General features: G+C 34.6%; 1 protein-coding gene across 4 annotated transcripts; it reads left to right on the top strand.

The window, feature by feature from the left end:
• Window positions 1-10481: 10481 nt before the first annotated feature.
• On the top strand, window positions 10482-63933 carry LOC129000867 (probable G-protein coupled receptor 158). Of its 4 annotated transcripts, none has more exons than XM_054427919.1 (15): window positions 10482-10644; window positions 42429-42670; window positions 44000-44208; window positions 46941-47052; window positions 47932-48056; window positions 49993-50137; window positions 50621-50689; window positions 51791-51900; window positions 54006-54241; window positions 55204-55282; window positions 56616-56781; window positions 57529-57678; window positions 58703-58828; window positions 60623-60643; window positions 63097-63933. In XM_054427919.1, the coding sequence occupies exons 2-15, from the start codon at window positions 42443-42445 to the stop codon at window positions 63298-63300; spliced, it is 1980 nt and encodes a 659-aa protein (XP_054283894.1). In that variant the 5' UTR covers window positions 10482-10644; window positions 42429-42442; the 3' UTR covers window positions 63301-63933. The 4 variants fall into 4 exon arrangements, with proteins under 4 accessions (XP_054283894.1, XP_054283897.1, XP_054283896.1 ...); XM_054427922.1 differs by lacking the exon at window positions 60623-60643 and adding an exon at window positions 60488-60558 and having other exon boundaries at window positions 63097-63197; XM_054427920.1 differs by lacking the exon at window positions 10482-10644 and adding an exon at window positions 22293-22471.
• Window positions 63934-71140: the final 7207 nt, after the last annotated feature.

Below are 71140 nucleotides of genomic sequence, written 5' to 3'. Positions count from 1 at the left end.
GTCATGAAACGTTAATCTCAGAGGATGAACATAATGTTTCTGAAATCGCGAGAGGTTGGGGGATCCTTTTTACACTTGGGGGAGAGATGACTTAAATTATCAGGTCCTGTATTGAGAAGAAACATTTACTACTTATTTGTTGAAAATCCAGTAGCTGCAAATAACTACATCTGTGTCATTTATATATTTTTAGGAGTGGGCCATAAGTAGAATCTTGATATTCCAGTGAAACTTCATGATTCCAAAACAAAGTTTGAAATAAGAAAAGTCATAATGAAAAGTCAGCGAAACTCAAATGAAAGTTACTTGGACTGTATTAAAATTGTAATAAAGCCTGAGTCAAGGTCAGCCAATTTTAGTTCCAATATTTAGTCAGTCACAATCTATAACAAAATAATTGTTTCCTATTTCGATTAGTTTGATCCGTCCTTACTCCTTACTGTTAAAATCAACATTATTCAGTTGGGAAATCTGAGTAATGTTGTTGGAACAGTAGTAGTCCCTCCTCTACCAATAGTTTTCTCATGTAACACTCTGTTAAAGGAGATATTTGCAAACAGTGTAAATGAAATCCATAGGACAAATGTAGTTTTCCCAAAGAGAATTTGTAAGCAGGGAATTTCAAATGAATCAAACAATTTTTTTCATTACTTGCCCTATATTCATCATTTTATAAACTGAATGGATTCATTCACAAGAGAAGACAGTGTAGACCTATTTTTGTACGGAATCGGAATCAATGCTTGCATTGTCTTTCTAAATCAATATCATCTTAGCAACACTTTTTCTCTAAGAATCAATATTTCTACCTAAAAAAAAAATTTTTGAGATCTTTATACTAATTGTACGTTTCTATAACTTCTCTACCTTCAAGACATTTATGCTAACTATGATTAAATCTTAGGTTGAGCTTACTGTTAAAAGAAAAGCAATATATTACCGGTACTATAAGTACGCGACAAAATAAAAAAAGATTACGTCTATGTTTTATTTTCTTAAAAGCAATCACATTACACATGCTGTACATTTGAGGACAATAACAATAAAAGAACATTTAGTAATGGCGGTGACCCACAGCGGCAAAGCCCATTTTGAAGATTAAAACCTCTTCTTGAATTTGTTGTTCCAAGAATATTCCAGTGGTGTCACGTGGTGTTCATTAATCCTGAATTATCAACAATAGCAAAAATAACTCTGTTAATTTGTATTAAATATTTTGAAATGTTCAATATAAGTTGTTCCAGGAATAGAAAGTAAACCGATAGTGAAAAAACTAAAATGGGAAATTAGCTGGAGAAACTAAGAATGAGGAAATAAATAAAAAAATACTTTTATTTACTGTAAAGAGATTAAGTTCACAACTGCTTTAAAAATTTACTTGTAAAATGGTTTTAAAAATAAAGAACATAAGTCACTATCTTGGACATAATATGTATTGTAATTTTTCTACTTGCATTAGCAATTAAAAAAAATGTTTCAATAAAATATTTTACCCTAAATATTTGTTTATTTCAGTTTATTAAATTCTACTGAACACTTTTTTCACCATATAATAATTTGAATCCAGTCTTCTGAAAACAAACATAATATCATGGTCTTACATCAACAGTTAATATATAAATAAATTAATAAGCAAGCATGTTTCTTTAAAACCTTTGTTCTTAGCTCGTGTGCTTCGCAAGGAAAATCTAAGCATACTGTTAAAAATATATTTTCCTATAGGTGTGCAGAATCCCTTTATAAATAAAAAATAGGTTTAAAAATAAGCCCAATAAATGAATTCTGAAAACTTCAAAACATTAACAGGCCTTATATGGGTTGCCCACGATGGTGACAAAATAAAAACTAAATTTAAACACAAAATCAAAACAAATTCCAATCATATGTTTTATTTACATCATGGGATGAAAATTGAGGAGTCTGTACATTGAAATATATTTTGGGCGAGTTTTCGACCACTGGACAATGATAAAGCTTCATAAATTATATTTTTTTATTGGTACTGAACACATTTATTCTGTCTTAAATCAGATGATGTAATATTTATTATTATTATTGTTTGTTGTGTTTATGTTAGTTTTGGAGTTTTCATGGTGAGTTCTATTAAAAACCAGTGTTCAGTACCAATAAATAAAATATAATTTATGAAGCTTTATCATTGGTGGCAGCGGTAAAGGTAATATACAAACTTAAATAGAATAATGGACCTTTTAAAACCTCCGTCAGCTATTGATTTAAATAGCAACACATTAAATGAATGGACTAAGTTCAAGCAAAAATTTCTGTTGTACCTGGAAGCAACTGAAAAATCTAAAAAGTCGGGGAAAATCAAAGTTGCTTTACTGCTATGTTTAATGGGGGATGGTTGCCTAGACATTTTCAACACCTTTGAATTGGATGATGGGGAAAAAGACAATTTAGACACTGTAATTAAATGTTTTGACGAATACTTTGAGTCTAAAGTAAACACTGTTATTAATAGGTATACTTTCTTTAACCTCAGGCAAAAGTCCGACGAATCAGTTCAGTCATTTGTAACTAGTCTAAAAAATCAGGCAAATAATGTCACATGGACAACCTCTAGTAGCTATAAATAAATCATCAATAGTGTAGAACAATTAATGATTTTTTTTAAAATTGTTATTTGAGGGTTTGCTATAGTTACATAGCAACGACAACAATGAGTATAGTTCAATTACCTCTGATCTTTGTTTAAAATCTTTTAATGTGACAATAATTTCATGAACACCTTGACTTTCACCAGTGTTCAGGGTTGTGGTTTAAAAGAGATAAAACTGAACTGATCAACAAAATACGGATTCTCAATTAATTATACTTTATTGACCGTTTGGCAACAGGAAAAATACCACATAGGAATATCATTGTTCTTTGAAACTTCAAAGATTTGTTCTTGTTGAAACTCGTGAAGGTGTTTTCTAAAATTATTTTTGTAACACATCTCCTACTGGTTCTGCACGTGTAGTACGTCTCATGGACTCATTTGTAATCGTCTGGTGATCCTTGATTATATCATCGACAAACAAAGCATCATAGTTCCAGCTATTTCCGGTGATCCTTGGTCGTTGACTTTTAATCGTCTTTGGCGAGCTACCAGCATTGAACGTCTTTGTTTATTGCTTGTACGTCTGTGGAGGTGTCCGAATCTGACAGTTTGACTGACGCACGCGTGTACTTTAACCTTGTCTCACTCGTGGGTTATTTTTACATTTAGCCACGGAGAAACGCACGAATGCGCTGAAGTGCCGCTAATTAACATTTTGTTTTATTTACTTTCTAGAAAACAAATAAGAATTCCGAGGTTAAGGGCAGAATAGCTATGATGATACGTTTTCATCGAAAGCAGCACAATTTTGATGTCTTGGTGTCGGATTATGTCTGATAGGACTTGACTGATGAAAATTTATAGCTAAAATCTTTTTTATATTTACTGTATTGTACAAACGTATTGTTTAGGCCTACACGCATTTTACTTTGTCCGTATGGTAAAAATAACCGGGAAACCAAATACTTTAATTAGCCTACTGCCGAGTTTGGAGCTCTAGAAAAGTAACTAATCTAAGCATGTTGTTAGCTTCCCCAACCATTTTTCTAATTCAGAGTCAACAATCATACAAATCATGTTAAAAATACAACGTGAAAACAAAATCGATCGTTTTCATCCAACGGTAAGTGCCAACTATAAATATACAATGTTTATAAAACTGCTAGTTCACTACTAGACAGTGTTACGAAGAACAAACTTAGTCTAAACACATCAAGTCAGGCTTTCAGTCTTGTATACAACGAACAGTTTAAAGCCTATACTCTTGGCTGCTCACTTACACTTGGTTTCGATCCGAAATCGGGAGGCAAAAGACAGGTTTGTGAGCATGAATTTAACAGAGATTTGAGATAAATATCTGTTTGAATAAAAATAAAATTGACTAAATTAAAAATAGGCTTAGTGTGCAGAATTGCTGAAGAGGGAAATTATTGCAGTTTCTTTATATCATTTCCCAGCGATTACTAAGTTGCCTGTTTGAGCGTACTATGTAAAGAATTTTTTTTACATTTCACATTTATAATTAACAATACAATAGCCATATTCAAGAAAAATGCAAATGAAAATAAAAATACAGATGATAAGCTACATAAAAATAAGCTATATAAAAACAAGCTACATACCCTACTAATGTTGTCTATATAGCCTCACTTCAGGGCGGGCGTATCTCGAATAGGTAGTCGACATTTTTATAAACTTATTCTGATGGAAAACAGTACAGTTAGTTCTATAGCCCAATCAACAACTTCAAATGTTTATAAACATCATCAACCAAATACTGGCTTATTGAAAATTAATTAGTAGAATGTCAAATGAACAAAAAATGTACTGTAACACACCCAAAATAGTTACTGGAGATAGTAAACTCTTATCAATTTTCTATAGCTCGTTTACTGTTGCTTTTTTTCAACATTGCTTCAAATTCCTTCAATGATCGTTGGTCACGTTACCAACCTGACACGGTAACAGCAATAGAAAAAATTACAGCAAAAACAACTAACAATGAAAAACTACGGCTATTCAAAGATAGGAAAATTTATCACCCATTTAGCTTAACCAACTGTATCTTATTTTTGCACCCTCTACATTTTTCATGTAGCAGGAATAAAGTTAAATTTTATCTATGCTCTTTAAACCGTCCCTTTCACATAAATAACATAATTCACGTGACTATTTTTGAATCGAGTCGTTTCCGAGCTTAATCAGTTTTACGACATTACAGAAGGTTACGATGTTTTGACTTCTTTACGAAGCGAAATTCCAAACAAACACGTTCCTGGGACGCAGCCAGGACCCGGAAATATCTTGATAGACGACAACCCCTGGCAAGGACATTGAACCTCTTGCAAGTTCATCCAGTAACAGTTGCAGACCATTCATCATGATGACTATTCTTGCACTCCGCACTCTCTGGTCAAACTGACTGAAACTGTGAGTGAAATAGTTCGACCAACATGGCATACACTCAAGAACAGTCAATAACAAATAAAATCCAATACGACACTGTATCACCATTGAGGCACGGAAGTCAATATTTCCTCGTAGTTTTGTCGTAGAGATGCTTCTATCAATTGCTGGTTTCTGTCACACAAATAAAGACTTCCATTTTTCTTTATGCGTGTAAACTAGCAGTTATTCAGTTTTAATCGACTAGTATTTAGAAAAACAATTCTATTAACATTAAATGTGACATCGTAAAAAAACACATCATAATTCGGAGGGATAAACAAATATTAGATAGATTGTGGACAAATATGTACTAAAACCCATCTGGTAGGTAGGCATAGATTTTAGAACAGATATGAGCGTAAAATTCTAATTTTTGATTTATTTAAAATAGCCACACCCACACTCACAGTTGGCTTAACGTTGTACAACTGTTGTATAGATGGATCCCTGTCGACCTCTGTCTCTGCTAGCTCAACTACTAATAGTTAATTAATTAAACAAACGAGAAGTTTCCGCCTTTTGTAAACAAAAACACGTCATCTCGAGAAATGTCACAATTTATGATCTAAATCATGAAAACACGCTGCAGCTGTAAACACGTTTATCGAAGTAAGTTACGAGTAATACAGATTTAAGTGATGAAACTTTTAAAAAGTGTGTGCTTTAAAATGTTTAGGGATAACCCACAATGCTCATCTTGCTGTGAAAAGATTTTCCGATTAATCCAGAAGGTCAGGGCTTTTTGATGGCTCAAAACTCGACCCAGTTGGCTTCTTAAATAAATGGTGGACGTTTTGAAGAAACCACGTTATCATTGGAGCTTACTACTCGATAGGGTGAAAATCCTATTTTTTAAATACTCGAAAAAAATGAATATGTAACTTTTAAAATGATCTCTGTAAGCCCATCCAATGCAACTGGAAATACGAAATTGGTATTAATTGTTAATTTATATTTTATTCCTGAAATCAAACTCACATGAAATTAATATTTACGTGATGTAAAAACTAAACCTGGTCCGACCAAACTTGCATTCGAGTTTATATGTAGAGTCTACCAATAGGATTTAGGGTAGTTTTTAAAGCCTGGAGTTATTTTGTTAAATTTAGTTTTGAGATATTACCAGACAGCCAGATATAGGCCTACCTTTAAAACGTGTAATTGCTATTTTATACATTTTTAATCATGTGCTTTAAGAAATACTCTTGCCGCAGCAAACCTGCAGACTAAGCGAATTTCCATTTGCCTTATTACATTTTCAATCAAATCTATTTAAATAGTATTTGTTTGTACAAAATTACTTAGCTTTGCTGCTTCAGAGAGGACAATAAAGTGTGTTTTAGTGTGTTGCTTGGTATAAAATAAATTAATTTTCCAAGTTTGATGAAAATATATTCATAAACAAGCAAACTACAACACTTCATAAGAATAACATTGGAATTTTTAATGCACATTTTTTTAAGTTTTCTCCATAACCGTAGACATACAACAACGCTTCAATGTACTAAACTAAATTATCTACCTTCAAGCCATATTTCATAAAAATCGGACAAAAATTGCTCAAAATATCGTATTCACGGACGTGTTTGTATAAATACGTGAAATAATAAAAGCCCAAGTGTCGAAATAAGTTTAAGTTAAATAAATAATCAATTTCATGGTACTTCGGTGTTTATGATTTTACGTATTTATTGAAAAAGTACCCCTAAAAAGTGAACAGATATTTAAATATAGATATACATATATACACATTTGAACGAATGGTGTTTTGGTCTCTAGGGACAGAAAAATGAAATAGTAAATCTTGCTAAAGAACTGATTTTAGATTTTTTTTGTATCTTTAGTTAGCCTACGTTATCTTTATTATATAAGCCTAAACATGAGCACATACTGGATTTGACGTATACAGTCATTGCGTATCAATGTTTACGTACCCAATTACTCAGTCGAATTGGAAAACACGTAATTATTTCTGAGCGATATTGGCAGATGCTCTGAGGGATGACAACCCTGATGTTATCATTGTCGGATGGAGGGGTGGTAGGGAGGTAGTGATAGACGTGGTATTGTTTCGCCGTCAGTAATACATTTTAGGAAATAACTGGCGAACGTTTTCCTGCGTTTGTGGGAGCGAATGGTTGGGGGGGTGGTTGGGTGGGGGGTAGGAAATGCTGCGAGAGGATGGGCTGGCGACTTGTACACCTGGGGTGCTATTATTGCTGAAATCCGAGAGATTATTCAATTGATTTAATTTAGATCGTAACGTTTGCAATGCTATTTATCTTGTGACTAGAACAAATATATCTCAAGAAATAAAATAATTAAAATATATTAATACATAATAATCTTTGAAATCCGGAGGCAAGGGGTGAGAAAAAAATTTATTCAGATGTAAGATGTATAAAGCTTAATTTGTTCAGTATAATCCTGTTAATGTATTGATAGTTACTGTTTAGTCATATGTCACGTGATAGCCTATAAAAGAAATATGAACTTAATATAACTAGCCCAGTTATTAACGTAAATTTGCTCTAATAAAAAGAGTTAAACAAAGTTTGCCACCAGCTTAATCAAATGGGGTTTCATTACGACTACCTTTGACTATAAATACAACCAGACATTCCAAACCATGTTAAATTTGAAGCCAGATTTTTTTTTTCGATCAAGATCGTCGTATTTGGTGTGAGCCACCTACAGATTGCGCTGATCTAAATTACTAAATTATGCCGAATACATAATCGTTTTAACCAAGTCAAGTACGACGCTGTCAGTAGTTTCCCTGTGAACGTGTACACAAGTACGACGCTGTCATTAGTTTCCCTGTGAACGTGTACACAAGTACGACGCTGTCAGTAGTTTCCCTGTGAACGTGTACACAAGTACGGCGCTGTCAGTAGTTTCCCTGTGAACGTGTACACAAGTACGACGCTGTCAGTAGTTTCCCTGTGAACGTGTACACAAGTACGGCGCTGTCAGTAGTTTCCCTGTGAACGTGTACACAAGTACGACGCTGTCATTAGTTTCCCTGTGAACGTGTACACAAGTACGACGCTGTCATTAGTTTCCCTGTGAACGTGTACACAAGTACGACGCTGTCATTAGTTTCCCTGTGAACGTGTACACAAGTACGACGCTGTCAGTAGTTTCCCTGTGAACGTGTATAGAAGTACGGCGCTGTCAGTAGTTTCCCTGTGAACGTGTACACAAGTACGACGCTGTCAGTAGTTTCCCTGTGAACGTGTACACAAGTACGACGCTGTCATTAGTTTCCCTGTGAACGTGTACACAAGTACGACGCTGTCAGTAGTTTCCCTGTGAACGTGTACACAAGTACGGCGCTGTCAGTAGTTTCCCTGTGAACGTGTACACAAGTACGGCGCTGTCAGTAGTTTCCCTGTGAACGTGTACACAAGTACGGCGCTGTCAGTAGTTTCCCTGTGAACGTGTACACAAGTAAAGCGCTGTCAGTAGTTTCCCTGTGAAAGTGTATAGAAGTAAAGCGCTGTCAGTAGTTTCCCTGTGAACGTGTACACAAGTACGGCGCTGTCATTAGTTTCCCTGTGAACGTGTACACAAGTAAAGCGCTGTCAGTAGTCTCCCTGTGAAAGTGTATAGAAGTAAAGCGCTGTCAGTAGTTTCCCTGTGAAAGTGTATAGAAGTAAAGCGCTGTCAGTAGTTTCCCTGTGAAAGTGTATAGAAGCAAAGCGCTGTCAGTAGTCTCCCTGTGAAAGTGTATAGAAGTAAAGCGCTGTCAGTAGTTTCCCTGTGAAAGTGTATAGAAGTAAAGCGCTGTCAGTAGTTTCCCTGTGAAAGTGTATAGAAGTAAAACGCTGTTAGTAGTTTCCCTGTGAACGTGTATAGAAGTAAAGCGCTGTCAGTAGTTTCCCTGTGAAAGTGTATAGAAGCAAAGCGCTGTCAGTAGTCTCCCTGTGAAAGTGTATAGAAGTAAAGCGCTGTCAGTAGTTTCCCTGTGAAAGTGTATAGAAGCAAAGCGCTGTCAGTAGTCTCCCTGTGAAAGTGTATAGAAGTAAAACGCTGTTAGTAGTTTCCCTGTGAACGTGTATAGAAGTAAAGCGCTGTCAGTAGTTTCCCTGTGAAAGTGTATAGAAGTAAAACGCTGTTAGTAGTTTCCCTGTGAACGTGAACACAAGTAAAGTGCTGTCAGTAGTTTCCCTGTGAAAGTGTATAGAAGTAAAACGCTGTTAGTAGTTTCCCTGTGAACGTGAACACAAGTAAGGCGCTATCAGTAGTTTCCCTGTGAACGTGTACACAAGTACGACGCTGTCATTAGTTTCCCTGTGAACGTGTATAGAAGTAAAGCGCTGTCAGTAGTTTCCCTGTGAACGTTTACAAGTACGGCGCTGTCAGTAGTTTCCCTGTGTACGTGAACACAAGTAAGGCGCTATCAGTAGTTTCCCTGTGAACGTGTACACAAGTACGGCGCTGTCAGTAGTTTCCCTGTGAACGTTTACAAGTACGGCGCTGTCAGTAGTTTCCCTGTGAACGTGAACACAAGTAAAGCGCTGTCAGTAGTTTCCATGTGAACGTGTACACAAGTAAAGCGCTGTCAGTAGTTTCCCTGTGAACGTGTACACAAGTAAAGCGCTGTCAGTAGTTTCCCTGTGAACGTGAATACAAGTACGGCGCTGTCAGTAGTTTCCCTGTGAACGTGTACAAAAGTAAAGCACTGTCAGTAGTTTCCCTGTGAACGTGTACACAAGTAAAGCGCTGTCAGTAGTTTCCCTGTGAACGTGTACAAGTACGGCGCTGTCAGTAGTTTCCCTGTGAACGTGTATAGAAGTAAAGCGCTGTCAGTAGTTTCCCTGTGAACGTGTACAAGTACGGCGCTGTCAGTAGTTTCCCTGTGAACGTGTACACAAGTAAAGCGCTGTCAGTAGTTTCCCTGTGAACGTGTACAAGTACGGCGCTGTCAGTAGTTTCCCTGTGAACGTGTATAGAAGTAAAGCGCTGTCAGTAGTTTCCCTGTGAAAGTGTATAGAAGTAAAGCGCTGTCAGTAGTTTCCCTGTGAAAGTGTATAGAAGTAAAGCGCTGTCAGTAGTTTCCCTGTGAAAGAGTATAGAAGTAAAGCGCTGTCAGTAGTTTCCCTGTGAAAGTGTATAGAAGTAAAGCGCTGTCAGTAGTTTCCCTGTGAACGTGTACACAAGTACGGCGCTGTCAGTAGTTTCCCTGTGAACGTGTACACAAGTACGGCGCTGTCAGTAGTTTCCCTGTGAAAGTGTATAGAAGTAAAGCGCTGTCAGTAGTTTCCCTGTGAACGTGTACACAAGCAAAGCGCTGTCAGTAGTTTCCCTGACGTAATGTATGTCACAGTACTAGTAGTGATAGCAGACAGCCAACTCAGGTCGGCCCGGGTGTTGTAGGCTGGGACGTTGCTAGGCGACCAGGCAGTTCGGCAAACTTCGCCAATCCTCGTTCCTCCTCGGTTTCCATACCCGAGGAGACCGCGAATAGATTTCAGTGATATCAGTTTCTCTTCTTCAATTCTCGTGTAGTGTCTACCGATTTCACTATGTGTGTTACCGGTTTCTTTGTGTCATGTAGTTCCACGCCCCCTCTGCGCTCTGTTCAACGAGATGTCTAACTCTCTGTGCTTTGGATTTTCCTTTATCAGGTAACTTCTAGGTACGGTCTCCTTGCATGTTCTCCAGGAACCACCCTCCATCTGGTTGCTTGGTCGTGGACCTGGTGACGAGGGTGTCCATGGTCTCATTGATCCACGAGGAGGGAGGGAGGAGCGTCCACCCCCCACCCCGGGTGGTTCAGTCCAAGAGTGGTCGTTTACGTAAATATTCATAGTCAGTGTAACGAGAATTCCGCATCAGGATTACAGTCTTAAATCTTAACGACATTTAAAGACCGGAATGCGTTTAAGATTAATCTACAGTTTAATACGACCCTAGCGATCTCGCTATCCATCTATTGTTCCCGTCGAGATTGTAACATTTTCTCCAAGGAAATCGTTGTAATGATCACTAATGTTCTAAAAGACGGTGGTTCACTAAAATCCGTGTTAAAATGTTACATCAAGCAAATCTGTTCATTGTGTTTGTTACAGCAAAATTTTATCAGCATAACAATTTTTAAAAGATTTATAAACACAGAAAACTTGTAGGCCTACTACAGTACTTTACTATTAATTCGAAAAATAATACTACGGTATTTTAAGTTTTATGTTAAAATTTTTACAATGCAATTGCATAATATCATTATAATATGGAACACACACAATATCAATTAAAGTAAGGTGTAAGGCAATAACTAAATAATTACCTATGTGTTTTGATAATAATTTCGCCACACCGGTCAGTTATTTTGAATATAAAATTGTCTCTGTGTTTGTTGAAACTATATATTTCAACCTATATATTTTTGAGAAAATATTATTGTGTTTGTTCACAATAATATTTTGACAAGTACGGATAGACTCAATAAAGACTTAATTTACTTAGATGTAATATTTTACCATTCTTATGAATTTTAACAATGTGTGTGTGTGGCTTTACTCAGCCTGAGTAAGTTTTTTTAATTGTTGTGCTGGCATTACCAAGTTTTTTTTTAAATACAGTACAGTAGAATAATAGTATACTAATGATGAAATCAGAAAACAATTAAAGCCATAATATGATTACCGGTACTAGTGGTATATACTCTGACACAAAAAAGTTGATTGAAATGAATACCTTCATAGATTAAACATACTTATACTTCCTTATTGATTTGTAATCCCTATGGATCAGCTGATGGCAATTTTAAGAATTACAGCAGTTCTCTAGAACAATGTAGCGATGCACATAGAATTTTGATAAATATTTCTTGGTGATAACCGACTTTAAAATCAATAGTAACAACGTTAAAAAAAAATCTAATCAAGAAGTTACCAAGCAAATTATTTCATCCAAATAAAACGATACATATACACTGTAGCTTATCCGTAAAATCTAAACAAAATATTACAGCGTTTACAGTAACACTTTTCCTAAAATAAGGGAACTATTTACAAGTACAGAATAAACAAATTATCAGCTTACTGTAATGAGACCAATCATGAAACATAAAAAAGTTTAAGATTTTACAATATGAAGAGAAATCTACATTCAGAATCCAAAGTCAATAGCAGTATTAATTTAATCACTGAAAATAAAACTCATTGTACGTTTGTTGACCTGATTAAAAAAAATAACATTCATTCAAGGGCATAAATTTTCTTTTACTTTCTCCCCCAATACTAGTATATGGAGGAAGTACTGTTTTCGTCAACATATTCGAGTTAGAGTTTTGAGTGGATATTTACGTTTTAGGTCTCCCTGGACTTAAAAAAGTGGTTTTCGAAGTGATGTATGTCTTTGTGTGTCTGGATGTGTACCTAGAGCTAGGGACAACACCTGTGGTCCGATTTCGATGAAATTTGGTGTGTAGGTTTTAATACATAAAATAACAAAAATAGGATTTTAGGAAAAAACCGGTTTTGATTTTACCTAGTATGTTCTGGTCCTCATAATTTTGAACGTTTTTTTCATTTTTTTGAAATTTTTATTTTTAATGGGGATTCCCCATAAAACCTCATAAAATAAAGGAAAAATCGGATTTTCTCAAAATTGGCTTGAAAGATTTTGAAAAAAAAATTGTATGTTAAAATCCTTTAAATTCTGAATAAAATAGTACAAATCCCATTTCTTTAAAAAGTACGGTTCAAAAATTATTGTAACTTATGTTATTTTCACATAAAAAAACACAAAATAACACAAAAATCGGAAAAGCTGGCTTTGATAAAAATTAATACGTTATGGTCTATAATTCTAAAAAAATAGTACACCCCATTGCTGTAAAAATTACGGTTCAAAAGTTATTGCAGCTTGTGAATTTTAACAATAAAATATCCTATTTACTCTCACCACTTACCATGAGGTTGTTGACAAAATTATGGGAGAAATTACGTGTCAGAATGCTGATACCGTTTATTTTTATTTGGAATGTGTGATTTGTATTTCCTGATAATTTTCTTTTCCGGTTGCCCACTCAGATGAGTCAACGTTTAGTAGTGGGAGACACTCGCGTTTTACACTCAAGTTAAGTGCTTCTCTTCAAGTCCTTCACGTTGGGAAGTTTCTTAACATTTTTGCATTGTTTAAACCTACACAAAATGGTGTAAGTAAAAGAGTGGAGTTTGATCAAACAAATCAGCTGTTTATAACCTTCTGTTCCTAGCTGTTGTTATCTAATCCTTCAATGAGTGCAATGTACGTACGTATTATTTGTCTATCCCGGGGGTGGGGGGTGGTGGTTCTGGAAACTCAAAATTGATTCTTGGCTACTTGTTGTAGAAATTTGAACTAGAAACAAAATCGGCCACAGTATCAGAACTACAACACCTTGCCTGGAGAAAGATTGATAAAAAAATTCAATCACACTCCTTAATCAACTGATTATAAAGAAAACATTTCTTCGTTATTGTTCCAACAAAACCGCATTTTGGTAAATCTTTCTTTCTTTTTTAATTTATTAAACATTTCCAGCATTTGCTTTTGGCAATATCATATTTTATGTTAATAATAACTACCATATAATCCCATTCTAATCAAAATAATTCTAGGCCTAGTAGTTGTTACAAACGTTAACCAGTGAATCACTTTTTGTATTATACAGGGTGACAAAAAAGTCTGGAAACGGTTTAATATCTTTTTAACTAAATCCGTTAGAAAATTCAAACCTTTCACATCAACTTACAATTATGAAAACTACTTTTTCCAAGGATTACCATTTTTTGACCTCTACCAGGGGACGACCCATAAGGAGTAGGTACATAATCTTTAACGTAAGCCTAGGTTGATATGCACATCATTTTAAAGGTCTGGTCAAGTGAAGTTCATTGCCGGAAACCGCGTCAAAAAAAGTTCATCCGTTACAAAATGGCGGCTGTCCAAAGTTTTTGCGGAATATACCTGCACAGGCCTTAGTATTGGCAAATACTCGTATTAAACGTTAGCTTGAGAGCTGAAACTGTATTTTAGTGTCAATTAGCTCATAGACTAATATTATTCAATCTTCAAAACAGATTTAAACGGGTTTCAGATTTTCCGGCTAATGTTGAATATGAGTATTTACCAATACTTAGGCCTGTGCAGGTATATTCCTCAAGAACTTTGGACAGCCGCCATTTTGTAACGGATGAACTTTTTTTGACGCGGTTTCCGGCAATGAACTTCACTTGACCAGATCTTTAAAATGATGTACATATCAACCTAGGCTTACATTAAAGATTATGTACCTACTCCTCATGGGTCGTCCCCTGGTAGAGGTCAAAAAATGGTAATGCTTGGAAAAAGTAGTTTTCATACATGTAAGTTGACGTGAAAGGTTTGAATTTTCTAACGGATTTAGTTAAAAAGATATTAAACCGTTTCCAGACTTTTTTGTCACCCTGTATAAGATTACACATAGATAAATAAACAGCATCTTATTGCTTGGCAAAGCTCGGTCCTCAGATATCTACTTTGCCAATTTAAGATATACTGTAGTATGGATAGATGTACAAAACGGTTTTTATGATCAACTAGCAGCTCTACTCATGCTTTGCTACGGGAGGGACGTGGAACAGATAAATTCGTTTCTTTAAATCTACCGTATGAAATAGTTACACATCCGTTATCGTTTTTAGATACAAAATTCAATTCCATAGTTTTTTTTTAAAGTCAAATTTTTTCAGGAAAGTAATGAAAATTCGTTAGGAGCGTCCATACTCATATCACAGACAAGATTATTATTTAATTCTTTTGTCTATACACGTATGAAACCACATATGATTCAATTTTGAAAGTTATGCTTTGTTAAAAGTGTATTCACTTGAAAAGCCTACCTAAATATACCATCAGCTGTTTCAATTACATAAGTTGATTCTATGATATTAAATAACATTAAAAAGTTATAAGGTTTACCAACAGGGTGCAGCACTATAAATCTTTTGCATTTATGAAACCAGCTAATTTGAAGCAACTATCAAAAAAATATTGCATAAATATCAAATAACATATCAACAAACAGCGTATTCCTACTAACAGCTGTCTTAATATAATTTTACCTTTACCATAGTTCGTGGAATTTACGTTTATACACTTACCATTAATCATAGGCATACATACCCCCGCCGCAGCAAACCTGCCGTCCAAACGAATTTGCATAAATTTATTTTCAATTATTAGTCTATTTAAATAACACTAGGTTTAACGTGTACCTAGGTGTTCAGCTAATTGATAGACACACATAATTGTTAAATATAATATTTTTATACATTAAACGCTAACATCTACCGCGACGTGTGTTAATATAAACATGATGGGATTAGCTTTTAGATCACCGGTTTAATCGATACTGGTTTATATTAGCCGATCTCATGAGGGATACGTGTTCAGCAGTGCCGTCTACTCTCGAATACATATCTTACTACTATATACTACATTGTCAAGAGTAGCACACTACAATAGTTTCAGATTTTCAGAAGCCCATCTTTTTATGTACCAGTGGCACCTAAAGTCTGGAACTATAATAATAAAAATATTTCACGAAATTTTTTATATAGCATTTTGGTTTTTCCATCATACGACTTCAAGTAAAAAAATATCAAATGTAATAAAGCTTGAATATTACGATCTTTAGATAAAAATAAGGCAAAATGGGGTGCAGTCTGACTAACTTAGCCTTATTCTACCCAATTTTACAAAAAAGGATAATATTATTTCAATTGTTTATAGGCTACTTTATCTAAATTTGGTGTCTTTTGATAGGAAATTAAAAAAAGTTAAAAATATTCACGACATATACATTAGATAAAAAACAATACGAACATTGATTGTGCAAGTATTGAAACCATGGTTTAGACAGTTATCGTAAAAAGTTAACAAAAAACTTAGAAATGACACAAGGGTTTAAACACTAAAAAGTGAAGAAATGTTTGAGAGTTTTCACAGTTAGGGGGAACGAGAAGTCGCAACAGAACCAATCCCTTACACCGCAGAATGGTTGGTTGGCGCTTTGGTTTGCGTTCGACATCCATTTTTCATGACCCTGTAATCCATTCATTCCCCCTCACCTGTTGAAACCTGATCAGCTGATAATTGATACGGGGATAAGAAAACTATCAATCAAACTGTGATTTAGCTCCTTTGCGTCAAGGCATAAAGAACGACTTTCATTATCCTTTTCATAAAAGGCTCCAATAGGAGGTGTGAGTAATAAACCTAGGCTGTTTAATATATAGGGCGTTCCTTCAGTTGTGGGATTGTTGAAATAAAATACATTATTTACTACTTTCAAGCCAGAGATGCACCACGAATATTATAACAGAAAGCGGTATGGATAATAAACAAACAAAAGACGTCACCGGACCGAATCCTATAGTAATAGCGTTAACATATGGTTTAAACAGTTCCATTTAAGCAATGTCAAATGATATTTAATTTTGGGTCAGTAACAATGGTAACATCATGTGTTTAGGTTTACGATCCATACCGTGTCTGTTCAAGTATTCGTGAGATGCACGCTTTCTTTCGTACGAATGAAATATGAACAACGCTAAAAATAATTGGAATCAACCATTTTATAAAGCAGGCTTGGATTAGGGTAGTTCTGGAACAGAACATTAATGGAAATAAAGTTGTTTTAGTAAAATAAAATTTTAGCCAATCTATAGTACTGGTTGATGATTTTCTACAAAAAGATCCACACAGAAACAAAGGGGAATAAGTGGTTCCCATAACTCAATTTTCATTTTTGGGGGATAAGACTTTTTTAACTGTTTTTATCTACGAATAAACTGAAAGCGCATTAACCTGGCTAAAGGAAAATAATAAAAGTAACGTAAGCAATAACTTAATTACTTGGGTGCAAACGATTGAAAAGTACCATAATACGAATTGTTAGTTTTACTTTTAACTTAGGTAAATTATTTTTCTTTGGAACTCGAAGATGTGTCAGTTCCTGTTTGTGCATAATTTTGCAACAACACATTTTAAATACATTATATGAAACTAATTAGTTGGATATTGGACCAGTGATTGAAGAAAATGGTTCCTTATATGAGTTAAAAATATATATATCAACTTGGTATTTGGGAACAAAACAACTAACAAACTTAAACCGGTTAGAGATATTAAATACAACAACTGTAGATGTTTTGCCATCTATCTGGGCCTGGACTTAGTCACGAACACTTCAACTGAAGGGGAGACTTGTGACATAATGATTTATGAAATCAGCCAAAACAAGAGGGGGGAAAAGGGGGGTCTGAAACACAGAACAGCTGATCGATCTTGTACAGGATTTGGCAAACCAAATGTCAAAACAGCTTAGCTTCTCAACTGTCCTGCTATACGAGTAGTCTTACACAATCATAGATTTAAAAATAAACAATCCTTATGGTTTTGTTTTCATGCAGGATCAGAGATGAAAATTTTAGCAGGTTGGTTCAGTTCACTTTAATAGACGTATTTTGTATAGCATTTTTTAAATAAAAAATTTATATAATTCATATGCATTGTTGATTACTGTATCCAGATTCAAAGTTTATCTTATGTTTTAGTTGATTATTTAGGCACTCACATACATTGTAATAAAATCAAATGTTTTAGGGTACTTTGATACTTTAATTTACTTATTAATATAAATAAACAAATGAATAAATAAAAAAATAAACAAAGAAATACAAAATAAATAAATAAATAATAAATAATAAATAAACAATAAATAAACAATAAATAAATAATAAATAAATAATAAATAAATAAATAAAATAATTATATGATTTTGTACGGATGGTGTAGATGTAAATTGGCCCCGTGTATAGGTCTTACCATGAGTAACGGTAATAGCTTATTACCTTTGATAGATTTATGATGTCTGCTTTACTTTTTGGCTACAGTTAACAACGGACAAGCCATAGTTCCAAATTCCTCCAGAGACAAGTTTTAACATTAACTACAAGTCTACAAAATAGACAGGATAGCCGAGGGATTTAGCACTCGCCTTTAATTTGAAGATTGCTGGTTCAATCTCGATCAAAATCCATTCTATACCCAGATGGCATTAGTAATTGGGCTTCCTATTGATAATGGAAATAGTTCGACAATAGGTCGAAGTTAGATGGTAACTATATCACTGTATGGACCATTCCCTTAAAACACACGTATATAATGCTATCGGCGTATACAGCACACACAGAAGTAGTAAGCAAATGTGAACTTGTACTACAAATCTCATTTATATTCATACCAACAAACATGATGTTGTCAACTAGTAAAGGTTTCGCATATGTTTTGTGATGATTCACCCAGCTAGAGCGTCTGTCACTTTGACAGTTGCAGTCAGCTGTTGGCTGTCTCAGTTTCTTGTGTCAGCTGTTTTACATTGTGACATCATCAGGCTGCCCTTCACTTTGAAAATACAAGTGTTATAGCCTAACTATTATCATTGTTCATTTATGAGTGAATGATGAGTGTGGGATGGAGTGAGTATCTTGTATAGCTTTGTTATTGACTTAAGACCAGCTGTTTCAAATACCAATGATAAGGTACTGTTGGGTCCAGTTTCGAACAATCAAAAAGCTACTCACCTTTCTCAGGATAAAACTAGCGGTCTTTTAATTACCAGCCGATTACTGTAATCACTCATCTACCCAATTCAAACGCCTCGCAACTTAAGAAATCAACCAGCTCGTTAACTTTTATTTCCTAATAAAATTTTATTTGTCTGTTCATACACAAATTTAAGAAGAGTTGAATGTACAATTGTTGATGTTTGGCCTGAGTTATAGTCCAATTTGTACGATAGTGTTTCGACTCACTCCCAGATGTCTGATTTGTTAAAGTTTCTACGACTTATCGTATTATTGTACCTACTTCTAATACCCTATTTCATTGAGGAGGTGGTCCCATATTTCTCAAAAATTGTATTGGAGACGCAAGTTATATACTATATTTCGTAATTCCTTGTAACTGTTCAACAAAGAATCTCCTCGTATAAGGTGAACAATGAACCTAGTCGTATAGAGGAAGCTACAGTTACCAAAGATAGGTATACAACATCAGTCGCAATCTAGAGCATAGAGTCGATATTGATGAGCATTCTTGTGGAAATTCCCAATTAAGTTTGGCATGCAGAACGGAGGACGTGATCGCAACTTGAATAACGTCAAATGAAGGGAACAATTAGTAAAATAAATGGTCTAGAAGTCACCGGGGGATTAAATTGTTGATAAAACGAATAGGGTTACCTACAAACTGGTTTTATCTTCCATCTGGCCACTTGCAGTCTTGCTCTATTCCAATTCAATACTACCCAAAGCAACATTACACCCTTATCTTTTGTAAAATTATTTTCCACTTACCAATTAACCTCGACATAGAATTATACCCTCAATACACTGTGATTACATAGCTCAAAACAAATAAAACAGGTCTTAATAGAGGAAGACTACGAAAATGTAATTTCCCCAGTGAGGAAATTGCCTAAAATGATTGTGCAAAGTGACATTTTTGTCTGAGAAAAGCGATGTACGGCTCTCGGCCGCGTTTTGAGTTATAACAATTTCCACGGTGGGAAATGGCTTCTCTTTCCCGGTAATAGCTCTAGGATCGCAGTTTGTCTTTCGTCCCTTTAAACATCGGCGTGGTCACATTTATGATAAAAATATAGACCGAGTAGAGTAAAAATATAAATACTCACTGAAAAAATATATATTACATACTCACGTAGTATAAATACCTTGCAAGTAACTTTGAAAGAAATTAATTTAATCTAATCTCAATTGCTAAAGGTGTATGCTTATAAGAATGTGATATGAAAAGGATAAGATCTAAATTCATGTTTTCGGCCCCTGGACTATATTAGCTTTGACAATTTTGTCTTCGCAACAAAACATGTAAGCTGTTGTGCAATTTATTGGACTATTTGACTGAGGTATGTAAAAACCCTATTATTGTATTAAAAGGACAAGCCTACAGTGACAGCACGTTTTCTATTACAAAATCGTCTTGCTGTACAAATGCATCGCAACGGGGTTAGGCGGGCCACAGGAACGGGGTTTTACGGGGAGTGTTATGGGGTAAAAATTGAATTTTCTAATTGTTGACCCTCAAAACACAAAATTCTCCAATTTCTCTCTATACCATTTTAAAGAGCTAAATAACAACAAATAGCTTAGTACATCAAATTGTTATTGTACGGTTATTGGTCACGGAAAAAAATCAAAAAGCTGTAAATTTAAAATTCCAATGTTATTCTTTCGGAGAATATTGTAAAATGTTGTAGTTTGGTTGTTAGTGGATATATTTTGATCAAACTTGGCAAATTTATATATTTTATACGAAGCTAATGATATTTAAAAACAACACTTTATTAGTCTCCCTGTAGCAGCATACCTAGGCACTTGTTAAACCTTATGTAAAAAAGAGATTGTTATTTATAAAGATTGTTTTTGTAAACACTTTAGAATGAGGTGTCACTTGAAGGGGGGGTTTACATTAAAAATATTGTCGAGTTGCCTCCGAAATTCCCCTTTTTGGAGGACATTTACAAAACTTCAAAATGATAAAATGAAACTTTCTTCTAAGATTGCAAGACCACCAAAAGGATATCTCTGTATATTTACTTATACAAATATTAGAAGGGAGGTCTTGACATTTTATTCACCCTGTAATAAAATATACTAAGACCTGTATTATAATCCTGTACTATATATATTGTAAACCTGTATTATATATTGAGAATTTCGATGGGCGATGCGCTCCAATGGACCGCCGATATGACAGTAAAGCATGATATGAGGTTTTCAGATCGTTAAGTCTAGATGAGCAAAGAGGAATGTTATTAGAACTGACAAAGGATGGACTTCCAATTTTGTCTTGTGGACACACATGCTCTCCTACCTGATTATTTTTCCTGTTAAAAAATATGTTTGAAATGTTAAAGTTTAGTATATAATACTGAACAAATAACAAATGAGTGTAAGTAAGATATGAACTACGTATATACAGACTTGCTATGCGTTATGTTTTAATTACTATCACTATGCGAATACACTAGGAAACATACAGCGTGACAATAATTAAGTTATGTTATTATATAAGATTATTATAAAAGATATTGATGAAATCACGGATCTTTTAAAGTTGGTTATACACTAGAACTATTTCGAGTTTGTGCACAAATTTTATGTTCAAAAAGAAGGACCAGCAATGGGCAATCCGTTCTCAGGCCTCATAGCTGTCATCGTCCTCAATCACATAGAAAATGCACATATACTCATGACCGACAATCGAACACTTGCTAAAATATCAACTTACCACCTATATGTTGATGACATTTTCGCCATTGTAGATGGTAATAGAAGAGAGGCTCAGTGAATATTATCTCAGCTCCATAACAATCTCAAGTTCACTGTAGAATTAGAAGAAAACCAGGCAATCAACTCTCTGGATATTACAGTTAAGAAATCAAACAATAATTTTGAGTTTGAAATATACCGAAAGCCAATTGCAAAGGAACACACGATTCATAAAACATCAAACCACCCTTGGTCACATAAACTTGCAGCATATAACTCCATGGTTCATGGACTATTATCATACCATTTGAGCCAAGAAGCTTATAATAAGGAATACTTATTAAGCATATCGCCAGAGTAAACGGGTACACGCTTCAAATGATTCATTTCATAATACAAAAGAAAAAAAGCAGAACATGAACATCAACAAAGAAAAGTCAGAGAAGAAATACATTAAAATGCAGTACTATGTTTAAATAAAAAACGTCATAATACAAATATTTAATAGGAACAATACGACGGTCGCACATTCTGTAAACATCACACTTCAAAAGTTTTTCCACGCCAAACCTGTCGCCACAAACAATTAAGAAAAATCAGGCATCTATAGAATTAACTGTGACGACTGTCCAAAGTACTACATCGGCCAAACTGGAAGATCTTTCTAACAAAGATTAAAAGAACACAACATCAGCAATACAGTTATGCCGAACGTTTACTATCGGAATCGCACATCTATACATCTATTGATAAAAACATGAAAATAGTTGAAGATTTTTCCAGTCAAATATTATGTTTGATATATATATTAACAAGCCACGAATCAAAGATGTATAAAATAAGAAGAACAAAACAAACTGAAATACAGATGGCACTGGAGAGAAGAAGAGAAGAAGACACCTCATGATTCAGTCAGTTTTGTTTAGTCAGTGACAGTGATAACACAGTGCTAGCCAGCGTTTACAATTTTAACCAGTGTAACACTTTTTATTCCATTTTAATAATTTAAAGAATCTTTTGACATTCCACAATGTACAATACATTGATGATGTGGCTGCATAAAATGAACTGAAAAAGTTCTAAGGAACAAAACTAGTTGTCATACCAGCAACTGTGGTTGGATAAGGTAATCCTTTTATTATATCAATAATAGTTATGTCTTAGGACGACTTTGTAACTTTGAAACGGAAAGAGATATCACAACCAAATTTGACATGCAAAAAGAAACTATAATAGGTTTTTAAAACCAGATATCAGTTTTAAGTTCTAATAGTTACATTCAGTTAGGCTTGAATTCAATTTTTTCGTTTGATATGTATTGCCTTTAGACCTTTTGCATAGCAATAACACAATTATTATATAAAAAAAAAAAAAAAAAATGGTTGCCAGTCTTTTTCAGACGATACGGATGGACAATTAAAGGGAAACTAAACAAAAGTATGAGGAATAACCTATACTCATCGATGTATTATTATTATACATCAATGCCTATACTGCACTATTACCAATATAAGACGCCAAAGAATTAAACATTCTAACGCCGATTTGTATACATACAATACTATAACTAAATACAATTGAGAAATGAACGTGTACATGTTGTGAAGACTGAAACTGATATTTACTGCACAATTTATTTTTAATTTTTGTACAGTGCACGAAAATTGGGAATAAACAAGTAGCAGGGTTTAACATGACTTGCTATAAGTGTGACTGACTTGCTTTCATATTTGATAACTACAAGAAAACATGCCCGGGGCAACAATTTGTCTTGTAGGGTGCTATCTCATGGTGGAGTATTGTGAACGAGTGGTACAGTACATGTGATGATATTAATTGTTTAGTTAGGTAGGGTTATATATTGTAGTTATTACAGGCTTCTATTTCTAACTTATTTTTGCTACACCATCACACAGCTAAAAGTGATCAACGTGCTACATTAAAAATCATTACTGTTTATAATCGCGCGAAATGTATATTTTATAACGTTACAAAATTGCATTTTTGTGAGCTACTAATTCAATACAAACAATTCCATTTTGACTTCTGAACATCAACTTGTCGTCCGAAACAAAGCAGATACAATCATGTTTCTTAACATATGATACCAACAGCCAGATGTTGCAGATGGTTTTGCGTTTCCTTTTCCGCTTTCCACTAAAATATGTTATGCATGTGATACGTAGCTTGTCGCTTTTTGAATAATTTGATTCGGTTTTATCAAAATTATTCTAAAGTATTCAATTTTGTTTAGCGGAATTTTAATTAAGGCTAGTTAAGTTTTTATTATTTTCTCTGAGGACTATTAAATAGTCAACATTTGATCTCAGTTTGTTTTCGATATATTGATACTGTGATAATGTATAATGTGTGATCGATGACTGTATAATCGCTCTGAGTCGTCCTGTGAGTTATAATTATTGTAAATTTGTTTTTGAATTTGTATTTAAATTTGTATTTGAACTTGTTAAGGTTTAACATTGGATGACGTACTCGATATAAATCAGTGTTGGCATTTTTTTAATGTTCCAAATTAACTAAGTTCATATTTACAACAAAATAGTTTTAGGTTTACCATTAAAAAGAGATCTTTACTTTTGTCCATATTGCTTTGTTAAAACAAGACCATTGAATTTCTTCATAGAATTAGCTTACCTAACGTATTGATATCCATTATAAATTTTAATAAATCGTCACTCGAATTGAAATAAATTCAAAACTTGACTCGAATTAAATTTAAAAACTGCGATTAATAACTACGTTGGCTAAAATACGAACTCTCAGAAGGCGTTAGAGCCATTATCTACACAATTAATTAAACGGCCCAATTAGGCAAGCAGCTTCCGAATGCTGGATGGTCTGTAAGGGTGAGAGGGGGTTAGTATATAGGGGGGGGGGCGCGTGGCGACCTAGTAGTAATTGATAATTGATCGTTCTAACAGGTCAAACTGTCCTACAATAGCTGGGTCAGGTTTCCTCTTGCAATCTCGTATAATTAACTATTGTGTTTGTCAGATAAGTTCAGGATTAGATGTATACCTGAATACAGCCATCTTTTCGTCATACTACAGCAACAATTAATAATTGGTTTTCTTGAGGAGAAACATGTCTGCTGTAAACCATGAAAACCTGTTGGATCTAATTGTTATTGTTGTACACTTTTGTTTAGAGTATGACCTATAAAATCTTGTGTAAACACGGCTTTAAAATGCAGATTTTTGATATTCAATAACATCTGAAACAATTAAAAAACTTATGTAAAGCAGTAGTTTACCATGTAAAACAGTAGTTTATCATGTAAAGCAGTAGTTAACCATGTAAAGCAGTAGTTAACCATGTAAATCAGTAGTTTCCCATGTAAAGCAGTAGTTTCTCATGTAAAGCAGTAGTTTCCCATGTAAAGCAGTAGTTTCTTATGTAAAGCAGTAATTTCCCATGTAAAGTAACAGTTTCCAAAACATTAATATGGAATAAAAAAAAAACAGAGATTCTTTTAATGCAAGTATTTTTATTTTCGTGGGTTTCGCCATATAAATAATAAATATTAAAAGTATAAAACTATGAACTATAACCAAAACATATAAATTAAGAAACAACGCTATTATAGCATACAGCACAGGCCTAGCATTATAATTGTCCGAGGTGGAACCAGCAGGAGGGTTGGTTAATGCCAATGGCCCATTAGTGGTGAATGAACTTTAGATGCATTCTAGTTTGGGAACATCGATTAGGTCAAAATGATGAAACATAATGTAATTTTCTAATACATTTCTCCATTAAATTTTCTATATTTAAGCTATTTATAGCTAATGTAATACTCCTGACAATATTCTCTGTTCCAGTATATTTAGTGTTATAGATTTAATAAACGACATAGTATTTGTTTAACTTCTCCAGCCGGTACATAATGGCCTGTAAAAGTGTTGCATTACCAATAACTATTGTTTATTGTCATTTGTTGTTAATCCACATTTAAACCATATTCTCATGTAAAATAATATCCTTATCTATTGAATATACAAGTTGAAATCACTGGAAAAATTCTTCGCTCAGCTCTGTACTGTATATCGTTTAGGTGTAAAAACACTCACAATGTATTTCGAACTATTTCAATATCTTTAACATATGAGGGGATTTGTTTAATAGCCTGTTATGTAAGCATTCTTTCGTGTAAAAAGTCCTAAGCGCGATTCTCTATCTGTACGTGTGATTGTCAAACTACAGATAGATTGACCAATTGAGACAGTTTGAGTAGTATGTGATTCTACAGTTACTCGCAGGCGCTGGATGCAATACAGTAGCAGTATATATATTGCATACACAAGATTGCACGGCGCTACTACGCTCAATCGCACCAAATTGCATTTTCATGTTTCCCTAACTTCTTTGTGCACGAACGTTTGTCACTAGCATAATATTTTTATGCATATGTTTATATTACATCACTATTACACTCGTTGTTTGCAATTGCATACGACTCAAACTGCTTATAAAGCGTAATGTCCTGTCACATAGTATACGTTAAGGGGAATTTTCGTAACTGTAACAATTCTTTTTACTTTGCTCAAATAACAATGATTCCTTAAGAAGGAAAGGCTGTTTAATTCAGCCGAAAGAATTCCGAGGGTCATTAACTTTGTTGAGCATCAAAGGAAAGGAATGAAAGAAGTTGAAAGTGAAGTCCAACTGTATTTAAACACTTGTGAAACACTTGGCGAGAACTCTGCTATTTTACTTGTCATGTTGGGCTGTATGGAATAGTTTGTATTTATCTAGAACTGTATGTTATGTCTGGGTAAGAAGTAAATTACGCATTAGTACGAACATAAATGCATGTTTATAAGCTAACTATTTGAGTGCTGAAAAAACTTAATTAAATGTATTATGGTATATATGAATACATCAAATACGTCTGCCATTACTACTCCATATATCAACACACTTTTAACTTTTACAATGCATTAATAAAAATAAAATACTATGACGATAGAAAGAAAACTACTCTTTCGTCTAGTACCCGTTACATATCTAAAAGTGCCATCTAAAAGTCTAAAACACGCATTCTCTGTCTACTTTCAAGTGTTTGGTTTTTATGGAAGAAGCTTTCTCTTTCGCGTGTTAAAATTTATTTGTTTTACCCTGGTGAAAAAACAAAGAGAAACGTACATATACTGTACATAACACCACATTCCAAAAATGTTTATTTTCATCAATATTACAATAATATAGTTCTGTGTAAAAAACAGACCAGCTTACAAAGACTGATATATTTTTCAAATGAAAAACAAACTAGTTAACATAAATACTTGCCTTAATCTTAATATCAATCTGTAAGTCGCTTGATAAAATTCAGAAGTCTATAATGTATTCTCAATATTTTGCTAATCCATTTTGAATATGAAAATGTAAGGTACCCCACCACTAAATGCATCAGCACTGTTTATTCAAGTTGGTCGTTGTTTGAGCTGCTGGTTGTCGTCCTCGTTTAGGTGACGAGATCGATGCCATATCACGCCGGAAGTAACTTCACTCCACTTCCGGTCCGGTGACGCTCCTTCTCAACTTCACGCTGCTTCCGTATCCGCTCGTTACGCTGAGAGGGGGGGGGGGGGGTGAAGTTTACACCAATTACTTGCGACTCAGTAATAACTGTATACACCATGAACACTTGCAAGTGAATACAATTTTTGTAAGTTTAAATTTGCGTTTTGAGTATTGATAAGATAGTTAAATAAAATATGAAACTAAAGGAAATGTATTACTTACTACACGATTATAGGTGTATTATACATAGTATCAGCTACATTGACATGTTTAGCTTGCCTTTGTGCATAAAAGTTTATAAATCTAAATTTTAAAAACAATTCATATTAACTTGATAAATAAAAAAATGTTGTATCAAAGAAAATTTGGTTTATCCTCGCTTATTTAAATAAACATTACAAATTCAGAATGGGTATGACTAATTTACCAGGCTCAGGAAATTCAGAAGGTCAATGGGTAAAAAAACAACAAAATACACGGTAGCTTTTTGATAACTTGAAACAGAGATCAACACTGTACGTGATCATCGGGATTTTAATCACCCTAGTAAACGAAATTAATCAGTAAAGAAGCTATACAGGTTATACATCAAAATTTACAACCACATTTCAGTCATATTATGCTTAAATTACATACACCAGTACAGTAGGCCTACGTCTTAGAGAAGTGATTAAGTGACTCTAAACCTTATAACCTTTTAATGATATTGAATATCACAGAACTAACTTGTTCGGTCGAATCAGTTGACAAAATTATTTAATTCGTTTTAAATGTGAATACCCATAAGGTTAACACGGGAAACTCCAGAGCCACTGGGGCGGAGCCTGAAAGGAGTTTTGAGATAACAATATGCCTATATGTTAATCGGGAATGTGAGCTATCATCACCCCAAATTTCAGCCCAATCCGACCAGTATTTTTCACGTTTACTTGTCACAAATATCCATACATACATCCAAACTTTCTCATTTATAATAATAGTAGGATATAAATACCACTCTTTACCTATTGTTACATTGTTTCCTATGGCGGTTTTGACATGCCCTTTTCTACACTGTATACAATAGTTTAAAACCACAGTATTGTGCGTTTAAATCTTTGTCTACACGATAAACTGAAATTTTAGTTTATCATGTTATAACGTAGTCATTGGTAAAGCTACGAAATGCTTTTGACAGCAATGGGACAACACATCACATTAAAGCCAAAAAGTGACGCAAATATTAAACGGGCGTCGTGTGCTGCAGTTTCAAGGGACATTACGGTTAAAACTTTGCAACAACAAATGCTTGATCACGGATTTGTTTACCGTATCGGGCTGATATGTTTACGTGAATTTAAACTGTGGTCGTGTTTACACCTAAATCATCAACAATGTTTGAGCGAGTCAAAGTGAGCTTTTGATATATATCTGGCTTTTGGTTGCCACCTTAAATTGTATACAGAAGAATACCTGTTGTACATGAAATGTGATATAACTAGTGATACCGAAGTAAATAAAGGTTTTGAAATAATTTTATATGATATTTAACATAAAACGATTAGGTACTAAATATCCCTACCTAATTTGAAATTAAATGGTCTTATGTTTGTGTACGTGATTTATCATTTTACGATAAAAATCAATCCTTTTTATGACTAAATGTGATATTGCTAGTGATACAGAAGTGAATTGAGGTTTTGAAATAATTTTATAGGATATTTAACATAAAACCATTACTAAATATCCCTACCTAATTTGAAATTAAATGGTCTTATGTTTTTGTACATGATTTATCTTTTTACGATAAAAATCAATCCTTTTATGACTAAGGTGGATAAAATGATAATCACAGCACTGTTCAAGTATGACTAAACATAAGTATCATGTATGTTTGAATCAAACCATTCAAAAACTACTCAGACACTAGGACGATTTAAAACCAGTCGGGAAAATTAAATTAAAACACGTCTTTTACTGAACACCGTGAAATATGACAGTCAAGACAATAGGCGAGGTATTGCATTAATTCTAAACTTTTGACAGGTGGTGCCGTTACAACAATAGGCCCATCCTGACAAGCTTGATGATATGTGTTGATAAATTTCAGTGACGCAAAGAATTTCAGTCGTCGCTAATCCGTCAATTGAATATTTGACACTAGCAGTAATCCATAACTAAGGTAAACAGTTCGTTGCCCATATATAGAATTATGGGCTTCCACTCAACATTTTTTTTTTACCAAACGTAAAGTTGTTGATTCAAACAAAACCCATCGTGGCTATTTAAGCTCAAGATCCCAGGTGAGGTGGGTTCAATTGCGGAATATCAAAATGTTCCTGACTTTTGTCAGGAACGAACCCGTGACCTTTTGACTGTGAGGTGAGCATTACACTCTCGGTCCCGTAAGTGTCGGAATATCGAGAATTAACCACACTTTTGTTTCAAGAGTTACTAAATGGAATCGAAGTTTATCGGAGAAATATAAGGTCATTTTGGTTTTACTGTTCGTCATGACGTTTCATCTTTGCCAAATAAATCTTTTTATTTCTAGGTCAAGCACGTCTTGTTGCTGGAATGTCGTAAACATTTCCAATACTCAGACGTCAACAAATTGTTGCGCGTGTGGAATAACGTAAACTTTTGCTGACGAATCTTTGGCTCCTAAAAGACGTGCTATGTCCTAAAATAAAAACTACACAAGAATAACAGAAACCACATTTATAGCTGTATTTTTGAGTATGCTTAGTTCTATCTAACAGCAGAAGCCTGCCGTTTAAATACTGTAACAGTTTTGTACATGGATAGAACTACAGATTCAAGTAATATGTTCAAATGTAGTCAGTTCAGTTCAGTATCTAGGCAGCGAAGGCAGGCAGTTGTAGAATAGAAATGAACGAAGTTAAATTTAAATATAGCCACTGTCAGAATGCACAGATTTCGACTAATTATTTTTGTCGAATACAAAAAACATGGCCAAATTGGTTGTATAATTTATTGCAAACTATAGTATCTGCTATTTCCAAAGAACTATTGTAGGAAAAAAATGATAACATATGATTAGTGCTAAAATTTGGCTGCAACTGATCATTGCCGATGGTATAAGTCCCATGAAAATTCCTGTGTGGAGACCTCAGTAAACGCAAGAAACTACTACTGAGCTTAATGTGCACTGGAATTATTTTTACACACCAAGGGTCCATCGCTCTACAACACAGATGGAAATACCGAGAGATGGTGGTTAAATTTGAGGTGTTCAGGTGGCCGAGTCCTCAGGGTCCTCCTTGCTGGGTCTGAAATGTGACATTAACAACAACAATAAATTGGGAATTCTAGTTGTTGAAAGGAGGCTTTTATACAATACAAGTCACCATCCAGCTAGCAGCGCTATGATCAATAGTTTCTCCGATTATTTATTAACTGATTATTAGCCACCGTTTTACGTTCGCACACAATACTTCATTCAAGCATAGTTCAGCAAGGTGTGTTTCTAGTGGTTAGAAAATACTCTTTTCTTGAAAATAATCCGAACGACGGGATCGAAATAGTACCTAACTAACTGGAGTAAAATTCGTCTAATAAATTCAAAGTATTCAGTAAGGCAATGGTATGAATGTCAAATCACATCCAGTGAATAGAATTTAGCTAGTGTTTACAGAAATCACAGTCAGTTATACATGTATCATGTCACAAATATGAAGCCATAACAATGTGGATGTTGACATGACATGATTGCTCTACTCCTTTGTATAGTGCATCTGCTCTTCCATTCTTAAAAAGTTTTTGTTTGAGCCCCGATCAGTTTCCAACGATTAAAGAATAGTACATGTGGTGTATTTTATTGGAATTTTAAAAGTAATTTAACATCTGGAGCTACTAGCTGATAGAGGTAATTTTCCTTTTTAGGATGTAATGTACAGTGGAACCCCCTTTAATAGAATCAATATTATAAATGCACTACATGTTTAATTACTTTATGAGATTGGTCTATTCTCTGTGTTAAAACTTACTTACTGGTTTCTGATGTGTTGCTAGCCTATGCAAGCGTCTCGACCTTAGGTGCGAGGGGGCCGGGATCAATCCCCAGCATTCATAAAGATTTTAGGGTTTTGGACCCAGAGAGCACAGAATAGAACTGTTTTGTTTATATTCTGTGCCTTCTGGCTTGGGCAGCTTTCACCTATAAGCTTGGTTAATGTTTATTACAAAACGTCCCTGGTGTAGTCAATAACAGGTCATTTACCCAAGATTGAAGCGGAACATACAAAGCTTGGATGAGTCCTGCAGCGTTCGGCGTCAATTGTTGATCTGAATCGTGTTGTGGATTACAATAAGTTAAAACTCGCTGGCAAGTCCAGTGACCTTTTATCACTGCACAATGCAAATTTGTTGTATATTTTTATTCTGAGATGAAAACTATAATAGTTGATGGGAATAGTAATTTAAAATACAAAAGGATGCATAAATTGTCTAATCTATTATCACAAGCAATTCCGGTAATTTATAACCATGTTTTGTGTATGATGTTATACCAAAAGATGACATTATGCTTAACATAACGTGTTAATGGGATGTGTAATAAAATGTAGTATTTTTTGTGAGAAATATCTTGAGAAGATGTATAAGAAAATATATAAAGAGTAATATTTTTTATCTCAACCATTCACAAATGTGGATTTGATGAATTTTCCCATGTACAAATGTTAAAACCTATTACAGTTTTAAATAATTATCGTTCTTTCGGATATTAAATAAGTATATAGACGGTTTCAAAGGGTTTATTTTAATATTAATTGTAACACTGTCGTATAAGTTTATATGTCCAAAATAGAGCCAATCTATGGTTAGACAACTTTTAAATGGTGATAAATTTGTTAAATCTTTTAGTAACTACCTTAACTAAATCAGGAATGTATGTATTAAAAATATTGATGTACTTGCATTACAAATGAACCAGAGTCAGTTAAAAGTAAGAGCTCTCTTAATTGTTTTACAATTGTATTAAGAGAAAGAGTTAGAACTGGTATTAACCAGATATGGTAGAAAATCTAGATTTTTATTTAACCTCTTGTGGGGAAATAACTAAGCCCTTGTAACAAATCACAAAATTTAAGGACTACCAAATCATATTTACTAATAGTGGTTTTGAAAGCAAAGCCTAAAGAAAGAAGTTTTCATAAAACCCGAGCTCTCAGCAAGGTTGCATGGTGTATATCGTTGTTCGGTTTCAGAAGGAGGGGAGGGGGGGGGGGGTTGAATGGATGGGTGTCCGGGCTTAACACATCTTTTGTCATTAATATTATGTCAGAACTCAGAACCCACCTTGAATGAACTGCTTTAGCCCAACCCTTATAATTTGCTATAACATTGTCGATGCAGACTCAGGGGTTGTTCCAATAAATCTCCAACGATGGTTAATATTTGATGAAGCGTCTGGTTAGATTTCTATCTTAGATTGAATTTTCGATTACCCATCACCATTCATAGATTAATGTTAATGCAGATGTAATAATGTAGATTAATGCATCGTATGTATGGTGATCTAAATACGGAAAAGTACCCGGGCCACACACATATAAGCAAGCCAGTCATGACTATACAGGGTAATTGGTACTCAGTGTGACAAAAGTTTTTTGGTGTAAGTAAAAAGTAAATGCAGTGTAATGATGCATATAAAATGCTCCAAGTCTAAAAATTAGCTTCCCAAAGAATTATTTTATGTTTTTCAAAAATAACTATGTTTTTAAATTTAATACAGCTATTTATCAATTACCTGTGAATGGATTTGATAACAAATGAAATAAATGAAAGTGTAGTTGTTAGTGTTGATAAAAATGTAGAACAAATACAAAGGTTAGTCTTTCTTGAAAACATATAAGAGTATTAAATTTTAATTAGTTCCCCCCCACCAGTGCTGTATGACAACTGCTTCACTTAGTTTGTACTTCCCTATCCTGTCAAAGGTGTTTTCTTACAAGTTTCAAACGTAGATTACAAGGATTTTACAGATATTTTGACAGGGAATGTTCACAATCGCTTAACACAGCGTGGTCGACCCAGGACATCCATTTTTCATTACCTTTCTCCACACCTGTTGTTAGCTATCGTTCTAAAACGGATGATGAACGACTTTGTGTTTAATACCCTCCTCCCAATTGCTCTCACCACCCGTAATTTAAAAAATACACTTTTAAAAATTACGATAAATAATAATCAGTGTTACAGTCTAGTAGTTCAATCGTTAAATCGCATAATTTCTCTTTTACAAAACAAGGATTAATAAACAATATTCGGAACGAACCATGTAAAACGTGATCTTATCCAAAAATAACTATTTAGTTAGTAAATTTCAGTTAAAATACTTTTGGGAAACTTTCCCTTGTCTGCTAAATTCTTTGTGACAGAGAATTGAATTCCTTAGAATTTTTAAAACAATCTATCTTTTAATAATAACATATTAATGGTGTCAAGGCTGATTAATTTGATATAATAATCTATCTTAATCGTGTTGAAAATTGATTCTCTAATTTCATTAAAAATATACTCATTTTATGACTTTGGCTTGATTAATTTATATTTTATTTTATTTTGTTTCATTCCACTACAATGGCATTCTTTAATGTTTTGGAAGAGAAAAGTAACCCTAGTTGTTATTGTTACAATCAAACGTCGACCTTATGTTGGAGAGCATCATTAATTAATTGATAGCCCAAGTAGAATGTAGGTCTGAAATCGATCTCGCTAGAGAATCGCTACGATATGTCACCTCATGCGAACCACTCTGTATTTTATGATTAAAGTTTCATTGATTTGCTTGGAAATAATTGTATGTATAATGCGCCTAAACACACAGCAACTTTGGAGCGAGGTGAACTATTACAAATTTCACCCATTCATATAGTCAATGTGCAAGAACATCCTATGCACTACCTAGGCCAAAATATAGTAAAATTACATACAATAATACATTTTATCATCTGAAATTTGTTGCAGTAAATTTGTTCAAAACGACTATTTTAAAACGTCCATTATGCATCACACTCCCGATATACTGTAAGTATAATATTGTGGTCTGTGGAATACCCGTAGTGAATATTAACCATGACACAGTGATGAATTAACCTGCAGTTGTAACATAATTAGTTGAATGACAATTATAAACACGTCACTCTTAACTCTCAAATTTGATTTTCGGTTTGTACCTAACCATTGTCATTATAAAATTGCTATTTCAATCGCAGATTATATACTTGAATGAAATGAGGATAATAGATGATATATTGGGAATCTCAGTAATATTTTATCACCGATGATCGCAATGTTAACGGTTAGAAGATAGTGTTTGAGGGACTTTTAAATTTAAATGTTTTTTAAACTAATCAGGTGATTTATTAGCAAGTTGTTTGTATTGAACACCTATATTTAGCGTATCCTTGAACTTATCAAAAGTGGCTAATGCAAACTTTTCGTTTGATGATGCTAAATAGCTGTACGAAGGAAACAGCTAATGTTTTGAAATGGTCTTATTTGGATTTCACACAACGTCAGACTACAATTTATCAGTCAAGAGAACAATAACAAATACATGACCCAAGTTATTACCTCTCCTACGAAGTTATAGGAAACTTCTACATCGACGATTGCCACAGTCTCGAAATTTGATTTATGTTGGCAGTTTTCACTAATATTTCTCTAGACTCGGTTTCCTGAAGAAAATGTTCAGTGCATTAGCAATTGTTTTTTAAAAATAAACCTTACTTTTATTTGTAACATAAATGCGTTTTATGCTTAACTTAATAACATTGTATCCCGACACTGCGTAGTTCATGCCTTTGAATGGTGATTCCTGATAGTGAGGATACTGTGCATATTAATAACGATAAAAAGTGTACTTTATAATAAAGTACCTGGGGACCGAGCTTTGCTCGGGGAAAATCATTAGTTTACTCTGAAAGCAGTCTTAATATTGCAGATACATAAATCCATTCCCAAACTCCACAGTGCTCGCCTTTACTACTTCCATCGCCACTCCCAACGTCGTGGACCTGTTTCCCCCTTCCCATTGCATCTTAGAATTGCAGATACATGATTGTAATTTAGGCAGACGGTACCCATACTCTGCACTGCTAGCCTTACTACTTCCTTCACCACTTCTTACGTAGTGGACCTGTTTCCCACCCTTCCTATAGCATTTCAGGATTGCAGGCACCTTTATCTTATCGTCATAAACAGTTCCCACACTCCAGACTACTCGCCTTTAATTCTTCCTTCACCGCTTCATACGTCGCAAACCTGTTTCCCTCCCTTCCCATTCCATTTCAAGATTGCAGATGCCTTAATTTAATCGTCATAAACAGTTCCCACACTCCGGACAGCTCGGATTGACTATTTCCCTCACCACTTCCTACGTCGCGAACCTGTTTTCCTCTGTTCCCATTGCATTTTTGGATTTCAGATACCTTAATCTAATAGTCATAAACAGTTCCCACACTCCAGACTACTCGCCTTTACTACTTCCTTCACCACTTCCTATGTCACGGACCTGTTTCCCTCCCTTCCTATAGCATTTTAGGATTGCAGATACCATAATCTAATCGTCATAAACAGTTCCTACGCTCCGGACTACTCGCCGTGACTACTTCCTTCACCACTTCCTACGTCGCGAACCTGTTTCCCTCCCTTCCTATAGCATCTTAGGATTGCAGATACCTTAATCTAATCGTCATAAACAGTTCCTACACTCCGGACTACTCGTCTTGACTACTTCCTTCACCACTTCCTACGTCGCGGACCTGTTTCCCTCCCTTCCTATAGCATTTTTGGATTGCAGATACCTTAATCTAATCGTCATAAACAGTTCCCACACTCCGGACAGCTCGCCTTGACTACTTCCTTCTCCACTTCCTAAGTCGCGGACCTGTTTCCCTCCCTTCCCATAGTATTTCAGGATTGGAAATACCTTAATCTAATCGTCACAAACAGTTCCCAGACTCCGAACAGCTCGTCTTGACTACTTCCTTCACCACTTCCTACGTCGTGGACCTGTTTTCCTCCCTTCCCATAGCATTTTAGGATTGCAGATACCTTAACCTAATCGCCATAAACAGTTCCTACACTCCGGACTACTCGCATTGACTACTTCCTTCACCACTTCCTACGTCGCGGACCTGTTTTCCTCCCTTCTATAGCATTTTAGGATTGCAGATACCTTAATCTAATCGTCATAAACAGTTACTACACTCCGGACTACTCGCCTTGACTACTTCCTTCACCACTTCCTACGTCGCGGACCTGTTTCCCTCCCTTCCTATAGCATTTTATGATTGCAGATACCTTAATCTAATCAAAATAAATTAAGCACAAATCTGCTACCCAATAAATATAAAAAGAGGTGTATGAGTTAAAAGGGTACTTTCCTGTTAAAGGGAACATTCATTATTATCGATTATTTTTTCTCGATCTATCGATATTAACAAATTGAAACATATCAGCTGACAACTACGGTAAATAAATATTGTTCAGAATCAACTACCAATAATTACAAAAAAATATTGAAATGAAACTGTTCTAAACTAACCTAACAAAACTAATCAAACTTGCTGTAACGTTTAAAAACTCCGTTTAAAATTCTCCACTTGTGTTTTCTGTTACAAACGGAATTTTTAAATGATACAGCAAGTTTGGTTGGTTATGTTAGGTTAGCTTAGAACAGTTTCATATCTAGATCTAGAATATATTTTAGCCTAACGATCAGCTGTCATTTTGTAATGTATCGTAAAGGAAAACAAAATATCGATGTATCGAAATAAATCATAGATAATAATGAATGTTCCCTTTTACAGGAAAGTACCGTTAAAAGCTAATTAAAGATTATTCCATCCTCTCATTAATTTTAACTACCGTACTCGACATATTGACAGAAATTGGTTTTTCAGTTGTAGTATAATATGCTCAATGGTATAATCTGATTATTCATTTCTTTTGCTCTGTATACAGTGTGTAAATTAAGTATGGAAACAAATCTGTATTTTTAAAACCGAAATAGATAGAAATATTCTATTTGTGGCAATAATAGTTAACAAAGATTCCGCAATTTTTCACATGAAAAATATTTTTTTACCCCCCTAACAGGGTAGGTGGTAGGGGGTTACTTATTTTTTTCAAATAGCAACCCCTATTGAGTGACCCCTCATTTTGAAGAGTTTGTCAAAAGAAACACAATGACGCAAATCCGAGGTGAATATCTCACTCCTAGCCCAAATGGCGGATATTCCAAAATTTGATTTATTGTACGTGAAAAGCACCAATTTCACAAATAATGGAAAGAAATCTGTATTTTTAAAACCGAAATAGATAGAAATATTCTGTTTGTGGAATTGATTGTTGACATAGGTTCCGCAATTTTTTTAATCAACAATATTTTTTCAACCCCTTTAACAGGGTAGGGGGTGGGAGTGACTTATTTTTTTCAACAACAACCCCTATTGAGTGACCCCTCATTTTGAAGGGTTTGTTAAAAGAAAAAGAATGACGCAAACCCGAGGTAGATATTTCACCCCTAGCCTAAATGGTGGGTAATGAAAAATTTAATTTTTGTAAAAAAGCCCATTTTGGAATATCCGCCATGTTAGCTAGGAGTGAGATATTCACCTCGGATTTGCGTCATTGTGTTTCTTTTGACAAACCCTTCAAAATGAGGGGTCACTCAATAGGGGTTGCTATTTGAAAAAAATAAGTCACCCCCTACCACCTACCCTGTTAGGGGGGTAAAAAAATATTTTTCATGTGAAAAATTGCGGAATCTTTGTTAACTATTATTGCCACAAATAGAATATTTCTATCTATTTCGGTTTTAAAAATACGGATTTGTTTCCATACTTAATTTACACACTGTATATACACATTGTTATTTCCTTTTGGTCTGTGTAAACATATGCTACATATCCTCGGAAAGTGCTTCAAGAGCTTTCTGAGCATGCGCTAGCTGAGGTGCCCGTGGGTACAGAACGTCACGTTATGTCTTAAAATGTAAAATGACAATAATGGCGGAATGTTTTCTCATAAGGCCCATGTTAAATTTTCAAAAGTTTATACTCAAATTATGGCGAAAATAGATTTTTCCTGGCTATACCACTGGTCTAGAACTTATTTTTGACCCAGAACTTAGTTATTCCGTAAATATAAACGTTTTTGTTAGGGCCGATTCCCAGATCGAGTTGACAAGTATTCAAACTTTACTCGTATTATATATAGGATTTCATCACTAAAGAGAGTGTTCTTTTTACACGAGCCCCCCCCCCCAGTTTGATAAGTGAATTCAAGGCCGGAAATAAGTGAGAGTCGAACATTTGATTTGTTTATTAAGATAACTAAATAACAAAGCGCAGAATTGTCACATGTTTACATCTATTGCCATTATCCATCTTTCTAAATAGATTCGTTCTTTTTTTTGTTCGTATTTAATGAATAAGTGTTACTGTTTGAAGACATTTTTTGTAAGACTCAACCCACGCAATAAAAAATACTGAAAACTGTATAAAAATAAACAAAGGAGTATTGATTAAAGTTAAATGACGATCGAAATAAATGAGTTGTTATAACAATAAAAACTATATTGTATTTATTGCGCGGAACTATTTTCTTCGGACTGTGATAGTGTTCAGTGTTGATGTCATCGTATCCAGCTGTTCCATTCGCACCAAAAGATAACATAACTACTTTACCCGCTCAACAGATGTAGTCCGCAAATTTCACTGCAGTATAGCGTAAATGACATGTGTTTTATTTTGTTTTGTATGTGTATTTTTTTTAGAGACGTTTAACATTTATCAACAAAACAATGGACGCCGTTGCCGAGTTTCAAATTGAGAAAGTTTAGCTCACGGTAGTCTGAGTGTTTGGTGTAAGAAGTCGAATTTACGACCCCACTTAAGTGTCCGGACAAAAAGTCTCGCGTTGAAATGACAAAGGATTCTATCAATTGGACATTTCCATTCACAAATTTTTTGTCACATGTTCAGGAATCACTTTTAATACAACATTTTTAAAGCAAGAATAAAATCTTCAGATGTTTAGATTACCTCTCTATATCCTTGCGTGTTCACGCAATTTTTCATGTTTTATTTGAAACTATCTAAACACTGACCTTACTTTAACGTCGGAACTTTGTAGAGGCATAACTTATAACTACCCTAATAATAAAATAAAAAGCATCTGGGTTCAGACTTGGCCTCTCTTAGTATCAACGGAGCAACCTTCCAATTTTAAGGTAAAACTTAGGACCTAGGGTATAACGACTCGGATACCCAGATATACATACAAAAAACCAACGAAGAAATTAAAACTAAACAGGGCTCAGTGGAATATAATGTTAGATACAGCAGATGGGCATACTGATCGTAGGGAAGGAATGGAATGAGGAGGAAAGAGAAGAGGAGGGGGTTGAATGAAGAAGTGAGAAGAGGATAAACGCATACAGTATAATGAGGGTCCTCAACTCTAGACTGCCACTTGGCGTGTTCATTCATGCAGCTTACATTGACTGAATTATGCTTTACTCCGCATCAAGTAGTATCTTGAGTCCATCCATGAGACTTATGATGGGAGTTTATTCACAAAAGTCAAAGTTTTATTGTAAGAATAAAGCATGTTAAAGTAATGGGGCAAAATATATAAAACATTGTACATGTGAGGGATGGAATTTGTCTCACATCGGAGTCCGAGACGCTTACGGATGACTGGCTACTCTCTCCCCAAATCTCTAAAATATACAGCATACATATCATAAATTAATTAAATGATAATTATTTTCTTTTGGCTTTTAGTAGAAGGGGTTCTATAAATGCATTGTATTATACTAAGAATGACCTTTTTATAGAAGTTTTATTTTAAACTTAGCTGGTAATTCTAAGATTTTAAAGGTTATCAAGCCTAACCAGACTTATTCTTCATTTGTTTGAAACTGATCACGGATCTTGCAAAAATTTAGTTTTTGGCAAAAGTAAGAGCAGCCCTATTACAATAGGGTAGATCAACGATAAAATGTCAACATCCACATTGTTATGGCGGATCATATGTGACATGATACTTGTATAACTGACTGTGATTTCTGTAAACACTAGCACGATTGTACGAGTAACAGTCACTATGTTGATGTGATTTGACTCATCTCATTCCGGATTAGTTTAAATTTATTTAAGTAGTCGTACTCCAGTTGTTTATTATTTTCATCCTGAGAAAAATCTGTAGATTTGTAGTACTTAGAAACTGGACCCAGCTATCCTAGATCACCTGGTTTTTATTATGTAAGGAAACAGCTGGTCTTAGTCAGTAACAAAGCTAAACAGGTGATTGTACTCCATTCTACATTAATTGTAGTCTACATTCTTTAAATTATAAAATGTGTTTTGTTGTTATAAAACAGACGTTGTTTCTGTCTGAAATTATTTTGGTTAGTAACAAAATCCAATACTGTTACTTCACTTAATTATCCTAACACTTACATTCAGAAACGTACTTTCTGCACTTGATTTTTATTGGAAGACATAATCGAATATTGTTTCAAATAATCAAAACATATTTAGCAATAACCTCACAAACGTGTCATGTTCTTTCTTGAATATAATAGATTTATAAAGGTCAAATTACCAACCCCTAAAATAGATAAAATTAACTCGATAAGGAATAATTACCTGTTCCTTTGATATTGAGATTTTCCACTGATATAGTATTATTTATTTGAACCACAACAAATAGTGTAGGCAAAAATACCTTGAATACACAATTACATACAATTATTACCTAACACGTCTGTACACTCAATTGAGTAAATACTCACTTAAACCACTTTCCAATTAAATATAAGTTTTGTCAGAATGTATCTGCCAGGTAAATTGGTAAAATTAATATGTATTTTTATAAATAAAAAAGTCAACAGACAGTTTCTAGTGAGGTTGAAAATCTCAACATGGATTTCATTGTTTGACTTTCCTTTCATTATTCCAATCAAAACTCCACAATGGTTCAGTGGCTCATATGACTCACAATGGATACAACAGTTCAATATTACAGAATACTATTTCGATTGTTGGATGATTATCGTTTTAGATTGTAATTTATACACTTTACATTAGTTAGGACATACTACATTGTACTAAAAATATACTATTTTGTTATACTCTAGCAAAAATGGCTATTATTAATTACCGTACATGTGTTATGGAACTAAAAAATATTCACTGACAAGACTATAGGATCGTGCCACTCATCCTACACTCATCCTTCACTCATATTTGGGTTAAAATACGCAAAGAGGCGTCCCCATCTTAAATAATTGAATTTCATTGATTGTTGGATTGAAAGTGTGAGCAAATCAACTACTAACTGTAAATTAAGATCAGTGCCAAATTGCTGCTTTTACATGTAGCTGTGGGAAAATAATTTATTGTCGATCCTTGAAGTAAATAAAAGGGAAATTTAGTTCAAATCATTAATGTTTGTACTGTACGAGTGTACGCTGTTGTTTTCGGACGTTGAAAGCAGTAGAAAATTACCGTCTGCTATTGACAAGTAAGAAATGAGGGCAAAGAAGAGAAGACGAATGTACCTTTACCAGTGAAAGAGTGAGAGAGAGTTAAGCATTTCGGTAATCAGAGGAAAGTTCAATCTACTTGGCCATTAGGCTTTGAGACTTTTAGGCAAACCACACAACAAAAGTTTTTAGGATCATTAATAATTTGTACGTTTCAAAAATTTCAATCTATCTTATTTTATCTATACTACTAACATCTAAGTAAAATATATCCCTGCCGCAGACTAAAGTGGATTTCCTTTTATCTAGCTGGGTTTCCATTAAAATATTCGCTTAAAATGTCTATTTTTATTTCATATTTAAATAACATTAATTTCAATGAGTACTTAGGTTTGAGGTTACTGGGAAGGTATAAAAGTGTGTTCTTTTATTGAAATGTTGATGATTTAATATGAAATAGGTAAACAAATTTTCCAAATTAGGTTAGGCTAAAATATTTTTGCAAACAAGCAAACAGTTTATTAATTCTCCTTAAAAGTAATATAGAAATATTCTATTTACAAGTTTTTGGAATTTTCCCTATAACGATTAAATACACTACAATACTTCAATGTACTAGGCCTAAATCTTTTGTAGACTCCACAAAATAGTTTGAAAATAATAAAAGGTTTTACGAGTAAAAAATTATAAAAACAAATTTTACCCCATAAAACCTGCATCACATTCCCATAGTGAAAAACAAAAAAGAAACTATAGAGATCATCTTTACTGTTAGTAGTTTCGGGAGGAAAAATATTTACAATGAATACTTAAAAATCATAATTTAAGCAAATCAATACATAAACAATAGTGCATACAGCACATCCAAAAAATTGTAAAAATAGGCTATAAATATTAAAATAAAACATAAATAAATTGTCAATGGACTCAGTGTAACATATATATTGCAGTTCTATATTAAATGAGCTGATAACCATCTAAGAATACCTAGAAAAACCAAATATATTTCTAACTTCAACGTATTTCCCAGCCAGGTGTGATGGGATGATCGCTGTGGCTGTGCTGGTACTGCTGGCCGTCGTGGCTGCTGGCGCAGGTAGTGACGGCGCAGATGATGTGTGTGTGGAGGCCGAACTGCGCCGAGTGACCATCACGCCAGACAAGCTGCCAGTGGCACTGTTGGCGTCAACACAGCTACTCTACTCCGCCACACACGACCCGGACACAGACAACTGGGCCAGGGAACTGCTGGACACACATCAGGACATACAGGTCCACACAACTGACCAGTTTATGTATTTTATACAATTTTATTGTTCATTAAGTTTTTGGTATTTAGAGACAAACAAGATTTTGTGTACCGGTTAAATTGAGGTATTGCTATCCCTTACTACCTAACCCTTTTGGTGGGTTGAATTTTAATGAAGGAATTTAAATCTTACAGACCCTCAAATGGCAATCTCATATAGCCAAGATCTCAGACACCATCTTACGATCTATATAGAATAATCTCAATCTCAAAAAAATACCTCCTGTAACTGGGCAATAGAGAGTGATGATGTCAAATATAGGGAGGAGATTAGGGTGGCCAAGAGAAGCATCACTTTTGTAACAAGTTAAAGCTATGTTTCTAGGGCTCACTTGTCCACTTCCTTCCTTGAAAAAATATCCTTTCTGGATTCCTTCTTCTGGAAGAAGGCTGATTCTGTCCCCCAACACACCTCTCTACTATTGTCACTTTTATACCCCCCTAAAATTGAACCGAGTGTCATGCTATCCTAGACTCCCTTTTGGCCTTGGCTCAGTCCATCCCAACAGCTGTAGAACACCTAGGTCTTTGATATCTCACATCATGGACTCTTTACTCAGAAATTCCAAACTTCTCTGAGCTAAAGAGTCCAGTCGCAAGCTTTACGCCAATACTACATTCATTCTGCATTCTCAAGGTTTTAACAGTCTCAGGTGTCTTTAAGCTATTTATCATTCAAAGAAGTTGTCAGCCTCTTGAACTTTAGTTTGCCTTTTGAATGGGCCTTCAGGGGGGTGGGATGTGTAGACAAATAAAGGGATGAGCAGGACATAGTATGAATGAACAGTGAACTGATAAAACAGCGACACTAGGATTTAGAGCCAAGACATTGCTGCCTAACTTTACTGTCCAATCAATATCCTTAACCTTCGCTTTGATAAAACCAAATGTCCCAGAGCGGCAACAGTTGCACACTTGATGCTGACAGTACACGCTTAGCGCACTTGATGGGGTGGTCGTCAAAAGACTTTGAGGGCAAGGATAGAAATCTAAAACTGAAGTATTTCTGCCTACCAATCCCATTATTATCTCTCCAGAGATACAAAAAATACACTTTTAATGCATCCTCTGTATCCTTTTAAACCTTCTTAATCTCAAATACAAAAACAGGACCATTATCTCTGACTTCAATACAACAAAAGCAGTAGATGGCAAGGAGTGGGCAGCTTGAAATTAAAATTTGTACAATGATATAAATGATTTTGGTACCCAGCTAAAATCCTTGTCAACAACACAACAACCTCTTTAGTCTTCTAGGAGAAAATGATGATGACCAAAATGATATGTTCCAGACCGTAGCACAGTTGTCGAAGTGGGCAGTGTCAATATCGTACAGAGACGATGACAATGTCCCGGGAGGCAATGCCAGCAGCGCGTCCTACCTACGCAGCCTGGAGGTGGCCCTCAACAAGACCACCCCAGGTTTCTGGGCCCCTCCTTTCTGGGACTGCTACCTGAGCAAGTGGGTGTTTGGCTTTACAACACCACTACAAGGAGACAGGTTTGTGTGTTAGGGTCTATTGATTATTTGAGATTTATTATTTTCTAATCATTACGTTTCCAGTTAAAAATGATCACTTGATTTGATCACTAGCATTGATTAAATTATTTACAGTAGCGAGCAGGATGTGGATACAATCTTTGACTAGTACAACTTCAATATCCAATAGTCAATGATACAATTTAGATCCTTTCTAGAGAAGAGTGGCAATGTAGTTTTCTGTGTCTCTCGTACTACCAACTCTAAATGACACGATCTTTACTATTCTGTAATTCGAGTTTTAATTAATTGTTATTTTTACAAAGCTAAATCAGTTAAGAATAGTCGTTATGTTGTAGGGACTCCCACTTTTTTTTAAATATTGAATTTAATGTAAATTATTTGTTTACGACCATGAATGCTAGAACTTGTTAAGAGATTTAATGTTTTTTACATCAGACAAACGCTGAAGCTTGGTTATGTTTTTATTATGACAAGACAACAAAACATTTCTCTGACTAAAGCAAAAAGTGCAACTGGAGATTGAATGACTTTATAATGTCCAATTTTCTTACAAAAATCAAACTGTAAGTCTAACTAAGTGTTCATGTCTTTATTTTAGATTTATGTAGTTTAGTTTTGGTTTTATTTCAACAGTATATTCTTAGTTTTTGTTTTGACTTAAGTCGTGGAAAATTAGTTTGGAACTGAGTGATTGTGATGAGAAACTTATTTATTTATTTACTTACGAACTAACTTATAGTATTTTTTAAAGCTTAAATTTCTCATCCAGTTTTCTTTGGTAACGTAGTCTTATCTAGAGACTGGTCCACTAGAGAGGCAGACTGTGAAGGAGCGAAGGTTCTAAGAACACAGTCTGCCTCTCAAGGTTGATTGATCCTAGGATGGGGATCAATCAAGTCCTTGGCTGCTCATTTGTGATCCATTCATCAGTATAATCAGAGCAGACTGCCACCAAACATGGATTGTGTCACACAAGCTCCCCTGTGAAGGTCAAACTGATTATCTAACTAGTGAACATCAAAGTGCAGTTTTATACAAGTAATCCAAAGTCATTATACACTTCTACATTATACACTTTATTAGTGAAATTTCTAGTTGTGAATCCCTTATACATTCTTAAATAATGTTTTCTAGCATTTATGGTATGTACATTACACTATAATGTTTAGATACTTAATATTTGTTGAATTCTTCATTCATCGTGTAAACGATTTGAAATCTGAAATTGTTTAATGTTTGTCACACAGGCAATTAACAATAAGAAATATAACTCTAACAATACATTAACACATATGGCTGTATTGTATGCCTGAGTTGATTTCTGTATGATTGCTGAACAGTTTTGACGAACCAAGTTGGATTTTTTTTGTTAATAGCATACTACAAACCTAATTGTGTTCATTATTATTGTGTATTAATGTGTTTTCAGCAATTTATCCATTTTTCATCCGGTGTAATGTTCAGTTTTGGAATTTGAAAATACTCAATCATACATATAGAGAAGAAATATCTACATTATTTGTTCCACTCAATCATTGTTGAATTTAATCCTTACAATTAGATTGCACTGGAGCTTATTGCGGATAATACTGATATTGAGATTTGCAATTTTCTGCAGCTGTGGATCTCAAAGAAGACATTAATTTCAGGAGGATGATTCCCACTCTGGCAGTCTCCAGGGCTTGACTAGAGTTGTCGAATCTGAATATGGAAATGAGTTTGTCTAATGTCGAACTTTCAACCCTCTCTGATATGCTTCAGTTGTCTTGTTTTCAGATGTTATTTGAATACATTGTCTTGTTCTAATGTGTATTGTCGTGTACTTATTTAACATTTGCTTTTCAATTTTATCATACCTACTTTTCAGGATTTGTTGGTAGCTATGTATATTTCCTTACCGGTTTAGGTTCAATACTTATGTGAAAAATTTCTTTATAAAAGCTGAGATACTTTTTTTCTTTGGTGAGACAGTTATAGCTATGTTTTGTCGTAGATTTATAAAACTTGTGGTTAAGCTAACAGTTGTAAAGGAGTATTTCCATTATGGTTTATGCAGAGGGTGTTTTTTTTGGTACATTTTATGATTTTTAGCCAACTTTAAAAATATTTCAACAAAATATAACAATCTATTTGTGAAGTATTAATTGTTTTTAGATATCATAACAAGAGACTAAAGCACAAATTGTAAAGTCGGAGCTAAATTAAGAAAGTAAACTTGATCAAAAACAGCACAGTTGCGTACTTGACAAGAATCGCTCATTGAAACATATAGAGACTTTACAATAGGATGATAAATAAAATCTACATGCACTGTGTCAATGTTGCTGAAGAATATTTACTTAAATGTTCACCATGCACTTCAACAGATCATACAAAACTAAAATTCTCGCACCTGTATACCTGTTTGTATACTTTCTCACCTTTGAATGTTTTATACCCCCATGTTTTGGGGTTAACAGCTATGAATAAGAATAAAACTTAACAAATAAAATGTTTTTGGTACATTTTTGTGTCTTATATGGAAAACATCTTTGACACCGTATCATGACATACTATGCAACTTAAAAAGGGGAGGAATAATCCAAACGATTGAAGGTTGTTAGTTAAATTGAGTGAAACACATTCTATTTAACTCCGAGCACTGTATAGTCTTTCTCTTTCACAATGATCTTTATCTTCTCCTCGAGCTTAGTGTTTTACCACGACTTACCCAAAGTTCTGTGGCACAGGAAGGCTGCAGGGTTGTTCTACTCGTTGGACCTCGTAGACTTGAACCAGTGTGATGATGTTAACAGCCCTATCTTCGGAGGATCACACAACTGTGATCCCCAGTCCACAAAAGTAAGTCTTAAGCCTTCACATCCATTGGTATGAATGTAGTGATAGTTTATTCCACCAATATAAACAAGAGTAAATATAATGTATTTGGAACTGCATTGTGATATTATCCAGTACCTTTGTCTACTTGTGGCAAACCTCAAACACAAAATCAAAACAATTCTATTTCACAATTTTGTGTGTCAAGTCTCTGTGTCTTGAAAAATAAAAGTTTTGACTCTCAGTGGGGTCCTAAATATAGATTTTAAAATCATAACTCAAAAATTAAAATATCTAAGAGTGTACCGTACAAAAATACTCTAATATAGCCGCTTATTAAAATTTATTGATTTCCCATGAAATGGAAAACAAAGATAGCAAAACACTATTTATTGTTATTGCCAAATTAAATGCAACCTGACTGCTTATAGCCTTATTCTACCTCATTTTAAAACAACAAATTGTGATATTTCAGCTACATTTTACTTCATATTTTTGAAAATTTACAGTTTTCGACTCTGTTTGGCGACTTTTAAAGCTATTTTTTATGTCTATATCTGTATCCACAAACCTCAGGTAAATTTTTATGACAAACTGTATGTATAAACCTCATATCTACAGAGTCAAACTGTGGGGACGGGCTTTGCCCTTCTCCGCCGTCACCAAAGTTGAAACCAAGTTGCGAGTCACCCCCTTGCAACCACCACTGACAGCAGGGTCCAGTTTCATATACTTATTTTTAGCTTATTTTTTTAGCTACTTATTTTTCTCACCTCTCCTCCAACTCAAACCCTCCTTGATTGAACATGTTGTCAGTTGTGTTTCTTGTGCCAAATTGTACCCTTTCAGGTATGTTTCCCTTGTGCTCTATGTTCCTTATAAACGTATTTATTTTTGTCACAGTGCCTACCACTGCATGGGTTTGGTACTAGAAGGGGAGGATATCGCTGCGCGTGTCTCCCGGGTTTTCTGCCCCCTCCAGCAGCCAATGTTACTCTCCAGAACCAATATGGTGCTACTTTCTATAGGTGTGTAAAAGTATAAAGCAAAACAAATATTTTTACATATGTTAGTTAACTACATAATAACCTAGAAAGAAACAGCGATTTTACTTTTATTCCCAACGGAGTCGATATTGTACCCAGATCACATATAAGCAAACCATTCAACCATAGTGTTTTGTTAGCAACAACACTATGGTTGGATGGTCTGCTTACATTAAAAATATGAATTGCCAATACTATTAAAACATATACAAAATAAAAACCTGCTTTTAACACAAATTTACACCTTACAGTGTAACTAGGAAATTGACCTTAAACATGAATGAAATATGAGTGTGGTAAGGGGGTATAATAAGATTTCTCATTTGTCCACTACAGTTCATAAAGAGTATTCAATGGTTAAGGCAATTTTTAAGCCTCATCCTAATCATAATAGAAAGAAAATATGTAACTATAACCACAGAGTTGTAATTTACTTCTCTGTGGTGTACCTAACTAAATGTAAACATATTATTGACAAATTATACAAAACAATTAACATGATAAAACTCAATGTTGGCAATAATGATGGATGTTTTAATACAAGTTGCACAAAATTCTGAAATTTTAACTCCTCTACTGAAATAAAAAAAACCTTACATGTAATACTGTACTGTAACTACTGAAATGCCTTATTGATAGATTATAACAAAACTATAGGCATGATCCTTTCTTTAGACAAATTTAAACATCAACTAAATTTAAGGTACATGAAACTGCAATTGGAACTCGAATAGTTCTTTTAATCTTTTCTCCTTATTACCAGATATAAAAAATATTTTTACTGGATTGACTGTATGCTCTTTGGACTTAAAAACTTAGAAAATAAAAAATGCTCATTAAAGAAAAAACTACCACCGTTATACAATGTAGATGTGATTAAAAATTTAAATTTATCACCAGATACAAAAACGATTTCATATTTAAAACTAGCAGATTACCATCTGTGTAGGCTTGGTGGTAATTTTGCTGCGGTTATGCACAGGCACAAAACCTTTGTTTGGCAAGCTTATCTGCGACCTGCACAATAATCCGCCTTCGCCTTCGTTCTCATTTAATCCAACCTACTTTTCTTTCATTTCTACTCTAGCTCAAGCTCTTTTATGCACCTTAATTATCAGACTTTGAAGACATGTTCTTGGGAAGATTTTTGGGATAATTATAGTTTTAATATCTAATTAGCTGTGTGGATTTAATCTAAGTAGTCTAATTATTGGTCTAACCTATTATCTAAAAAAATGTGTAAAAATAATAAGTAAAATGTGAAATAATTTCTTCAAACAAAAGTCAATAACTACTCACACTTAAAATACTTTTATTTTAAGTAATTGGAGTGTGGTGATTTAAAAATTGTAATAACTAGTTTTGATTGTAAAGGACGGTAGTATGTTTGTAGTATTTTTAAAACCAAAAACATTTCAAGACTAAGAAGACTTTTAATTGTCTGGGTAGCCAAGTGGTTATTGTCAAAGAGAAGTAAGGTAGAGAGGAATAATTCAATGGCACACTCAAGTGGAGTCTAGGGCTAAGACCAACTCTGTCCCCCTCGACCTCATGTACTATAACGCTCACGGTCGAGGAAGACCTTATTGTGCCTGTGCGAAAGGAATTTCTGCACAGTGTGCTCGCCTTTCCAACTCTTCCTCATACATGGAATACTTGTACATTCCTTACAAATACATTTATGCCACAACATACCAGAGCCTCCAATGCTTGATCGTCCCATAAGCGTGATTACTCTGTATCTTACTTCTCCATGTTATAGTCGTCGACCTTGCTGGATTGCTCCTGAACTGATTTGTCCAAAACTGAATTGATTCTGGACTCAGAATTAAAAAAATATATAAATAGTACCAAAACCAGGGCCTCCAGCATTAGTTTTGCACTACTTGCCCGAGTTAATCACTGATAATGTTTGCAGATGTGTTCCCAGTTGTGGAGAAGGCAAGCAATGTGCAGCTCAGATGGACTTGTTCCTGAGAACCTTCATCCTAGCTGCTCAGTTGTTCTGTATAGTTATCACTGTCGTCCTGGCTGTCGTTGTCTTCCGTAAGCGTAAATGCAAGGTGTGTTCGGCTTTCAATAAATCCTCATTTTTTTTTTAGAAAAATTACTTGACATACTCTTAAACATTTGTGGCTGGTTTAGGAATTAATTGAAGGAGGTTGAATTGATTGAGCTATTGCCATAGTGTTTTGCTATTATTTACTTACCTATTTTTATTGTATACGCCAACCTTTGAACCAAAAGTCAAACTTGAAGGACAATTTATCCTAAACTGGAGCATCTTTCAGCATTCTTTCACATAAACTATCATAGTACCAAAAACTAAGATAGGAAATACAACTTTTGACTGAAAACTATTTGTAAAGAGACTCATTTAACTATATGTTTTAACTGCATAAACAGTTTCTACAACTGGTCCTTATAGATTAGTTGTCTTAAAGTACTAGGGCTATTCGCGCTTTCTCTGAACTTAAAGCTTTAGCTTTGATTTAAGGAGTACAATTTTATCAACTAATAATTTTACAATGTTTTATGATTTACAGACTATTGCTTCTGGCATGTGGACCATTCTGGAAACCATACTTATTGGCATTCTTCTTCTGTATGCTTCGGTAAGAAAGACTATTTGTGTAAGTCAGTAAAAAACAATCTGAATGAAAAAAAAAAAAAAACCCCGGTAACAACAGTTTTAATCCAAACCCACATTGGGGAACTAATTGGGTACTTTCCTGTTAAAGGGAACATTCATTATTATCGATGATTTTTGTCTCGATATATCGGTATTAACAAATTGAAACATATCAGCTGACAACTACGATAAATATTGTTCAGTATCAACAAACAATAATGAAATGAAACTGTTAAAATAAAATAACCTAACATAACTAACCAAACTTGCTGTGTAACATTCCATGTTTAACTTGCCTTTTCTGTTATCAAAAGGTATTTTTAAATAATACAGCAAGTTTGGTTGGTTATGTAAGGTTAGCTTAGAACAGTTTCGTTTCTTAATCCATATCATAGACTATTTTAGCCTAAACGAGATCAGTTGTAAATATGTAATGGATCGGTAAACAAAAATATCGATATATCGAGACCAAAATCATCGATAATAATGAATGTTCCCTTTAACAGGAAAGTACCACTAATTGTTATAACTATTCCTAATTTGAGACCATGTACCTGTTTGCTTATTTTTAGCTGAATGCAAATATAAGCTAAGCTGAGTAAGAAATATGAGAGTAGAATGAAATAAGATACATTTGTGTAGCTTTGCTGTTGGCAAAGATCGACTCGCTCTGTTTCTTCGGCCAGAAACATGTGCAAAAAGCCCAATAATCAAGGACAGCTAGCCTATTTTTATTACATCAAAAAGCTATTGAAATTTTTTAGAATTGATCAGGTAAACCTTTATTTGTCTGGCGAGTACTGTTACTATAACCGCTCTGCTACCCAGTAGCTGAAAAAAACATATTGCAAACGCTTACTTGTTCTTACCCCACTACACATCACTGTTCAGAAAAAAGAATTTTAAAATTTACCCTGCCATGCTGTTAAAAGGATTTTAAAATTTGCTCTGCCATGCTGTTAATATAGCTTTCTCTCCACAAAATGAATGCAAAAATTATGATTCTAATGCTTTCTTTGATGTAATGCTTGATGCTTTGTTTAGTGTTTGGGTTTTTGTCAAAAATGTTAATTTTATTTTTCAGGTCATTGTTCACTTTTTTGAACCATCCATCGAGCGCTGCTTGTTTGAGCCTTGGTTCAGAGAATTAGGCTTCATTGTTTGCTATGGAGCAATTATACTTAAGCTGTACAGGTCAGTAAAAAGCTGCATGCCAAAGCATGTATCTGGTCAGCTATTTATACCATTGAAAGTTGGACATCAAACAAGAACCAGCATTAAATTAAGTTTAACAGGCTGTCCTATAGAAAATCAAATACTAAAACAATTGACTGCCTCTTCTATAACTATAGAGGTAATAGCCTGTTTTTGTAGAAGCCTTCCTTAATTGCAGAAGATATTTGTCAAGTTTTTGATATAGCAGGGGTGAGCGCTCCACATCCACGGCCGTCCTCACTTTCAGAAGGATGCTGTTCCACAAACACAAACTCAGTGCGGGTAGTGTCACATCAATATATTGTATATTGTATGACTATAGTAAAAAAAAAAACAAAAACATGTTACACCTCAAGGCAAAACATAACAGAGATCAAGTAGAGATATTCTTTGAGCACAAAGGCTTCTACAAAACAAGGTAGAGGAATTCAAATGAAAATCCTGAAGTCAGTAATAACAAATTTGGATACCTGTATAAGTTTTAACAAAAACACAGTTTTCTCTTTAACAATTAAAATTTGTTAACTCGATTTTGTCTTCAAAGATCACCCATATTTTTTCCCATTGCTGAGGAAGAATTAGGTACAGTTAGTGTTTGACTGACTTCACTTAGGTACATAGTATATGCACAAACATCCAGTTTTCATGAGTAATGATGGTGTCAATTATAATAGAGTGTAGGCACAGTTGCATACCTACCCCCTCCTGGTCAGGTGTGCAACTCCCTTTCATTTCATATTTCCTCTTTATTTCACCCCCTATAACATAGCCACTTGCGCCCTTTCCCACACTGAAACCAAAATGTCAAGTTTTTAATAAGTAAAAAAGAGTGGAAAACCACTAACATCTGAAATGATGAAATGGCCATGCCCGTAAAAGAGAATTAGGCAGGGCCCCTTCACCCAAACCAGAAATGATGAAATTATGAAACCAAAAATAGACAAAGGCAAAATCAGGAAGACGCTAAGGGACTGGAGACAATTTAACTACTTTTCCTTTCACTCACTCTTGACCACTTTCGACCCACTCCTTTTAGCTCTGGTTTGTTGAGGCTGAAATGTACTTGACCTGAGCAAACTGCGACGGTCACATAGCATTACTGTACAGCAGTTTTATAGGGCACGGGTCTTCCTACGGCATGAGTGCTGTAGTACATGACGGCAAAGTGGGAAAGAAGAGCGGGAGTGGACGACGAATAGAATTTGCCCTAGACACCAGCGACTGGTGCTAGACACATCACTTAAGTGTACCATTGAATGTATCCTCTGTTTCTAAACTCTCTGTGTCCACGACCACCCCAATGACTTTCTATCGAGATCATCTCCTGTTTTTGCAGAGAAATATTTAACATCTCCTTTCCCACGACTACAAAGACATCATCATCGTATCACATGATTGTGGTGTAATTAAGAGCATCTCTTGCAATCACAATGACAATGTGTTGTTGCGGTGAAAAATATTAATTATGAATAGCTAAAATTGTGTTGCAAGAGGTAATAGAATTTATGAATTTAACAGCAAATCTTTTTGGGCTTCAAAAACACTACTAATTACAATTTCAATATGCAAAATAAAATCCCATCCCCTAAAAATTCCAGTGGCATAACTCTGCATCCACCCCCAACCTTTGGGCTCTCCTGTGTGTGGGAGGGAAAAGGAAAAGGATCTCCATAACATCGAGAGTAACATCAACAAACTCTACTGGTATTGAATTAATCCAGCGGAATTAGTTGTTATACTCTACAAAATAGCAAAAGTGATAGTATGGTAACTGTGTGCAAATGCCTCCAGCTTGTCACTCAAACTGACACAACCTAAACTTATTACATCATATTATAAAATAAATATATTTAATCGGCACACTAAGTGCATCATGCGTTAGTTCTTAAAAACTGTACATTTCCTCAAATGACGTCTTCAGGAACTCAGTAAAACAAAGCTTTGACCATAGCACAAGGTAAAAATAAAAAATAAAAAAAGGCCAGGAACCTGAAAATTCTCAATTCTCTATTTGACAAGTCAAAGAGAAACCCATTCAAATGTATGGTGAATGGCAAACTTACACCACATACTTTGACTTTCAGAATTCTCATGGAGTTCAGGACACGGAAAGCTCACAGGTGGGTAGTGAGAGATAAGGATCTACTGAAGTATCTATCGGGAATGGTTGTGATCATGTTGGCATACCTGGCAGCCTGGACTGCTACCAACTTAAACTTCCGTCAAGAAGGCTTCAGTCTACTCACAATCGGCTACACTGACTCAGGGCTGCACTTCCAGGCTTGTAAACCTCTCTGGTGGGACTACGTCACGGAAGCAGGTAAACTTTTACTTTTGTACTCTATACTGAAGTATATAGACACCTATATGGATAAGCTGTATAATAAGAATAGTTCAATGAACCATTCACAGACAGCTGGGCTATAATCTTAAATTTTATTTCCACCAGATTTAGTTACCGAGATAGTTATAAAAGCGGTCCTGCTATGTGTTATTTATGCTGGTAACATGTTTCCGTTACCTACTGTTGTTAATTTGAATTTGTAGAACGTTGGCATTGAGTTCAACAATTGTATTAAAGATAGACATAGTAACAAGGTCAGGGTTTGGACTGTCTCCTTACAAAAACAACAAAAAACAAAATAAAAACTTTATGATATACTAATGGCATAGGAACAAAGATATACAAATACAAATTGTAAAATGTTTTAACTGTCATTCTCAACAACTCATTGTGCTGCTCATTATGAGTTGTCTATGTTTTTGCTTCCCTCAACAACTGGTCTGCTTTCAAAATAAAAAAATAGTATATTACATTACTATATAGTCCTGAAAATAGGTGTTTACCAGACGAGTGTGGTCGTAGGGATTACATATGAGTCCGGTAAACACAGTTTGGATGAGTAACGTATGATATTTTATGCTATCACTACTCTAAGCTAACTTACCATTAAAAAATTTACACAAATCCTGATATATTCCCACCGACTAAAGGACTAACATAGACTACTCATGACCTCTAAGAGAGGCTATGTTTTTGTTTAAGACCACTCATTGCCAATAATTATAACCAGCTGGTTAGGGTCCGGTAAAAGCCCATTACAGAAAGTTATACAAGCAATGGAACCCCATTTTATTAAACTGGCAGCAAACAGATGTTTTCTGGACTAAATCCTTGCGTTGGAAGTTTGTTAAAACCCTGTAGTGTAACTATCCAAATAATATTTTAGGAGAATTTCATAACTCATTTTCTAATAACCCAACCTCTGTTTTGGTTTGCAGGAGAGATGATGATTCTACTGTTTGGACTCCACCTTGGACTGGCTGCCCGGAATGCCACAGTACAGTTTGAGGAACGACGGTTTGTACCTAAAACTGCTCTGAAATAATGTACACCTCTGTGGGCCACACTTAAAGAAGCAAATTTATTGTTTTTTAGTAAGCCACAGTCTGAGTAATGGCACAATGCTCCACCCAGAAAGTATTGTTCACATTCAAGTATTCAAATCCACTCCTGTAAAGGAATTCATAGTATTCTATTCTCTCATCACACTATAACCACAAAATTCTTTAGTGCTAAATTGAATTCTTTAAAGCACCACACACACATATTTGACAGTCTGTGGGTTCCAATCCAACATGCTCAAAAGAGGGGTATGAGGCCTTGGGTACGATACGAGCGGCGAGCGATGAGCGGTAAACGGCAAGCGGCGAGCTGCAACCTGAGCGGCAGTGGTAGCTACGATACAAGCAGCACATTATTTATAATGCTCATCAAGTTTCCTCAGTTGTAGGAGTAAGGTTAGGCGAAAATGGCAAACTGTGCTTACCCGCAAGACGTAATGCAACTATAGCTGCTATCTGAAAATTGTTCGCATTTAAAGAAATACTTAGGTTTTAGAAAAAAACTGAGCCCTTACTTCGTCTCATAATTTTCTGGCGATTGAAGTGTTTTTAAAACCCCCTGTTGGTCATTCAACAAACATTCCCTGGACTGCACCTTGCGTATCAAGACGTATTGCACCTTTGCTGCTGTTCCTCTGTTATTTTTGGCTGAACTGAAGCATGACTCACGGCGAGTGGCGTTTTTGCGAAAATAGTTTTTGACGTGGAACCTTGAGCGGCGCTAAGCGGCATCCTTTACTGCCACTCGCCGCTTAGACTTATCGTCGCCACCTCAACAAATTTACACACAATTAAATGAGACCAGGTGTCAGAGCAGCGCCGCTGGCAGCTTGTATCGTACCCGGGGCCTGATATCCTTAGGAGCCTAATGTGGATAAACTTGTTTCCATCCAACAACCACTGCACTGACCAACACCTCCTATTTTTCTTTTTTTGTTTCAAACAAAAAAATTGAGCACAAATAGCTGAATCCTCGTCTCAAAATCCATCTAAAAAATAAACTATACCCGACTTGTTTGATAACATGCTCGAGTGTGGGAAACACCCGACATTGTCAGGTTGGATGCTGGGTCCGTCACCAGGTCGGGTCCAACTGCATATTCAATAGTGTGTGGGGGGCTTAAGCTGGTAGCCCTGACACCCCCACTCTGCTGCCACAGCCGCTGCATAAACTTGCGCTCATCCGCCGTTGGCCTGGTTAATCTTTCAGGTTATTCTTAAAAACCAAGCAGTATTCAGAGTAAAATTTATTTGAAACCTTTGATCAAGTTTCAACTTGTTTGCTGCAGGTTCCTGTGCTGTACTGTGCTAGTGGAAGCCATTGTCAGTTGTGTTTTCTACGTAGTCCGAGCTCTCTACTGGAACACACTGCACCCTGATCAGGCGTTTCTAGCGGCTTTTGCACGCAGTCAGCTGACAAACACGCTTGTCTTGATGCTAATCTTCACTCCGAAAGTAAGTCATGATATTGAAGAAAATCAGATGTGCTTCTGGGGCCAAAACTGGCCATGTAGAAAACTGGGCTGGTGCAAAGTTTGTGCATAATTCATTACACACTATCTAGAATCAACAGCTCAATCTCTAAACCATATCCCCTTGATTGTGTCTCAAAAGTTACCTTTTGTTTTATAGTTGCCTTGAGTTCTTGAAGTGTTATTTTCCTGATGCGCATTTCACCACAAAGTTGTGGCATCTTCAGAGGTCACTATGTTGTAACTTACATCCTACTATAGTAGGATTAAATTGCCTTGTCGCTTTTCTTATCAAATTGACCAGACAAATTTAATTCATGTATTGGGCTTTGAGTATATAAACTCATCATTTACAATATTATGAAGTAAACATTTCCATTATCATCTCTACATTGTTGAATATGGATGCTGTGTTATCCCATCCATACAGACCTCCAAAGTTAACCAGACAAAATAAGACAGACAACAAAGAACCCTGTAGGACTTGGGTTCCTCATCAATGAATGAAGACTGAAATGAATGGTCTTTTGTTTCTAATGTTTACTGATCAACGGTTTATTTTACAATTGCCCCATAATCAATAATAACATACCCTATGACAAAGTTAACCAGATAAAAAAAGACAACAAAACCCTGTAGGACTTGGGTTCTTCATGGGTGTGAGGGTGCATGTTAAGATTGAGCACTAACATTTACGGATTGAACAGTTTATTTGAGTTTGATGTTACAGCTGTGGTATCAACACAAGCAGGTGAGAGACTCGAGACATCACTTGTCCCATGAGCCATCAGATGCATACAAGCCACAGGACGGAGTCTTGTATGGAGACATGGATGTGGCGGAGGTTAGCCTCGCTGAGATGAATCCAGAAGACATCCGAGTACGCATTTCTTACTGTTTAATATTTGTATAAGTTTTGATAAATCTTCACAAGTATTTCACAAATGGTTAATGGTAGGTTTTCAAGAATTACTGAATACAAACAAAAATAAATGTTTACCATAAGCGATATCTCATGTACAGCCTTTATAGCCCATTCCAGTCTTCTATATTTTCGTTCTTCAAATTGAATTGTTTTCCTGATGGGATTGGATGTAGGGCCGAGGTAAGATTATTGTCACCCAAGGTAATCAGTCGATTTTGGGCCAGCTGGGTACCCAACTCCTAACTTTTGGTACCTGGTGATTGTTCTTCTGTCTCCTCTCCCTAATATTTCGCTGCCATTGATTGTGCTCTTAGATACAGAAATAGCCCATGATTTATGGTACTCAGTCGGATAACACAGAAGTTCGTATAGCCGAAAAACAAATAATCAAGACTGAGTAACTTTCTCAGATGTCTATTAAATTGTGGATTGATTCTTGGCTTCTCATATTGTAAAACTAAAATTATAAAACAGAAAAAAGTTTATACAAGCTAGTACATCTTTTATCTTTCTGTATATAATGGTAGCCAATGATATTCCATTTATTTAGTGCATGGTTTACTAAAGTGTACCCCACAGATAGGAAAACACACCTTAATATAAATATTCTGAATCATATACTTACTTTGTTTTTCAGTACAATATTCATAAGTGAATTGATTGTTAAGGGTGAACATAAATAGACCAAGGATCTAGCTGTTTTATGGATTTTTAACGATAGAATTTTCTCCTGAAATGGAAAGATCCTCTCTGGCACAAGAAACACATGGTTTAGCTTTCCCAAGTTGAGTTTGATTGTTTGTGTTTAGTGTGAAGTTTTTGCACTTCTGTGCCAGAATGTACACTTTCCATCAAGTTTAGCTAAATTGTCACAAAAGTCCTTGATTTGAATAGTTGACTATTTCTGTAAGATAGATTGAGTTAATATAGGCTTCTCTCCTAAAACTCTTTGTAAACTAAATTTTAAATTTCCTTTCAGGCTGAGTTGAAGAGACTGTACACTCAACTTGAAGTTTTGAAGAATAAAACAATTCGCCAAAACAATCCTCACATATCCAAACGAAGAGGAGGCCGCAAAGTTGCACACAGGCGGTTTTCCCTTCAGGTATCTCCCAACAACAAATCAAAGCTTTCACCAATATCTGTGAACATTTTCTATTGTACTTTACCTAAGACAACTTTTTGATACCAGTACTGTGAGTAGTTTTCTAAAAAACTTGAAAGCTTTTTACCTTATTAGTACTGTAGAATCTATGCATGCAATTTGTAAATGTGTTTAATCCTTTACAAAACACATAATTTTTAGAGATAAGACAAATTTCAAATCAGCTCATAAGCTATTATTCTAACATAGAATTAAGTGCTAAAGGATTTTTTGTATTTAAAATCATAATAATTGGTCTTTTTAGCAATGGAGTAAAAGATGAAACATTATTGATATTCTGGGGTCCTGACACATTTGAGTTAATCAATATTTGAATTCTCTAGTTTTAAAGTTATTAAAAGAAGGATTAGATTTTGTACAGAGAAGTAAAAGTAATAATAACAAAAGCTAAGAAGAGTACTTAACTAACATAACAAGATCTTTCTTGAAGCTACTGGTTGCCAGTATTTTAAGGTATAAAAGAAGGCCAATGCTGGTACAAAATAAGAGGAACTTCCAGCTGAGTTATAACTTTACCCATAGCTATGAGTGGATTGTTTGAGACATCAGCATGGTTGACAGTACTAGGGCTGCTTGAGGACTTTGTGATCAGTTGGTCATTACTTAAACATTTGTAGTGTGCAGCATGTTAATAAACATAAGTAAAATATATGGTGAAAAGGGTGAAGAAATACAGGGAATCCAGAGGTTTATTATACGCTTAAGAGACAGAACAAGGATCAAAGGAAAGCCAGAAGATGATTCTGCAAAACAAGGGTGATGATAAAATAAAGGCTGTCCTAAGGTCTAATTAGAGTTCCTGTCACATCCACGCTAGCTAGTTCAAATCTGATCTTTACTTTGTCCACTGCTATTCTAACTGGTTCCCACCCCAATGGAATGATTAGGTGAGTCGTTGGCTCAGTCCATAGCACCACAGACTTTGGGCCCAAGACAGGGACACCGTAGGTTTGGTTCCTAGTACCTGCCACTATTTTTTATCAGTACTCCCTTGTACTGTACCGGCTCACCCCTTGCTTTGCTGGATATGTTCCACGCACAGATCTTTAGTCTACGCAGATAGGCAAATGCAAGCTTAAAAGAGGCCGTCAACCTCTTTAAAAAACTCAGTCTCGTCATAGTTCTTGAAAGCGTTGTGAAAGAAAATTTACGCTCTAACCAAGTATAAATAATCAAGTTACATAGTAAAGTTTCTGTAGGAAAGGGTCAATCCCTGTTCGGCAGAAAAGTGTTTTCTCGTAGAAAATGTGCATATGCCTTAAGTAGATTGCAGAAAGCTGTATACATTTTCACAGTGGGCGACCCATTGGTCTCAGATTTTAATTAGCTCGCTTGGCCATAACTAGAACTAAAAGTGGAGACAGAGACCTTAATTTACAGACTGTTGTTGGATATACTATAGTCTACTGTAGACACCCATGTTTTTGTTTAGATACCCACAATTGATAATCCAAAAGATACCTCTTTATTTGTTCATTTCTTGTAAGTCCTGAGGAAAATTTATCATTACTGTTTACAAATATTGTTTTGTTTGGCAATCACTTTAACGCCCTTAAAACTCCCTAAAACTTTTAGTTTAAATCTCATTGTTATTTTCAGTGTCAGGTACTAAATTTACCGAAACCAAACCAGACGACCGTAGTGCAACTTTAACCCGCTTCTCAGTTATGGTAAGAATGTAGTGTGAAATTTGATTGGTTTTAACTAATGATTTTGTTTTTTTCTTCCTCACAGAAAAAAGGAAGTAGAGAAAAGGTATGTTTTATGTAATTTTACTTGGCTGTGTTGCTGTAGAGTTTGTATTTGACGAATGATGCTTTTTAGGTTGTTAGCAAGTCACCTTTAAAAATTATTTAATAAATGTACTGATTCTGATATTTTATAGGAAAAAGAAAACCTAATGTACTGCTAAATACAATAATTGCATGCAAAATAGTATCGGTGTAAACGCTTGCAAGGTGCAGATAAATATGTAAATTTCCTCCTATAAATATATAAATATTCGAATTCATTATACAAATCTAGTTGTTGACATTGACGGAATACCAATTGCATTACATTAACACTAGAGTTATGGAGACATGAACATATAAATAAACCTAGACATTAACATAAAACATTGTTTGAAAAATATTTAATTTCAGTTAGACTCCTTTGCATTAATTTTCACTTAGTTCCGATCACCCATGTGACTTGCCCACATCAGGCTGCTTTGTGTGATGGCCCGTGCCACAGCACATGGCTGGAACCAAGCTGAACCAAGGCCCCACTAGAAAAACAAGGCCATGCTGCAGGATTCATGACGTCACACTAGTGGATGGATTTCATTGATAAATTAATTGCCATCACCATTCCCATATGTTTTAGGTAAATAAACAAGCTGGCTGTTTGTAAGATTTTAATGGTAAGATTTTAGTACAACTATCCACCACTGTGACGTAGTGTTGCGCTGCCCCTGCTGCAGCATTGCCTGTTTTTTCTAGTGGGGCCTTGGCTGAACCAAGTAACTGCGCAACTACAGTAGTTTGTATAACGCCCCAAATTACCGCTAGGGAGCAGCACCTTACAGTGAGCCAACTGACGTCATGCGGCATGGCTGCTTGGGCTGATGCCCCTCCATGGCCAATATGGCTAGGAACGGGGAGAACTCAACTGAAGAATTCTAAATTCGTTTTAGTCGGTCGCCTAAATTTTGCGTCGTCTTTCATCCCTATAGTGAGATTATCTGTGTGTAGCTTTGTTACTGAATAAGATGAGTTGTTTCATTAGTCAGGTCCATTTATTAAAAGCGGAATGATCAAGGACAGCTGGGTCCAAGGCTACTGAAAAAATACAGCTTTAAACCGTGTCCATTATCAAACCATAAAAAAAGTTACACATTTTTCTCAGGAAGTAACTGTCAACCTTATGATTGATTTCTACTAGGCGAGTACTATAACTACTGATCTACTCAACCATACGTCATTATCACATAACAAATTGGCTAACGCCTATTGAAGAACAAGTTAATAGCCTATAGTACTTGAATTCGAGCACAAACATAGTAAATATTTCTTATGAACAATACAACATGAATGTCGGCTATCATTTTCATATTAAAAACCTCTTGAAATTATTTTAATCATATCCTGAGATCATGAACGTCACAATTGCGACTATTTTCCCGTTAATGTTTTGATATTAAGAAAATCAACTTATTCTGAATTTCCGCTTATCCGCAAAGGCTTTGGTCCCAAATAGTTTGGAATAGTGGAACTCAACTCTACTGCATGAAGATCATCCAATTAACCATAGAAATACTCTATATTTATGTCCAAGGTACTGTATTTGATTTGTTTTCTACTCAGTTAAATTAAATGTATATGGCAGCAAACAATTTTCTGTTTTAAAGCATGGCTATCATCTATGTTTTAGGTTAAACAAGATAGATTCTGTTAATTAATTTATGGATCAGATGAATGAGAGAAGAAATGAGTCATGCATGTTACCGACAAGACAATGTGCATCTTAGCACATTTCATAAAATTATAAATTGTATAGCTTCTCCAGACAGTCTCTAGGGATAGTTTATGTTGGAAAAAATATTTCATAATAATAGTTAGATTTGCATGAACTTATTAAAACAAAATTTTAATCCCAACAAAAAGAAATAGCGAAGTATCTTATCAAAGCTAAATCCTAAGCAATTAAGCCACTGAAGTCCATCTTCCCTTGAACTAAGAAGCAGGCCTGCAGTTTACATGTGTTGCGCTATGGGGCTGAGAGATCACCACATACATTGTGGGGGGAATTTTTCTATTCTTTGCTCCCCCAACCAACCTAAAATCTCTTGCGCGTCTGGGCTCCGGCCCACCTACCTTATTTATAAAAGCGGCCCTGCTAAGAAGACTGGGAAATCTACTTTGAAGGCCATTAAAAAACAATCATGGATGGCCAAAGCAGCCTGGATGGCCACTCATCAAGTATGTCATGATGGATCAGTTATCATGAAGATGTTTCCAATCTGAAAAAGAAGACAAAATACCTTTATTTGGAAGTTCAATCTCCTTAAGCTTGAAGACTGTTCACAATGGACTAAACAATTTTAGAGAAAAAAGAAGATAATTAACATTAACATTTCAATCTGAAATATTAATAAACAACGGTTTTACCTTTTTAACAATTTAGTTTAAAAATATTCAGTCTAAAATTGAGGACGAATGTTACAGGCGCTTCAGAGACAACAGCGGCAGTCCTCTCGGCCGTTACCTCACGAAACAACGGAAGTGACAGAAAACGAAGTCTCACGTACACCAGAAGATTCCGTTTGTAGCATGGAGGGTCCAAGTGCCATCTACGGCGATGGACCCTCCACTTACAGTGAGCTCGGGGGGTTTGGCACCCCCAACATTCTCCATCGTAACAAACAGTAGAAGGTTTGGCAAATTTCTGATGACTGTTGGAAGAGCAATCCACATAAGAGTCTAAAGTAGATTAATTTAATTTTTTTTCCTGATTGAGTTTATCATTTCATTCTACCAAATAGAAATTGAGGAGAATTATATCACTGTGAAGAAAATTAAGGTGGAAAATGTAAGTTTTCTGTATGAATAGAAAAAGTAAAAAAATTATAGAATCAAAAATTGATTTCAAGATATTATGTATTTTAATTGACTCTTTATCATGATCTACGTTTAAGTATACTTATTGCTACTACCTATTTTTTTTATGGGTGCTATTGTTAGAATTTATAAAAAAAATTAACTTACATAATTTTAAATTATAGACTTTACAGATTAGTCCAGGACCTGACTAGGGTTCTGTGTGCATGTCGTGTATAGAGAATTTTGCTTTTGCATTTCAATATAGGTGTCTTAGGAAGTGTTTTCCACTCGGGTGTCAAGTTCGCACCTGGTACGTTTTCGAGCTATGACGTCATCAAAATGGCAGCCATTGATTTTTTTAAATCGTATATTTCGCAAACTATTTGTCGGATCGGAATGAACTTTTTTTTGTTTGAAAGATAATTTTAAATGCTACCTGTTTTAAATTTACACATTTTTTGTATGTTTAGTACATTCTTCGTAATTTTGAAAAAACCTGTATTTTTAAATATTTTTGTGTTATTTTTGTTTGTAACGTTTTATTGATACAATTTATCAAAAACCACCAATGAAAAAAGTTGTAGAACGTTTAAAAATCTTTACAAAAATACCAAATTCGATATGTTTTACTCAAAAGATTACGTCAAGAAACTCGATAAATCTCATAAAAACACCAATTTTGGCGCAAAAACGCCTATTAGTCCGGCATCTAGGGCAGTTCGCAAGTCTTATAAAGACAGTTTTACCATTCAATGTTGATGTATGTGTCTAAATAAGTGTTTTCAACTCGGGTGTCACGTCTGCACCCACTGCAGTTTCCGGTTATGACGTCATTAAAATGGCGGAAAGGGCTATATTAAAAATAACTATATTTTACATACCATGTTTCGGATCGGAATGAACATTTTTTTGTTTGAAAGATAAGTTTACATGCTATCTTTCTTACATTTACACTTTTGTTGTATGTTTAGTACATTTTTCGTAATTTTGCAAAAACCTATATTTTTAAACACTTTTGTGTTATTTTTGTAAATAACGTTTTATTGATACAATATATCAGAAATAACTTAAAGACAAAGTTGTAGCACGTTAAAAGGGCTTTACAAAAATACCAAATTCGATATGCTTTACTCAAAGGATCACGTCAAGAAACTAGAAAAATCGTACAAAACAACCTAATTCGGCGCAAAAACGCATATAAATCCGACATCGATGGCTGTGTTCGAGTCATATATAGACAGTTTTACCATTCAATGTTGATGTATGTGTAAAGAAATGTTTTTAAGTGCCTGGATTGATTTTCAATTAATCTATTAAATTAACATTGTTTAAGAGTACCTATGTTTTTTGAACGGTAGAAGTGTTTTTGAACGGTTATTGGTTACTGAGAAAATAAAAATATTTTTCATTTAAAACTCCAATGTTATTCTTATGGACAATATTGTAACTGTAGTAGTTGGCTTGTTTATGGATATATTTTGATCAAACTTGGCAGATTTATTTATCCAGTACTAAGCTATTAATATTTTAATAACAAATCCACTTTATTAGTTTCCCTTAAGCAGCAAACGTAGGTATTCTTAAACAATGTTAATTTAATAGATTAATTGAAAATCAATCCAGGCAAATGGAACTTCGCTTAGTCGACAGGATTGCTGCACCGGGGGTATTTATATAGTGGAAACATTCTTATGGACTAATTACATTGATTTGTTGTGCTTTTATTTGCATAAAAGAAGGTAATGGTCTTATTTTAAGTAAAATAGTTGGTGAAATCGTAACATGTAGCAATTTTAAAGACATCATAACCGGAAACTGCAGTGGGTCCAGACGTGACACCCGAGTTAAAAACACTTCTTTACACATACATCAACATTGAATGGTAAAACTGTCTATATATGACTCGAACACATCCATCGATGTCGGATTTATATGCGTTTTTGCACCGAATTAGGTTGTTTTTGTACGATTTTTCTAGTTTCTTGGCGTAATCCTTTGAGTTAATCATATCGAATTTGATATTTTTGCAAAGCCCTTTTAACGTGCTACAACTTTGTCTTTAAGTTATTTCTGTTATATTGTATCAATAAAACGTTATTTACAAAAATAACACAAAAATGTTTAAAAATATAGGTTTTTGCAAAATTACGAAAAATGTACTAAACATACAACAAAAGTGTAAATGTAAGAAAGATAGCATGTAAACTCATCTTTCAAACAAAAAAATGTTCATTCCGATCCGAAACATGGTATGTAAAATATAGTTATTTTTAATATAGCCCTTTCCGCCATTTTAATGACGTCATAACCGGAAACTGCAGTGGGTGCAGACGTGACACCCGAGTTGAAAACACTTATTTAGACACATACATCAACATTGAATGGTAAAACTGTCTTTATAAGACTTGCGAACTGCCCTACATGCCCTAATAGGCGTTTTTACGCCAAAATTGGTGTTTTTATGAGATTTATCGAGTTTCTTGACGTAATCTTTTGAGTAAAACATATCGAATTTGGTATTTTTGTAAAGATTTTTAAACGTTCTACAACTTTTTTCATTGGTGGTTTTTGATAAATTGTATCAATAAAACGTTACAAACAAAAATAACACAAAAATATTTAAAAATACAGGTTTTTTCAAAATTACGAAGAATGTACTAAACATACAAAAAATGTGTAAATTTAAAACAGGTAGCATTTAAAATTATCTTTCAAACAAAAAAAAGTTCATTCCGATCCGACAAATAGTTTGCGAAATATACGATTTAAAAAAATCAATGGCTGCCATTTTGATGACGTCATAGCTCGAAAACGTACCAGGTGCGAACTTGACACCCGAGTGGAAAACACTTCCTAAGACACCTATATTGAAATGCAAAAGCAAAATTCTCTATACACGACATGCACACAGAACCCTAGTCAGGTCCTGGACTAGATGGAAAACACACACAATATTATTTGTATTTAACATTAACATCATATCTATACCCTAGGAGAAAACATTTTCTGATATAAATTGTTTAAAGTGCAACATTTAATTTAACTCTTTTGTGTATAATGAAGTTTATATGGACTGCCAGTTACAAGTTGCAAGAGTTGGCAACTATTGAGCTCCTACTTTTTCTCTTAGTATTTGATTTGATACTGATATCCGATGTGATCATGAGAGATGCTATAGTCGCTAATATGTAGCCCTTTCAGAGTATAACAGTAAACATGATGGTGAATTTGAAATACAATTTCACAGCAGCTTACTCTGTCAGTGACTATTACAGTAAAATAAGTGATTTTAAATTTTTAAAAGTGGCAACAAATTTCACATGTTAAAGAGGGATGTTAACTTCCAAAAGTGTATTATTAAGTTAAAGGTATTGAAAAGACAACTTATTATTTTGTAAGGTAACTCTCAAGTAAAAATGAGTTGGCATCTAAAGGGTGTCCCAATAAGAACGCCGGATTTGAAATGTTAACAAACCATATATTTTCAGGCTAAATTTACAATATGAAACATGAATCTTAAAGCATAGTCTCTCCGATTAGTAATTGAGTATTATGTCTTGTAAGTGTCAACCTGCTGAATACTGACAAGCTCGACATCTCTTGACAAAGTTTTCCATCACTTTTTCACACACTTCCTGTTGAATTCCATTAATGGCACAAATCATTTCCTCCTCTAAGTCTTGGATTGGTTGAGGATTATTGGTGAAAACAAGCGACTTTAAATATCCCCAGAATAGAACTGAGCCAATTTATTCGAACTTATAAATCAATCTTCGGACAGATGGCTCATTTGGTGCATTGTCCCGGCCGTAAATAGCGCGCAGCTTCCGTACTTGTAGTGCACTTTAACTATGACCACGCGTTGTTCCGTCGTGTAACGATTCATGACTACAAATGGGACCTAATACTGATAACATCGCTGATAATTTGGGAATTCCTATTGAAATACAGATAAGGATAAGACGCTCCTCAAATCCGGCGTTCTTACTGGGACACCCTTTATATCAATTAAACAGCAAAATATTAATCACAATTGGTGTAGTTCTGATCAAGTGACTCATTTCTAGAAGTGCACAAACCAAAACCTAATAGATATGTATTTTTTGTTATCCAAGGGTTCAAGAATTTAAATTATATTAAATTACCTAGTTTTGTTGCCTATAGGTTCTTAGATCAAGATGTTTAATAAATCCAACAGCATATTTTGCTGATCACTTCTTATTTCCTCCACAGTAGGGAATTGTGCTTAGCACAACAAAAACAGCATCAATATGCATTGGCTATTTCCTATTTGCTTTGATTAAAAAAAAATAAATTAGTGTAAAGTGAAAACAGTCCTGTCAAGATAGAAGGAGCTCAAATGCAATTCAATTTACTATAATCAGCTTCATCTATAAAGTCTTGCCTATATGAAGGCCTTAGGATTGTGAAAATATCAGTTTTTCAGCAAAATATCAAACATTTGTGCATCTCGTTATTTTGTAATGTGTTAACATACCGTATCAATTTTAAAAGCTCTCAAATTTTCCTATACTTTTTAACAGTTAACAGTAGACATTTTTGGATTAATCTGTTATATTGAATCATCCAAAAAAAAAAGAAAAGTAAACACTTGGCATTTTTTGGTACCGGTATGAAAAAGTGCAGTGCCTGATATACATTACTGTATATTTTAATGCATTTTTATGAATCCGGGTGAATAAATCATAAGATTACGTCATTTCAATGTGCCAATATACTTAGTTTTTACAACTTTACCTCAATAAAAAGATTCAGTGCATATGCTGGAATGTCCATTATAGAGTGACATTTCTTCTGCCACTTTTCCACTGGCTCGAAGGTGTTATCATGTAAATATACATACACAAAGACGTCAATAGGCCTGACAGCATCTTGTGATGCACCAATGACCAACTCCATCTATTTATCCATTACATAATATACACTATATATTGTACTGATCTCTGTAGTAGCAGCTTATTCTGTCTAGTTTGTAAAATCCGATAGTTTAGATTCCTGAGCTTTTGTTTGCATATTTTTTATAACTGTCCTATGCTCAATTGTAATAATTTAAAACCCTGTAACAGAAGGCGTACCTATTGGTAAGCCGTAGTTTTTATAAAACAAAGGTCGGACTTGCTTTTGTAAATAAACCGTTAAAAGACAAATCGTAAGTGTGAGAATCCTGCCCGTTATATTATCATTGTTTAAGTAACTTAACTTAAATGTGATTTATTACACTTACCAGCTGTCTTTATAAATGTTATATCACTGTAAGTATCATAAAACAACTGTTCCATAACCATTCCTCCTTTGAAAACATTTCTTTTGTGAGGAGTCGTAATAAATGTATATTTTGAACCGATATCTAAATCTATGTTTAGGTTTAAACGTACAGGGTAATACTATAACAGTACTTTGAGTGTCTGAGTTCTGTTGGAGTGTGTACATTTAAACCGTGTTAAAGTGACATTTAAAATTAAAATGTAAAATGGTTACAAATCTAAGAAATAAATAAATATTATTTATTTTTATACCCGTTTTATGTTTATTTTGGTGTTTTGTTAACATTAAACAACTGTGTATTTATTACTGATCCTTGTGTACTTATTGAGTTTTGCAAGCTTAGAGGACAATATATGTTTCGGAGACTGTTTATGTGGAAGAGGAGGGTGGAATGACTGTGAAACTACTAATGATTGGAAAAAATGAATGAAACTTATTCTTGAGGTTGTATTTAGGTTGTCATCACTATTTTACAAAGTAAACAAAATACAAAAAGTCTGAACCATAGATTGCATGGTCTGAACACAGTATTGTATAATGGTATTACAGTAGAGTGGTTTTTGCCGATAAGCCGAGTTAGACTTTGCTGGTTTCAGACTGGCACCATTGCAATACTTGCACCATAGTCAATGCTGGCACTATTACTTTCTAAGATAGTGTTATTAACGCGAGTGAGATTTTGTTTACTAAAAGGTTGGCTAATACAATTCAAACGAAACACAATGTGAGTAGGATATACAAGAATGTTGATTTCAAATTGTAAAGGGTAGTTCAACTAAAATACTCCTAAAAGGATTGATTTTGTGTGTCAAAATCATTTACTTTTTGAAAAACTGCCAACAACTTTATTATCAAAGTGAAATAGGTGCGTATATGGTTACTGATTTTACGTTTGAAATAAAACAGAACCATATGATAGCTTGTCTAAATTAATTATGAAATCAGACTGTATAGTACCTTTTAAAACATTCACCACCCAATATTACATGCCTTGAGTTGCACATGAATGTGTCCCCTGAGAGAATGTGCTAAACTGAAATCTTTCAGTATGCATGTAAAAAGAATCATGAACTTGTAAGAGTTCACGGCGAGTTTAAAAGAGAATGATACAATGCTTGCAATATATAAATGTGCCAATTAAAATCCACGAACCGATGTTAGACAGCCTATAAACAGCCTTATAAACTTAAGATCTAAACAAAAATAACTGTAGAAAAAAGAGCTGTAGAATAAATTTTAACCAGCATATCATTGCAGCGTAAATGTAGGAGTATGATGGAATGTAGGAGTATGATGGAATGTAGGAGTATGACGGAGTGAATGTAGGAGTACTGTAATGGAGTGAATGAAGGAGTATAATGGAGTGAATGTAGGAGTATGATGGAGTGAATGTAGGAGTACTGTATAATGGAGTGAATGAAGGAGTATAATGGAGTGAATGTAGATGAGTATGATGGAGTGAATGTAGGAGTATGATGGAGTGAATGTAGGGGTACTGTATAATGGAGTGAATGAAGAAGTATAATGGAGTGAATGTAGGAGTATAATTGAGTGAATGTAGGAGTATAATGGTGTGAATGTAGGAGTATGATGGAGTGAATGTAGGAGTATGATGGAGTGAATGTAGGAGTATGATGGTGTGAATGTAGGAGTATGATGGAGTGAATGTAGGAGTATGATGGAGTGAATGTAGGAGTATAATGATAATAGAGTGAATGATATTTGCAAAAAGTTTACTGCTTCGAGCTATTTCCTTAGCCTAGCAATTATTATTTAGATGTTTAATGATTAAGGGCAGCTACTCATGTTTTGATAAAAAAAAAAAACTTGTGGCTTTTCTCAGCATTAAACTGACAACTTTTCCATTTTTAGAGGAGCACTCTGTCGTTCTCTTAAGTTTGAAATACACAAATATTTTATTTTGTAATTTATTTTCTGACAAGTGTGCTATATAAATAATTACACCCTATCGATATTTTAACACGTAATATAATCTTCACTGAATCCAAACTGAAAATAAATAACAGCAACGACCACAATGAGCTGTGTCAGTAACAGGAGATTGGTGTGGATAGCAAAATTGAAATTGGATTGAAAATGTAACCAATCGTCAGGTGCACTGGTGTACAATATAGCAGTTGAATTGGTTTTCGAGCTTTACCGAAATCGTTTCCAGTTTTAAATTACGCTATAAAACTACCAGGTTGGAACTGTTGTATAGGATTTGATTTTGCTGTGTTTTCACTGTAAGTCACATTTATAAATTGGTTTGATACATATTTGCAAACAAATGCTATGACTGCACTGAGAAAAATTTTCATGATTATAGATGATTGTGGAAAATAGGTATACATTGATTATACATAATCAATGTTTTATTTTA

Source organism: Macrosteles quadrilineatus, unplaced genomic scaffold (assembly GCF_028750875.1).
Source record: "Macrosteles quadrilineatus isolate MER2022 unplaced genomic scaffold, UCM_ALF_1.0 Scaffold_8__2_contigs__length_117827958, whole genome shotgun sequence".
Taxonomy (NCBI): domain Eukaryota; kingdom Metazoa; phylum Arthropoda; class Insecta; order Hemiptera; family Cicadellidae; genus Macrosteles; species Macrosteles quadrilineatus.
Note: the sequence above shows the minus strand (reverse complement) of the source record. Positions and strands in the feature narration are given on the sequence as shown.

Coding starts and splice junctions, on each gene's coding strand:
- LOC129000867 (XM_054427919.1), top strand. CDS start 42,443: ATGATCGCTGTGGCTGTGCTGGTACTGCTGGCCGTCGTGGCTGCTGGC. Junction 54,242..55,203: donor GGACTACGTCACGGAAGCAG/GTAAACTTTTAC, acceptor TTTGGTTTGCAG/GAGAGATGATGATTCTACTG. Junction 56,782..57,528: donor TGCTAATCTTCACTCCGAAA/GTAAGTCATGAT, acceptor TTGATGTTACAG/CTGTGGTATCAACACAAGCA.